General features: G+C 41.3%; 5 protein-coding genes and 1 non-coding gene across 9 annotated transcripts; 2 read left to right on the top strand and 4 right to left on the bottom strand.

Annotated features, from left to right (window-relative positions):
* Positions 1–6,099: 6,099 nt before the first annotated feature.
* On the bottom strand, positions 6,100–6,206 carry LOC127775249 (small nucleolar RNA R71). Its single transcript, XR_008017924.1, has one exon. It is a non-coding gene; the product is annotated as a small nucleolar RNA R71 (small nucleolar RNA).
* Positions 6,207–7,040: 834 nt separating this feature from the next.
* On the top strand, positions 7,041–11,495 carry LOC127774381 (cytochrome c1-2, heme protein, mitochondrial). 2 transcript variants are annotated; one of them, XM_052300612.1, is made up of 8 exons: positions 7,041–7,182; positions 8,791–8,858; positions 9,359–9,561; positions 9,831–10,110; positions 10,196–10,267; positions 10,766–10,882; positions 10,977–11,042; positions 11,127–11,495. In XM_052300612.1, exons 2-8 carry the CDS (start codon positions 8,799–8,801, stop codon positions 11,241–11,243), a joined length of 915 nt encoding a protein of 304 aa, XP_052156572.1. In that variant the 5' UTR covers positions 7,041–7,182; positions 8,791–8,798; the 3' UTR covers positions 11,244–11,495. The 2 variants fall into 2 exon arrangements, with proteins under 2 accessions (XP_052156572.1, XP_052156573.1); XM_052300613.1 differs by having other exon boundaries at positions 7,049–7,182; positions 8,772–8,858.
* A 2,059-nt stretch (positions 11,496–13,554) lies between these two features.
* LOC127772840 (protein phosphatase inhibitor 2-like) lies at positions 13,555–18,175 on the bottom strand. Its single transcript, XM_052298823.1, has 5 exons — positions 18,102–18,175; positions 16,287–16,358; positions 15,187–15,302; positions 14,922–15,089; positions 13,555–14,122 (listed from the first exon to the last, which is right to left on the bottom strand). The coding sequence occupies exons 2-5, from the start codon at positions 16,289–16,291 to the stop codon at positions 13,914–13,916; spliced, it is 498 nt and encodes a 165-aa protein (XP_052154783.1). The 5' UTR covers positions 16,292–16,358; positions 18,102–18,175; the 3' UTR covers positions 13,555–13,913.
* Positions 18,176–20,326: 2,151 nt separating this feature from the next.
* Positions 20,327–25,079, bottom strand: LOC127772839 (dolichyl-diphosphooligosaccharide--protein glycosyltransferase subunit 1A). The gene is made up of 10 exons (XM_052298822.1): positions 24,897–25,079; positions 24,734–24,778; positions 23,536–24,164; positions 23,294–23,441; positions 23,021–23,197; positions 22,573–22,641; positions 22,384–22,473; positions 22,014–22,172; positions 20,939–21,163; positions 20,327–20,778 (listed from the first exon to the last, which is right to left on the bottom strand). Exons 1-10 carry the CDS (start codon positions 25,008–25,010, stop codon positions 20,587–20,589), a joined length of 1,848 nt encoding a protein of 615 aa, XP_052154782.1. The 5' UTR covers positions 25,011–25,079; the 3' UTR covers positions 20,327–20,586.
* A 3,981-nt stretch (positions 25,080–29,060) lies between these two features.
* LOC127775060 (protein ROOT INITIATION DEFECTIVE 3-like) lies at positions 29,061–38,440 on the top strand. Its single transcript, XM_052301374.1, has 8 exons — positions 29,061–29,278; positions 30,069–30,182; positions 31,152–31,285; positions 35,801–35,966; positions 36,454–36,659; positions 37,556–37,683; positions 37,825–38,051; positions 38,158–38,440. The coding sequence occupies exons 1-8, from the start codon at positions 29,066–29,068 to the stop codon at positions 38,311–38,313; spliced, it is 1,344 nt and encodes a 447-aa protein (XP_052157334.1). The 5' UTR covers positions 29,061–29,065; the 3' UTR covers positions 38,314–38,440.
* A 20,432-nt stretch (positions 38,441–58,872) lies between these two features.
* LOC127774013 (uncharacterized) lies at positions 58,873–66,150 on the bottom strand. Of its 3 annotated transcripts, none has more exons than XM_052300280.1 (13): positions 65,515–66,150; positions 65,195–65,295; positions 65,014–65,100; positions 64,764–64,914; positions 64,357–64,647; positions 62,276–62,415; positions 62,005–62,196; positions 61,841–61,913; positions 61,620–61,764; positions 61,348–61,455; positions 61,166–61,259; positions 59,734–59,807; positions 58,873–59,236 (listed from the first exon to the last, which is right to left on the bottom strand). In XM_052300280.1, exons 1-12 carry the CDS (start codon positions 65,935–65,937, stop codon positions 59,774–59,776), a joined length of 1,839 nt encoding a protein of 612 aa, XP_052156240.1. In that variant the 5' UTR covers positions 65,938–66,150; the 3' UTR covers positions 58,873–59,236; positions 59,734–59,773. The 3 variants fall into 3 exon arrangements, with proteins under 3 accessions (XP_052156240.1, XP_052156241.1, XP_052156242.1); XM_052300281.1 differs by having other exon boundaries at positions 61,348–61,410; XM_052300282.1 differs by lacking the exon at positions 61,348–61,455.
* Positions 66,151–70,660: the final 4,510 nt, after the last annotated feature.

Here is a 70,660-nt window from a genome sequence, read left to right as displayed (position 1 = left end):
GCCGCTCCCCACCGCCAGATCCACCTCTCCACCACGACCGCCCCTCTCCTTCACCACCCACCGCCGCCTGCGACTCCCCGGGCCGCTAGATCCACCGCCCGTGGCCCGAGTCGCCGCAGCTCGCGTTGTCGGCGCACCACGAGCTTCGTCGCTGCTCCCCATCGCTGGATCTGCGTCCGCACCACGAGCTTCGCCTGTGCTCCTCCCCGTCGCCGGATCCACCTCCACGCGCCGTCGTTGTTACCACTGCAGGCTCCCTTCACCACCTCTGAGAATACTGGAGAGGAGAGGGAGACGGCCGTGTATGGGAGAAGAGGAGAGGGAGGCGACTGGGAGAGGAGAGGGATGCGGTGGGTGGTGGGTTGTGGGCTGTGGGGGTTTTTAATAACGCGGTTGATTTTTTTTTTTTTGCAAGCGCTGCTCTCTAGGAGTATGTACTTTTTGCTATCGGAGGTCCTTAGCAACCGCCAGCGAAAATCACTTAAGAGGTCCGCTTATAAAAAGTCCCCTATTTTTACAAGCGGTACTCTTAACCCAACCGCCAGCGAAGATCCATTTTCGCTAACGGTCCTTAACGCCTCATCCCTCGTTAAAATTTCGCTAACGGTTTCCACTTATGGCCGCTAGAGAAAACAAAAAGTCAACGCCATGAAAAATCGATTTTGTAGTAGTGTATGCAAATTTCATGTTTGTATCCGTGATTTGTATCCATTCGTAGGGGACCGAACCTGAGAGCGAGAATCTCGTCTAGGCTTGTATCCACTAACGGGACCAAATCAGAGGGTATGGTAGGATGACATGAAAAAAGACGTGCATAGAAGCTACTCCTAGACCCATACTCATCTGGCCGAACCATAGAAAAAAGTGTGAAATTATGTTAAAAGCCATCAAATGAAACGAACTTTCTTGTCTCATACGCATTGGTTGAGACGAAGGACATAACAAAAAACGAAAAATTCCTTTGGCTTGTACTCATGATGGTCAAGCCTAAGAATATGGCAAGAAGATGACTTCCTGGTTCGTACTCATTAGCCGAACCGAACAACATAGCAAAAGAATACATCAACGTGAGCAGAAGAACGAGAACCGAGAGATTCTTTGACTCGCACACAATGACCGAGCCTAATAATGAAGGAGGAGCATGATTCCCACCTTAAACACCTCTGATCTTCCAGCACAGTGGAGCGAGGAAGCAGAGGCTGACGAGATGGCGTAGGAGCAAAGCGGAACGGCAGCAGTATTGCCTAGCAACAAGCAGCGCTTCTGCAAAGCCTACGAACAGCACCTAGCCTCTACGCTAATCTCCCCTGGAACTTCCTTTGCCTCTAGGGGGTTAAGCAGCTTTTCGTGGTTTAGAACAGAGTCCCGCGCGCATCCGTGGGCAGATCGTGGGAAATGGACTCAACAGCATACACCTTTCTTTGGCTTACATGTGGGTCCCTTCATTTTGACTGGATGAATGTGGCAACGTGCGTGCAGGCAGTGGGGTGAACATGGGCAGACCGGTCATGCCCCTGGTCGTTACATGCTTTCCCATTTATTGTTATCATTCTAATCTTTATTACTCCAGTTAGCCTTTTAATTGCCTGGTTATTGAGTGAGAGAGAGCGCGTGTATCCTCTCACTGACATCTGGCCCTCTCTTATTTGGCGCGTGCGTGTTTATATATCCGCATCATTATAGCGGTCTGCACGTGACATGCATTTTTATTTCACGTCGCAAAAATTAGGAGTATAATTTTCTCATTTGTCGTATGAACATATATTTTGGTTTTCTTTTTAATTTATTGGATGACCGTAGTCTAAAACTATTTTATATGGTGCGTACACCTTTCCTGAAAATATTTAGGACATGAATATTTTGGGTGAGTGGGAAAAATCCTATTCCACGGCCATATGTTTTAGGCCAGGTGTGTACTTAGCGAATAATCGTAGTCTCAATATATTTATACGATCTCTTTTATTATAGCACGAATTTCATATGTGCACACAACCAGAAAGCTAAGTATCAGCGTTTGTCGGTCCGATGAAAAGCACGTAAAAAATATTTGTTCACGTTTTTTAATTTTTTGAACGTGTTTCCAAGATGCTTATTTATTTTTATATGGCACGCGCATACGCATTTCTATTTGCGCCGGAAATCATTTCACTCTGACCGAGCGGATTTTATTTTTATATTGCGGCCATATATTTTTGGTCGCCATTTTATTTTATTTATTCATTTGACTGTTTTGACTGTTTATTCCTATTTTTGTTTATTTATTTTTTTACATTATGTTTGAGATTATATATTAGTTTATAATTTAATACATCTTATTTAAGATACGAGCCAAAATCAGTGTCAACAAATGCCCCCTTGCCAAAATTTTGGTTTTGCATCCGGAGCTCGAAACATAATTTTGGATTCGTAGGGACATGATGCATGTGAAGTTTATCCTCACAACTATCCATGTGCCCGTTGTTTGAAAGATTGTTGAGAAAATTAAGGAGCATCTCTCCGATTATTTGGCCACGTTCCCTATGGCTAGGGGCAGTGAGGCACTTGTTCGTTGAACTCATCTACTACTCCAGTCTTCTCCCTCTTTCTCCTCTTCTGTGCAAGGATTTGAGGAGAGACTTCATCAGTGACAGCATCAAAGGTAAGACCTTGATTTGATCTTGCATACTGAACTGGCGATCTTTTTTTTTGTTTCCTTTTTACTATTATTGTTGGCTTTCATTCCTCCATTAATTAATTCCATTTGGGTTTCTTCCCTATGCACACATGCCCGAAACCTACCAAGTCTTAATTTCAGCGGGTGATTGGTGATTTAGGTGTGGCAAGAGGAAGGTACAGAGAGATTTTCTTCACCCTCTTTCAGTCATTCATTTTTTTTACAGGTTGATAGATACATATAACTTTCTTTAACCACATTTGTATAGAATGAGTTGCTCGTATAATCGGGGTTCCCGGAAATTTTGTGATATGTTACGCAGCCAATCCGGGTTGTTAATTAGATTTGCATGTCAAACTTGTCTAACAATACCTTTTCTTCCTCATTGTATATTTAGGCTGCACCTATATACATATTCCGATATATTTTTTTCATTTGTAGATGACAGATGCTGGCTCTTCTCGAGCAACACATAACTTGCCGCTTTTTAGAATGGCGCAACTTCAGCCCTATGAACCTGAAACAAGTGACTTGGGGAACCCTACTATTGTGGATAAAGAATTGATCGGTGGTGAATTTTCGCGTAACACTCGTGGCAGGACTTCCGGTCACGCTTTCAAGGGCCGCTGTTTTCACCCTCTCACCCCTTTGCCTTGAGATGATAAGGCTTCCACCTTAGGGAATAGGATAGTATCTGAGGGATTGGGTTGGGAAAACCATAAGGTGGAATTTGTTCTAGCTCCTTCAGGATATGCGGAATGGGGTAAAGCAGTCCTGCGTCATCATTCCCTTCATTTGCGTGGTAGCGAAGAGGGGGTAGATTACATTTATGGGTCTATCTATTGCTCCCTTGGTTTGTACTGTACATCACCATTCACCAAGTATGCTGAGATCTCTGCTGGAAAAATGGGATCCACACACCAACAGCTTCCTTTTTCCTCATGGCGAGAGGACCATCACATTACTCAATATATACAAACTCTCAGGACTGCCCCTTGACGGTGATCTTTTTGAAGAGTATGTTCCACCTCACAGTGAGTTAGAGCCATCTCTCTTGATGTACCCAAAGAGCTTAACGCTACATATGGACATTAGGAAGAGTCTTGAAGTTGGTGGAGAAGTTTCGCTTCAGGATTGGTGTGATCATTTTCACAACCGCATGGAGGGGTTGCCAGATTCCTCGGACATTGAGTCCTCACGCATTTACATAGCCGCCTTTATAGCTTTGTGGCTTTGTTGCTTCGTTGTTGTTGGGTTGGGTCCAGTCCTTCGTCATGGGGGTATTGGTCATGGCTTCCTGGATGGCCCTAGGGTGGAGAAATTCGTTGGCTCCGCCCGCCCTATGTTCTTTGTACTATTCTTTGAGATTGGCTAGTACAAATCTTATCAGCCCCTCCCATGCTGCGAGTAGACCATGGCCTATACACTTTTTGGTTGGATGGGCATTTATTTGAAGAAGTTGTATGGCAACAAAAAACAACACCCATATTTCCCTTCCTACAGACACCCTTCTGCTGAGAAGCCACTCATGGAGCATACCATGTTTAGGATCCCCTAATTTTATACACTGTTGACGGACGTTATAGACCAATCTCGACCATCAATATAACTATAATAAAGGAGAACTAGCTATGCTTACAATGCATATTTGTTTTAGAATAACATATCTCCACTTGTACTTATAGTATTATTTGTTGCAGGAATTTAGCAAATAAAATAAAGAGAAAGTGAAGAAACCTCACTCCTAAGCAAGCTTATGGATAAGGAGGGTCCACAAGTCAGGTATAACCATCCTGGAAACCGCATTAACTGCCACAACCACCAATAGGACCCACCTGTCACCCACCCTGCCGAAGCTGGAGACCTGCTGGGCTAGCCCAGGTTCAGCCAAACCCTGGCTACGTCGGCTCAGGTCAGCCCTCCACGTGGACGCTCCAAATTGATTCCCAATGACGGTTCCGGGGGAAAATGGACAATTCGCATAGCTACAACCATCATAACTGCCCTATAACAGGAGGAGTTCATTCACTATCTCAACACACTGAAGCAAACTCAAGATTTCTCTTCATACTTTAGTTTAGTATTTTTAGTGCTAAGTGGAGTAGAATAGAATAGTTCTCGGAGACCTCGGAGTCTTCGGAAGAGTTCCGGTATGGCTCTAGCAGCTTTTCTACTTTCATCTATAAGACTTTCAAAATTAATGAAATATTCTTCTTTATATACTTTCGGTACTTTGCTTAGTCTGAGTATTGCTCTTGCTTTATGTTTGTGTCGGTATAATTGTGTGGGTAGCCTACCAGAGAGGTGCAATGGCATGGGTTTAGTGTCCGATTTATCGGTTGCTCTATATCATGTCCAGAGGTGTAGAATAGTATTTATTAATGTAAGCATAGTGCTTAGATTACTAATTATCACTATCTGGGCATATATGCTGCAGGACAGTAGAGGTGGACCACTGATGATGACAGCTCAATACAGGTATTCCTCCACGTTAGTATATATTCCTAAGACTAATTCCTGGGGAGGGTACTCTCCTGTATTTAGCCCCGGTTGGACGGCAATGACAGGTTGTCGTAAGGAACTCGGTAACCCAGGATGGTCTCTCGAAACACCAGGAGGGCACTGTTAGGGGGTATTAGCCACACGATTGTATACTTCTGGGTGAAATGCTACAATGGTATATCCGTGCGCTTGCGGATTACTTCTTTGACCATACATATATACCAGGATTATTCATGCGTCATTGCTGGGAATGAATATTTGTAATAATGTCATTAAGAAATACCAACTAGCATTTCTAGCGCTGTTTCTAGGGAAGATTAGTAAAGAGATTACTATAAGCTAATAATCTTTTATATATAATTACCTCTGCATAAATCATTGTCCGTTGCAGGCTAACCTTTGTGTCATGAAAACAGGGTATGAAAACAGGATAGTGCATGACTGGTTTCAACCTGCCAGAAAACTTCAACGAAAATCCAGAAGCTTTCTTCCAGAGCGTCAGACCGAGTGTCGTCCATCCGCAGAAGAAACTTTCAGCTAAGAAACCAGTCATCCCAGCGTCACCATGTTTCAGGAATATGGCTGAGAAGACACTTCGTGAGTTCACTGCTCCGTCCGCTGACAATGTGCCCATCGGGCCACAGGTTAACCTCGGAGACACTGACTTCGATCTCAAGAGCAGCCTGATTACTATGGCGCATGCAAGCCTATTTTGTGGCAGGCCAAATGAGGACGCAAGTGCTCACTTGCAGCAGTTCCTAGAGATCTGCAGCACCTACACCATGAAGGGTGTCAGCCCGGACACCATTAGGCTGCGTCTGTTCACTTTCTCACTCCTGGGAAAGGTGAAGCAGTGGTTTTACACGAATCGGGTTGCAGTTAACACATGGGACAAGTGCTCCACTGTGTTCCTCTCAAAATTCTTCCTGATGGGCAAGACAAATGCCCTCCGCAGGAGAATATCAAGCTTCCAGGAGACTACGGATGAGATGATTCCCAAAGCATGGGAACGTCTGCAGGAATATGTAGCTGCCTGTCCTCACCATGGGATGGATGACTGGCTCATTCTGCAGAGTTTTACAACGGACTTACTGTTTCGTCCCGGAATCACTTGGACGTTACTGCTGGGGGTGCCTTCTTATCAAAGACGGTCAAAGGGGCCGTTGATCTCATCGAGAAGATAGTGTCGAACATGAGCTGCAGTGAAGAACATCTCCAGACCCATCAGCATGGCATGCATACTGTCAAGGAGACAAAAATGCTGGCCGCAAAGCTGGACCTCCTGATGAAGAAGCTAGATGATCAGGAGAAGAACAACCCGTAGGCCGCTGTCAAGGCACTAGACTCGCACATCACTTGTGAGGTCTGCAGGAACACTGGACACTCGGGGAACGACTGCCCCGACATTCGTGAAGAAGCCATGTTCATGGGGAACAATGGCTATCATCCCAAAGAAGGCCAGGGGTGGAACCAGCCCCGCCCGTTCTACCAAGGAGGCAACAACAACAACAATAACGGTAACTTCAACAACCAGCCCTCCTTAAAGGTCTATGTGGGCTCCACCAGAAGACTCATCGAGGTAGATAAGTCAAAGTGTCACGTCAACGAAACCACTCTCCAAACACAGTTGAGAGAGTCAAGTTACACCGGTTTTAATAATTTGGGTTTCAAAGATATCCGGTATTATGGTTCAAACGACATCAATTGAGGATTGGAGCTATATTTGAGGAACTCGAATTAGACTTATTTCTTTTTTGTTTTCCGTAAGTGGACCGAGCCTTAGAGGCTCTGTAGTAGGCCAGGCCGCGCTAGGAGTTCTGGCCCAGGCAGAGGAGAGAGGGTCCAGCGCTAGGGTTGGCCCCCGCTCTCTTCGCCCTTTGCGCCGCTTCTCCTCTTCTCTTCTCTTCTCTTCTCTTGGGAACCTCCACTTGTGCTCGCCTCCTCCTCCTCCTCCTCCCCCTCCCGGTAAGGCGGACGACCGAGCTGAGGCTGAGCTAGGGCTAGGGCACCCACCTCCTCCCCTTCCGGTATGGCCTCTCCCCTCTCCTCATGATTTCTTTTGCGAGTTCGTCCCTGCGATCGATTTGTTAGGCGGGCGCTAGGGATGCGCAGATCTGTTACCTGGGTGGGTTGGATGGATGGATGGAACCTGTCGATTCGATTCTTCTGTTTGTTTGTTTGGAACGTGTAGATCTGCCCCCAAATGGGTGCTTTGGAGAATCACGCGGATCTACCATACGCCATGGGATGGGATGCCATTTTGACTAGTTTGTTTGATGCCTGTGAACCGCCTAGATCTGCCCGCTCTGTTTGGTTTCCTTGGTACTTGTTGTTAGAACAATGGAACCCCTAGTGGATGAGGGACGGACTAGTGCTGTGGATTTGGGCATATGGTCCAGTACGTGAACACGCATCGTGTACCACATGGATCATACCCATTTTTTTCCCTTTTTCTTGTCACGTACCAAGTAATCTTTTTCGCTAGATAGATTAGGCACGGCTGAGATATCACTACATCATCATGAAAAATTGAGATGATTTATTCCTGTGGCTACTTATGTTCAATGTGCCTTACAGTTGGCACCTAACAATTGAGATGATTTCGCATGGTATGTTCTTATTTATCGACAATAGTGCAATGCTCCATTTATACTAATCTAAACTTTTTGCGATGCAAGTTTCATCTTGTTTCTTTGATATCATGTTTTAGGTCACTGGCGTATCTGGTACACTTCTTTTTGTATATTTTCTTGTAAACACACTGATTAGAATACTGCAATTTGTGAGTTATGGCCTAGATGAGGTGTTAGATAAAAGTTTTGCACCATATGTCTTTCACTATCTTCATCCTACTTTTAGCAAATTAGTTTACATGATATCGATATGTCGGGTATGTCACTATAGGCACATCAATATAGGATGTTGCCGTCATGGTTTACGTGCATGCATTAGGTCTTCTGCAAATGCAGTAACAGCACTATCCTCTAATTAGGTTATTGATATAATGGTCTTGTGTTAACCACATAGATGGATAAATTGGCCTAGTTGCTATTACGCGGTCTTCCACGGTTTGCATATAAGAAGGGGGCTAGGGGTTGTAGCTAGACAATCAAATCTATGCTTTGTCTACTGCAATAACAAGGTTCCCTTTTTCGACCTGTGTAACTTGTTTAGGTAGAGCATTGTGGTGAGATAGCATACATACTTCTTTCAAGGAGCAAGTATGTAGTAAGTTAAGGTCTGCAGTAAGGTCAATTTAAACAGTTTTTTTCAGAGATTGTAATGCATGGCACCAAATGTATGCTTATTTCTTTTCATGAGTTAATAAAAAAATACCATTCAGTTGTTTTAATTTTGACATTGGGGGTTGATTTTCTGACATATACTCCCTCCGTTCCAGAAAAAACCAACTTCTGGGGACAAATCTAGACATATGCATGTCCAGATTTATCTCCATAAGTTGATTCTTTTTGGGACGGAGGGTGTAAATTTGCGGTGAATCCTCCTGGTTATTACTCAAATTCACTCCACTTGGATGGTTAGATACTGTAAATGAAATATGCACAGTTGCTTCTACTAAATATGATGCCATAACCTCTTTTATTGTACATCTCAGTTTTCAATATTTGATGCAGTATCCTGGATGGCTGCTGGTCGGGGCATTAACCAGCTCCTTCGGAGAACACTCCATAATCAGTCCTCAGTAAGAATTTTAATGAACTATTTATTTTGTATTACTTCTGTCAAAAACCGATCGCTTACCAATCTTTTTAATATTTATTTTATGTCTGATGCCTGTATGAAATGTTATGGTATACCAATCTTGAATTGATTATTGAAATGGCATGTAGAAAGGTATTACCGGACATCACTATAACGTGAAATGTATCAGATGGGGTTTTGGAAAGAAATCACAGTTCACATGCTTACTAGTTACTACTGCACAGTTTTTAGGGGTTTCTGTTTGGCAGGATTGATCTTTATTCTACTTTTTACAGTTAAACCTGCATTATGCATACAATGCTTATTTTTGCTGTTCTGGTTGAGTAATTAGACCATGATATCAACTACTTATCCTAATTTTGACAAAGTTTATAATCTGACGGTAACCATTTGTTCAACATAAGTTTCAGTACCCATGATCATCTACTTTTTAGTGTGGTGACCTGCTTTTTTTTTAAAACATTATAATCATGTTTTCAGGGCTCATCTCTGCTATCCTCGTTCCGGATAAAGCATGAAGAATCCTCCACTGGACTGAGAGCATTGGCTCTTCTTGGAGTTGGTGCTTCTGGTCTTTTAAGCTTTGCTACAATAGCTTCTGCAGATGAAGCTGAGCATGGTTTGGCAGCAGCTGAATATCCCTGGCCACATGCTGGCATTCTTAGCTCTTATGACCATGCATCGTGAGTCATCCTTTTTCAACTTCCTTACAAAATAGAGTTTAGCTCATTGCAATATTTCAGAGTCTTTGCATACGGTATTTGGTTATTATTAATTGATCCATGCTCTTGGTTACCCCAATCCTTCAAACCTACTTCACCAATTTAGATTCCCAGTAGGATAGCGAAAAGAATCACAATATTCTTTTGCTCCCAAGAAAATCCTTTTAACCACTACTACCCTATTCTTGCTGTTTACTCATTGTCTTATATTTGAACACTTCTATGATCAGTATTCGGCGTGGACATCAAGTTTATACACAAGTGTGTGCCTCTTGCCATTCCATGTCATTAATTTCGTACCGAGATTTGGTTGGTGTGGCCTACACTGAAGAAGAAACAAAGGCTATGGCTGCTGAGATTGAGGTGGTTGATGGTCCTAATGATGAGGGTGAAATGTTCACACGTCCTGGTAAGTTAAGTGACCGGTTCCCACAACCATATCCAAATGAGCAAGCAGCCCGTTTTGCAAATGGTGGGGCATACCCACCAGATCTCAGTCTTATCACGAAGGTAATGATATTTTATGCCATTGGCGTTGCATTGTTTAATCTTCCACCTTCAAGTTGTAATTTACTGTTTGACTCCGTATGTTCAGGCAAGGCACAATGGCCAGAACTATGTGTTTGCTCTTCTTACTGGTTACCGTGATCCACCTGCCGGTGTTCAGGTAAATCTCATTCTCTGTCAGTTATACCTTAGGCATTTGCAGTTGCTACTTGCTATGTGTATCGCCCTTAATTCCTTTACAAACAATAAAGATGCTCTTGCATGTGGATTGAATCACTTGTGTCACAGGGATACATATTTTACACTGACACATGATATTGACATCAAATTTGACACTGTTGTAACTCTGTAATTGCAATACTGGTTGAACTTGGAGGTGCTCAGCTTCAAGTTGTGTTGTCCCATTGTTGTTTGAGTGTTTTCTCTGTTAATTTACAATTATTCAGCCTCTCATTTGTTGTCAGTTATTGTTTGGAATTCACTACATAATCACTATTTTTGTTCATAATTATGATGTTGAACTCTATTTTGAAAAAAACCTAACCTGTCCCACGAAGTGTTATTTTTCTAGCTGTAATTTTTCAAGCTGGTTGTGTTCTGTTATTTGCTTTCTGCAGTGTGCAACATTAGTAAACTCTCTGGTTGATTTGTATTCTAGATCCGTGAGGGTTTGCATTACAATCCCTACTTCCCTGGTGGTGCCATAGCTATGCCCAAGATGCTTATAGATGGAGCTGTTGAATATGAAGATGGTACTCCTGCCACTGAAGCCCAGGTAAGTTTCTAATGCGTTGTTGGGCTCTTACAGTTGTGACATGTTGGGTTAGCATTAAGGGCCTAAGCATGATTGTTGTCATCCTCTACCACAGATGGGCAAGGATGTCGTTTCGTTCTTGTCATGGGCAGCTGAACCTGAGATGGAAGAGAGGAAACTGGTAATCAGCTCAACTTTTGTCCATTTATATATTACTTTCAATTCGCAATATTTCCTAATACCAACCTACTCTAATTTGATGTAGATGGGAGTGAAATGGATCTTCCTACTGTCACTTGCACTTCTCCAAGCCGCATACTACCGTCGCATGAGGTGGTCCGTCCTGAAGTCACGCAAGCTGGTCCTTGATGTTGTCAACTGAGGGACCACTGTTTCTTACTTTCATTAAAATGTTTTGAGCATTTAAGCGGAAGCATTTCAAATAATGAGTATGATGTACATTCTGCCACTGGGGTTTCCCATGCCTAGAATTTTCTGTTTTCTTACTCTGCTGCAAAAGCATTTTCTTCATGGGAGCACTTGCAATTTTTGTCAATGTTACCTGAATGGTACCAGCAAGCTTCTAACAGAACTGCTAAAGTTCATAAATCTTTATGTTTTGAACTGTGCACAATTCATTTGTTTCGAGCACGCTGATGATTTGGGTTTGCGTTTTTATGTGACGGATGCCTGTTGAACTGTCCTGTTTTGTGTTTTTGTCAAGTTCTGTGTCGAATCTATGCGTTCATTCGCGCTCAAGCTACATCGGTATTGTCATGCGCATATCATATGTCAAGCGGTACCAATTTGGTATTTTTTTTTCCGGTAGCTTCATGTACTATGCTGTCAGAATTTTGCGAACGGTCTAATGTAACAGAAGATACATCTAAACGAAATTTAACATTTGTCACAACTCACTTTTGCAATGGCTAGGAGTAGAGTTTACATCGACCTGAACTCGTCTCTGTTTGGCGAATGGGATGAGTGTGGGAAATGGATGTTATTTTCATTTTTCATATTTCCACCGTTTGGGTGTGGATGGGAGTGGGATATAAAATCCTGCTTGATTGAGGGTGGATTGACTGCTAGGAAAAATTACTGAATTACCCTCACCATTTGAACTTATAGCTAATAGCTGTGCTGTTTGTTTACTCATTTAGCATAGTTTGAAGGGGCATTTTGGTCATTCTTCTAGAAACTTCCTTTTCCAATCCATCCAACCAAACATGGGATAAAATTTCCCTTCATATAAACTACCACCACATCCTACTAGGATATTATATCCATTTCCCAATGGGTATAACCCATTAGCCAAACGGAGCCGTACTCCTAATATCCATTTCCCAATGGGTATAACCCATTAGCCAAACGGAGCCGTACTCCTAATGAGTCACTAGGCATTTAGCTCGTAAGCTTATATGCCAGCTCGCGAATTGTCCGTTTAGCTCAAACAGTTGTCCATTTAGCTCAAACGAGTCGAACCTTAACGAGCCGATGACTTGTAGTTTGTGCTTGCTTTACTTTGGACCATCCAAAAACAACAATTTGTTTTGCATAAAAGAAAGCTTAATAATATCAATTTATTTTTCCAAAAAAAGTTAACATGAATCAATGATGTCTCATCTAAAGTTTTTTTTTTGTTTGAGTTGGAGTTCGTTTAATTTGTTCTTCGTGTTGGATTTATTTACTAGAGCTTGTAGAAATTTTTTTCATGGATTTATCTTGAGTTTATGGAGATGTTTTTTTTGTCGAATTTCTTTTAATTCCAGTAGTTCACTACATCCACAAAATCCATAAACCTAATTCAAATACAAGGGTGTATCAGGAGTACAGGTTGCTAACTCATTCATCTCGCGTAGAAGACGAGGTTGTTTATTAGTGCATAATCCATTAAGTTTTTAGCTAAAATGACTTGAAAAATGGATCTTTTCTATATATATATATATATTTTAAAAAACACACTATTTAGAAGTTCAGAAAACGTGCACGTGAAAATAAGGGAGAAGTTGAGAAATAGGAGTGCCAAACACAACCCTCATAAATATTAGGCATACACATGCATTTCAATTAGGAATCCAGTGAGCTTAGCGATTAGCTCCCTCCAGTCATGAGTATCTGTGTTCAACTTTAATCATCCGTCGTATTTAAATTTTTTTAAAAAAACTTAGCGATTAACTCCCTCCAGTTATGAGTATCTGTGTTCAACTTTAATCGTCCGTCGTATTTAATTTTTTTTAAAAAAATAAAAAATTTAAGTCACGCATAAAGTACTATTCATGTTTTATCATCTAATAACAATAAAAATACTAATCATAAAAAATTTTAAATAAGACAGATAATTAAAGCTGAACACATAAATTTATAAATTGGGCCAGAGGAAGTACCATTTTACTGTAGGTCTCTGTCGAATATAATGGTGCGTGTGTAGTGGAGTGGTGTTTCCATGTAATCCGGGGAAAAAAATCCCTAAACCCTGTCAGGCCAATTCTTTCCAACCCATTCTATTCATCTGGCTGAACCCACTCTTCTCTGTCTTCCTCCGCTCATCTTATGTATACTTCGAGGATGAGCAGAGCACCTAAAATAAATAAAGAAATATTTGCCGCTACTAAACTAAACTAGTATCGCCAAAAATACTGAAATACAAAGTCACAATATTAAAGAAATATATGGTGAGGAAAAAAACACTATAGTGAAACAAATCAAGGCCATATCTTGCCATATCTGGCCTTATCCAATATGTGGTTTGAGTATCAGCTCTTGATAAATAGTCTCAAATGAACATGCAAAGGAGCTCACCGTTCAGCAAGTAAATGTAGCTAGGCAACTCAAACTAAATCAAAGCCATTCTAGGTACATCAAGATCTTAAACACAAAGGGAAGATGAATGGCATGCGTCGTTTACAGGATGCACATCTGATTTTGAATACAAGGATCTAACACACAGGCAAAGCATGCTTCACACAATTTAGGCAAACCACATGCTTCTGCTATGTTGAGCTTTTCCTAGCTTAGCAAACAACAGGGAAAAAGGAACGGTAACTTCATTGCTTCATGTTTGCGGTGGGGGTGTGCTGTCACAGCCTGCTGGCTTCTTTCCTACAGCTTTGGCTTGGCTGCCTTTTGCACCTCTATCATCCTCATCAGCCTCATCGTCAATCAGCGATCCAGAGCGCATCAGCTCCTTCACCTTGAGGAATTCATCATAGTGAGCACGACGATGTTCCTTGAAACTCAGTCTTGCCTTTTCAGCTTCTGGATCTACATGAACACCAACATATAACTAACTCTCCGATGATACCAGGAAACATCCCACAGGAACTATCATACTCCATAAGATTTCAGGTTCCCTATGGTGAATAACAGATTATTGCCAATTCGTAATGATGGTATGTATCCCTTGCTTATGTCGTCAAAAGAAAGTACTCCGTATACAACATGATTTTAAGATGAATTGACGAAATTTACCAACGAGGAAGCAAGAACTAAACATTTGTCTAATTATATAAAACAGATATATTAAGAAGAGCAGTGTCATCTGTCATCAGATGCATCTAGGTCAAAATTGAATTTGCTTTGGAAGTTAATAGATAAATTGTAGCTAGCTTAACATGTGGAAATAAATGAATATTGATAATCACTTCTGTTCTTTTCTGACCATCAAACTCAAAAAATGTGTTTTAATCATCATCATTTTGAGCTGGTACAAAGTATAACCTTCAAGATTTACTTTGAACTGGTTCTCAGAATCTCTATTAAATGCCTCCTCTCCAGATATGTACGTTGCTTTAGTAGAGCAATGCTAAGGGTTTGGTCGGTGTATGTGCTTTACTATTACAAAATGTTAACATACTATAACTTCCAGTAAGATTTGCGCTACTTATCCAATGACAAGACTTTTCAGACATATTCATGTAATTTCCTGATAATCAATTAATTAATTTTTCCATCAAAAACAAGATGTCTTCAAATGCATTTAACTGAAACAGGGAAAATATAAGAGCAAATTACTACATGCAGGGTAGATATATGAAAATGGGAACAGGGTAAGAGGCACAACCATCATCTTGTTCCATGGCATCTGCATCATCATCTGAGGATGCCCAACCATCATCCTTTGGATCAGTTTTGCTTGAAGAAGCCACACCATTTAAAGCAGTTAAAATAGCTTCAGCATTAACAGTCTCATCCAGACACTTGTCAAAAGGACGCGTTGGTGACAATGACCCTATAAAGAAAGCAATGGCAAGACATATTCAACAACGACACAGTAACTAATATGGTCAAGTAAAGGTATAATGAGATCAGAACAGGAAAACATGTACCATCATCATCTACCATAGGGTGATATGGTGTCTTAGGCTCAGTTATCTTCTGCCTAACAGGTTTATTTGATTCAATCTCATACAGGTTGTCTTCATTCCACTTCACACGACGAGAGCTAAAGAAAAACAGTAAAATCAAATTAAGTAAACTCTAAACTCACGCTTGTGCAGTCCTCAGTAGTTTTTTTTCAACTAGCTCTTAACAGTCCAGCATTTCCACACCAAAAAAGAAAAAAAGATGGTGTATGAATCTAAAACTCCATAAAGTTCTTTAATCTAAAAATCAAACAGTTTTTCGAAACAAAATTCATGTACAAATCAGCAGCTATGGTGTATCTGTCTAAGCACTTAGGGCCTTATTGTAAGTTATTCCACCATGGTACCATCATCAAAAGGAGCCGTGTCACCTTTTTCTTAACACAAAACTTTGACAAGCTCTGTTTGCCCTTTCATCCCTTCAGTTTTAACGTATCAGGTTCTGAAATCCAAGCAGCATAAATCAACAAACTACTATTTCTGGGCCTAAAAGATTGAGACATCATACTTCAACAATCATACAGCTCTAAATTCTCAACTTTTTAGTATTTATAGTAATATTTGATTTTACTAAACAATCATACAATCATACAGCTCTAAATTCTCAACATTGAGTCCCATCTAAACAATATTTGACCCTGAAGTAATCCGGAATGGAACCACTGATTTCATCATCATTGAAACTGCTGAATCTTTACACCACCTCATATTAATAACTGCCTGGCTGGAACCTTAACTTTTGTAAGGTAAAAAGGAAAAAAAAAGGAAAAACAACTGTAAACAAAGAGGTGCTGCTTAAATTGATTCTTTGTCAAGGGCCCAGGGTTCGTGGCCTTTCTTGACTAGCTTTGTCTGTGGTTTCTTCTTAGCTTGAAAAGATGAGGGGGCGGTCTTTCCCCCGCCGGCCGAGTTTTGTTTTTTTAATTTACATATCATAGCAACTGGAAAATAACAAATAATCCTCAGAATTTACCAAACATACTTCTTGGTAACGTGTTATGGGCGTGGGCCTAAGGTATGCAAACCAGCAGAAATATGTCCAAAGGTAGGAAGCAAGAATTGACCTCATGATTAAGCTTCAACACCTCCCAGTGATGGAAAATAAATGAAGTTTGAGAAATCCTCACTCACGAAAGCTGCCAAAGTCATATAATGTTAAATGGCTTCATCATGTTTTCATGCAGGAAAATTGATGATGCATGATGCCAGAAAGAAAAATAATAACATATAGTTGGAGATATGCAAATACGGTAAAAACATTAGAACATTAAGGCCCAAATGTAATGTGAGATTTTTTCTGGTTTGTGTAGGAATTGAACTGATATCTGTGAAATTCCTGTGTTTTAAATTAAAACAGAGCCCAACTGTCAGTGGCATAAGTGTAAGATAGGAAAGCACGTGCAAATTCCCAGTTCCAACATATCGACACGACTTAATATCATCTCAAGTTGATGATCCCGAATGACTCATAATACTAACAAAGTTAATAAAACAATATTCTGCACATGACAAATGAGATAATGAACTGGTAGAATGTAACTTTTTTAGAGAGTGCATCATGTGCATGGAGGTGAATGGTCTTGCAGTGACTGAAGATCAATAAAGATATTTGAGCAGGACAATCTATAAATGCATAACTAACCCAGCTTGGAGAGAGCACCACAATATTTTGAACATAGTATGCTGTCGAGACAAGCTATTGGCTTAAAGAAAAAATAAACATAGTGATACATTTAGCAGCAGCGATGGATTAACTGGTGAAAATGGTTACTGCTCCTACCAGCTCAGAGTGATGGTTCCATAGTAGTCAGAAGGGGTAGGATACCCCTGCCCTCCACACGCACAACACACACACACATCAAAATTAGCATGTGTTAAGACAGACACACACAAATTGTGACATGCTGATGGTGCCACAACGTTACATACACTATAGAAATAAATATTGGCATCATCCAACACAAATTACTCTTCTGGATGTGTGTAGATTTCATAATACTGAGAAGAAAAACCAACACCATATATATATATATATATATATATATATATATATATATATAGACCATTTTCTGGTTTTCATTTGTCTGTAATGATAAGAGAAAGGTTTTGCAGCCCACAAACAATTTGGCCTGCATCAATGGATGTGGGGGCACACTGGGTACCATCCCCAATTCTTGTTACAAGGGAACCATTAGTAATAACTATCTTAGGTTAACTGACTTTTCATGGGGTCTTAATCAACAACACAGCTCCACTGCTGAATCGTGTCAGCCATGACCTAGTGATCACTGATTTTCCTTGGTAGCGATGGCCACTAGACACACACTTGCATCAATACGCATATATTATACCCACTAGCTACAAGGATGGTGCGCAATAGTTTGTGCGAGCTCAGGAATGGAGAATGAGCAACGGCGCAATGACGAGCAACGAATTCATTTATTATATAGAACCACAAGTAGTGCGGGATGGCAGTGTAATCAAATTTTCTAGTCAGGATTACGATCGCCCATCGACTATCTCTACAGAGAGAATTATTGTCAACTGTGTTCAGCTTTATCGCAAGGCGAAAAACCACAAGCGGATCATAAATCCTTTGGTACTCGATCATAAATCCCTCACCCTAGAACGATGAATCCAGGTGCAGGCAGACCTAAACCTAACACGCGGGGGCATATGGGGTTTAATCCTCCGTTTTCCGTTTCTAACAAAAGAAAAAGCTACAGGCTAGGGAGAGGAACGAGATCAAACCAATCGAATCCAATCCACGCCGGGATGGGGGATCTCCAGTCCACACCGCCCCCGCTGATGAAGTGGCGCGGAAGGAGGAGGGATGGGGGAGAGGGGGGCTACGAGCTGCGAGAGAGAGGAATAGGTACCTTCCGGTTCGACTCGAGCGGCCTCGCCGGCCGCGCGCACGACGGAGGCCTCCGGCGACGGCGGGGGGGGGGGGGGGGGGGGGGGGGGCGAAGGCGGCGCGGGGGCACAGGCGGCTCTGCAGATCGCGGGAGAGGGAGAGAGGAGAGGAGAGAGCAGAGGGGATTGGTCAGAAACAGGGGAAGAGGTGGGGGTGAATGTTGTTTTTGTCATTGCTAATTTATCCATTTTTTAAAAAAAAATTCATGACATGAAAAGGTCAAACTTGTAAAGGGTGATCAAAGGCAAAGACGATTTTGTTCACCTCCTTTAAAATACTTCTTTTTATAAAGAACAAACATATTAGACACACAGACGATAACAATACGCATCCACTTATTTCTATGAATTCATACACACATACCTCATCTCTATTATCATATAAAATAATTGGGTTGGTAAATTTTCGTATCGACCAAGTCATCGTGTGTGTCTCGTTATCGACAAATACATTATCTACTACTAGAAAAATAATTAGCTGTAAATACTTGCTCCTTTCTCATTAGTCACAAGAGTTGAGGCGTACAATATAGTCTTTGACATTGAATAAATATTTTGATCCTTAATTTCTTCCTAATATAGGTACAAAACAAGAAGCATTAACAATTAAAAGTATTTTTAAATATTAATATAATGATATTATGTCATACATGAAAATAGATAGGGTTAATTAGAGACATGCCATTAAAAATTTACTGGTTTCGAAATATTCTATTACTATTTACGTATTTGTAACAATGCTACTGCTATTTGTAATCTCAATTGCGTATTTGTAACGATACCACTGCTACTTATTTGTAATCTCAATTGCGTATTTGTAACGATGCCACTGCTACTTATTTGTAATCTCAGTGATGTCAATACCCACTAAGATACATATTTTGCATGTATAAGACGAAAATGCCCTCATGTTTTACCTCTCTCTCTCTTCCCTCGTCTTCTACCTCTCTCTTCCCGCTGCTTTCTTGCTCCACCGCCGCTCCGTTCTCTCCGCTCTCTCCGCCGCCGTCCTCGCCGTTGTGAGCCACAACTTGCTCTATCGCTGCCGCCATCGCCCTCGCTGCTCGAGCCCATCCGATTCCAGCAGTCGCTGCCCTAGTCGCCTCAGCCGCCGCCGTCGCAACCGCAACACTGCACTCCGGGTGCCCGTCGCCGTCGCAGGCGTCCCCCAGTAGCAGCAGCAGCAGCAGGCGGCGGCCGCGGCGAGGGTGCGGAGCCCCGAGGTGGAGATAGCGCTGCCGTCGCAGGCGTCCCCCTAACGGCAGTGTGAGGTGGAGGGAGATGCAGATGTCGCGTGCAAAATAACGCTGGAGAGGGAGGAGACAATGACTGCAACACTCGTATGTTTATCGCTGGTTGTGCTTGCTGCTGCCGACACTAAGCATCACTGGTCTCTGAGCTGTGGAAGAAAGAAGGGGAGAAAAAGGAAGAAGGAAACAAGGGCAATTTGGTCCACATTTTTTCGTAAATGCATCTAAGAGGTAGGTAGTGGCATATCTTGAATATGTGTAAAATTATATGGCATGGATTCAAATATGTAAATGCTCGTGGCATATTTTAAAACCGGAATATTTTTAATGGCACGGATCTAATTAACCCAGCAGAGTAACCTTAGTTGATCTTGTAATACAAGCAAACAAAAATGATAATATTTTAGCTGGCTTGATCCCATGTCGGATGTTTACAAGCCTATTTTCATCTGTTTATTTCTCTTGGCACAGTGAATTCATTCGTTAGGAGCACCGTCTACCGCCATAGGTAAAGAGAAATAATATTGCTTTTGAGATCTCACATGTCTCACTCGACGTTTTGACGAGCCAGTCCGTGGCAGAGTTGATACTACGTACAATCCATTAATTCAAGTTATTAGGGTTTTAACATATTAGATGAGCTTTTAGGAGTCCAGAACATGAAGATGATACACCCGGTGGTCAATCTTTGTTATTTCAGACCGTCAACTGCGAAAAATGACTTTGGCTTTTTTCTTTTCTCGAAAAACACATGAGACGTTATATTTTATTAAGAAAAAAAAATATGATTAGCTGTCAAACTTCTTTTGCCTGATCTTCAACTTCCCATGATGACCCTATTAGGTGAATGTAGCAATTAGCTTAGTACTACCATGAAAGAGTTGCTGTCTAGAAACGTTGCAATGTTCGTGAAAGGTATTATGGCATCTTCATGAAAATTACATATGAAACAAGGTGAAAGGTCGCGTGATTTGCTATTAAGTGCAAAATTTCAATCAGTTTCAGGCGGTCACAAGTGCTTATCATGTTACAAGGTCCTTTGAAACTCCCAGCCTGAATGACTGAGACAGGTTATCAACAGGAAATCTACGAGTATTTGATTCGAATTCGAGCATATCAAATTCTCACAATGAGAAACCAGGTGATCCATTCTCCAGTCTAATTGCTAAATTGACATACCATGCAACGCCGGATTCGCTCAGATCTCACTGATGTACTCTAAAAGAGATTCGACCTCTTGCCTCAGGGCAGCAACTTTCTGCTGCTGGGCAGCAATCCTGTTCTCCACATCTTGCCCTCGCAACTTCTTTTCAAAGCTGTCAACCACAGTGGAATGCCTTGTCATGAGCTTATCCTGCAACTCTCTCTCCTTGGCAACCAATTCCTCTACCTGCATTAAAGAAAAAAAGGCCAACTGTAACCACTATGGCGCATATACTTAATTAGAGAATGTGGGCAAATAACTCAAATTCAAATTAAATGGTGAATAAAGATGCACTAGTAAGTATCTCTCTCTTCTAGGTGGTCTATGCACAAGACGTTGAGCAAACCTTTGGCCATATCTGGTAAGACTGAGAGGATGACTGCAGGGATGTCAACAATGGCTTCAACTCTTTTGCTAATTCCTTAAACTGTGCATCAGCTGTCTTACGAGCCACTTTGCATGATTTAACATCTCCTGACCTAGATAACTCGTGTAATGAGGTCTCCAGTTTATCATGAGCTGCTAGACATTGGTTGAAGATAGCCTGGATTTGCTGGATGATGCTCTGTACCTGTACAAAAAGTATGAAATAGATTGTAGAGGTTAGTCTGCAGAAAGTAAGAGGTCTCCACAAGTTTAAAGCATTCTTCAATTCCAGAAACACTACAATTAATGTTGATCCAGCTTAACTGCTTAAACCAATGATACGCAATTATTATCTTCTTAACTTTGAAGTTTGGATTGAAGATTTAGGACTTTTCAAGTAACATTTTTTTCCCTGTCAATTATGAAGCTCGCTTTTAACACAGCATGGACTGCTCTTTACCTCCAGATTCATTTAGAGCTTGTTTTGCAGATTCTATTCCACCGTGGTTAAGACCCTTCACTTGTAACTTGTCCATTTTTGGATCAAAGCTCTCAAAAGCCAATCTTTAACAGAAAGGACAGCGTTCTCACATGATTCTGATAGTAAACTTGTCACTTATCCAACTAAAAGTTCTCACATGATTCTGATAGTAAACTTGTCACTTATCCAACTAAAATTACTAGTAAACAAGCCCTCCCCAAAATTTAAGGCCACCATTCAACCCTGCACATTTTGAGACCTTTCCTAGCTATTTGCTCAGGCCCTAATATGTTTGTCATCTGATATTTACTAGTTCAAGTTTTTATCATTGCATTTTTTTTCTCCCATAAAAATAACACCGCTACATAGTACTCCGTATGAGCTAGCAAACCAATTCGAATTATGATTCATAAGTTTATTTCGCTGTAATTAGTGCTCATCCTAAACATAGCAGCAGTATAGTAACAAACTGTAGTTCACTAGAAGAAAGGTTATGGCAAGATAGATTTAAACATTTCTCGTAAATCATCAAAATCCAATCCTCAAAGGGGAGATTTGACTAAAACGACCATACCTCATCCCACTGCACCTTTGCCAGATAAGAAGGAGAATTCTTAGAGATTGACATGTCAGTGCGCATGTAAACAATACAGGCCATGAAGAGGAGAAAGAAGCCAGTTATCAACATCATCGGTTCTCTGAGTAGAGAGATGTTGTTGAACCTGTAGTAAACCTGCATATTGTAGGGCATTAACACCATAAGTTTGCTATGGTTCACATAAAACACCATGAGATAGACAACTCACAGAAAGTATTCATGGTGCAGTAAGCCTTTTGCATAGCAGATTTTACATACTCTTCAGTCAGGTTAATAATTTAGCAACGCTCAACTTTTCATGGAGGGGTAAAATTAGTTGCACAACAAATTAAGTCTGAAGACAAACCTGGAAATATAGATTATGCTCTGGAATAACATCAAGCTTCTCCAAGACAACCACTGGCCTTCCAGAAATATCAAGGTGTGAATACTTCACCTGCACCACAAATCATTGTCATTACAACAAAAGAACAGGATCAGCTAGTTGTTCAGAATATATGTGTGTGTGTGTGTGTATCGTCCAACAAGAAGTCACCTCTTGCTCTTGCTTTGTTGGAAATGGAACTGAAATATCAATATCCTGTGAACCTTCAGGCAGAACAACCTGTTCAAAAAGAAAGGTTTTTATGCAGGGAGGGAAATTAATATGTAACATCACGTTCATGGAAATATGTGCAAATGTATTTCTTATTGATTATCTAACCATGACATGTCATCTACATTTTTTTAGAAACATAAAATAAAAATAACTAAGTGAAGGACAATACACCAGAAGATAGCCAAGACAACAAAAGGGTATGTTAGTTGCAGGTTCCCAGCAATAAATGAAGATCTAATTTCAATATCAAAGAAATAGGCAATACAAGGAATTATGTTTGGTGTCTAAAATTCTATATCAGTGCAATTAAGAACAAAACATGGAACACAAGGGTAAAAAATGAAAGATTTTACCGTGCGTGCCAGATGGGTACAGGAGAACATACCTTCACAATAAGCTTTTCTATGAGAATCTCCTCCACTGGAGAACCAAATGTGATATTGAGGAATCTCTTTCCATCAGAATTGAAAACAAAGTCTTGAAGAGGTAAACCATAACCAATGGTAAAGGTCGTTTGCCAACCACCAAACAAAGGAAACCTTGGCTCAACTTCAAGTTGAGTCTGCAATAGGATAAATATTCAGCATATGCACTCACTTTTGCAATTTTGCTGGGAATATTATAGCCTTGAAACTGAGATAATAAAAAGCAAGTGTACCTTCTTGGAATCACTCCATAAATGTGATGTTGAAATGTTACCAATCTCATCTCTGTAGTATATAGAATGTGCCCTTGGAGGCAGTCTAGCAATAAGATGCCTAAAAGATGAGACCCCTCTTATGTACGGTCTAGATTGGTAATCAATCCTGCAAATTTGAACACATCAGTTATCTCTGGACAAAATTTTTCTATCCAGCTAAAGGTGAGCTATTTAAAGCACAAGTTAGAAGGGAGAAGAACCTGGAAAATTCACCCTTGAGTTTGGCACCACCATGAGCAATGTTGTAATGTTCTGTAATCTGTACATTCCCCCAGTGAGATATCTCTATCTCCCTTATAACTTCCTTTGCAACTGCAAAAGGGTTATTGTTCTCATAGTGCACAACCATAGGGGAGTAGGAAAACGGTGGAAGATCTTCATATGGTCCATATTTTAGTTCTGACTCTGCAAGTTTTGTGTTTGGATACTTTGTGTAGGACTCAACTCTTCCACCAGGCAATCTGATACTAAGTGTCTGTACCTTAACAGGGTAAGGTGACAGATACTGAGCACTGTCCTGATAGACAACAAGCTGCGATTCAGCTTGTGTGATTTCTTCGGGGAATGGCTGGACAGAGTGCGTAAATACGGTCAGGACATCTAAGTGAAGAGTCTTCCCCTTCTCCAAAGGTTTGGATAAAGATGCCGAAAAGAATGTAAGTTCTGGGGGCACTCCAGAAGGCTGAACAACTTCAATCGGAAGGACCATACTTGGACCTTTCACCTTTCCCTCAGTACCAAATGCTCTTATAGCTGCTAAGTTCTTTGCTTGGACATTGGGAAACGCCAGTAGAAATTGAGAAACAGCCTCCGGTCCACTATTCTCAACCTAAACAAATCAGAGATTACAACAAAAGCAAAACCTCAGCATATCACATGTGCATAGACAAAACCCCATATATTACTCTATCTACTAGTGAGGACTGGCATCAGACAAAGTGTAATTCAAAAAGAGTTACTCGGAGATTTTAGAATTGGTGGTGGCACTGACAAACACAGAACCCCTATTGCCAGTTAAACCCCAACTTCAAATCAACCAGAAGAGAGCTTGCAACCCAAAGAATCTGCAGGCCAAATCATGCGAGACATGGAATTGAACATCCCAAATTGAGACGTTAAGAATTTGGAGCACTCGTGAGCACACGTCGAGGCGATGAACCTATACAGGACACCATTAATGATGAAACGCTAACTCCATCCATGATCCATCCACACATTACAGCGCTCTTATCATATTATCAGCGGTGAAGAGACAAACATCTACCCATCCAGAACTATATCACGATGAAATGAGAAGCTCCCTTAACAGATCGGACGAACGAACCGGGGAACGGCTGAATCTCCCCCCAACTAGACAAACAAAATTCGAGAGAACACAGCAACAACAACCGCGTGTACCTTGAGCGAAGTGAGGACACGAACGATGTGCGAAGTCAGGTCAACCTGCAAAAAAGAAAAGGAAGGGCAAAGAGGCCTCAGATCCGGGGGCAGAAGGCGCGGCGTGCTCGTCGGGAGATCTGGAGGGCGCGCAGAGAGACAAAGAAGCGAGGCGGGAGCTCACCTTCCGATCCGCCCTGGTGACGACGAGATCGGCCCGTGCGGTGGGGGTGGAGGCGGCGGCGACGAGGAGGAGGAGGAGGGCGGCGACGCGGCGGAGCGGCGGTGGCGTCGCCATGTTGGGGGGCGGAGGGCAGATCGGTGGGTCTCTCGCGGCGAGATCGAGTGAAGAAGCGCTTTAAACCCTTCCTCTCCTCAGCTCCTCGTCTCATCGTGGAGGAGAGGAGACCGGGCGGCTAGACCTGCTCGTGGGCCGCCCGACCCGGCAGCCCAATCGGGCCGGGCAGGCTCGGTCCTGCGTTTTGCAGCGCGGTAAGTCTACATTGAGTCCCTCAAATTAGCTGCAATACCAGATATATTGACCCCCCAACTGCCGAAACCGGAGCAAAATGACTCTCTCGGTGGTTCTGAGGGTGGATTTCGATGACATGGATCATTGACATAGTCTAATCAGCTGAGCCAGCGTGTGGGACCTGCATGTCCTCCTCTCTCTCTCTCTCTCTCCTCCTTTACACACTTCTCCGGTGGGGAGGGGATGGTGCGGGCACCAACGATATCCTGCGTAGTCAAATATGGCGGGCTCCTCCTCCTCCACCACATCTCCCCATCGTAGCAGGGCCATGCCGCCGTGGTTGAGCTCCTCCTCTTCCCTCGAGAGGAGGCGCAAGCAACGACGAGGTGCCGTAGCATGTAGCTGTCCCTGTCCTTCGCGCGGGCCGCTGCGAGCCCCGAGCCCACCTCCATTCACAAGGTTAGCCCATGTCGTGGTGGCAATGGCCAGGGAAAAGCATCAACGTCGCTGGGCTGACGGCTGAACACATCTATCGCGAGGAAGAGCAACGAGGCGAGCAGCAACACCAGCGTGATGTCCTCTCACGGTAGAATGCCGGAAGAGCGAGTAGCCACACAGTGCTTCGGCTTGCTTGGCAGCAACGACATTGGGGGAGAAGAGAGTTATGTGTCGGTGGACGCGATCCCTGTCATGTGCCGGGCTGCCCACATGACGAGAGGAACTGTGCCGAGGGAGATGTAGGGGGAGAAAGGGGAGGGAGGAGAAAGAGATATGGATGCAGGGGGGTGGGTGGGTCTTCCTCACCGTCTGACCAGTCAAGGGCGACGAGGCCGCTGCCTTCGTCCATGGCCGTTGGGTTAGGGCACACCACCGTCAAGCCGTAGTTCCACCACTTCCACCACCACGACCTCACCACGAGCCACCAACACCCCATGCCGACGTCACTTCGTCCTTGTCACATGAGCCGTGTGCTTCGTCGGCTGCCAAGTAGCCGCCGCCTACTCCTCCCTGGTCAATGGTGACGGGGGTCCACCGGCAACCTCAAGGAACAATTCGCACAGGAGGAGATAAAGGTGTGGGTGATGACGTCGCCGCAACGAGGCATCATGCTAGCCGCGCAGATGGTCACGTTGTCCAACCTCTGCGATGAGGACGAGGATGAGGGCGAGGGCGGTGGTCGCCGCAAGCTGGCTCCTACCGCGGTGGTGTTGGGGAGGCGCCTCACGCTACTGGACGTCATCCGGCGTCGACTAGCCTCCGTGGAGGTCGAGGACGAAGATACAGAGCGAAGGAAGGGAGCACCACCCACGGTGGCGTCGGCGAGGTGACATCGTCTCCGGCACCGCGAGATGGCCACCGCAGAAGCTAAGGCTGAAGACCCGGGGCAGAGGAAGGAAGTGCGGCGCCCACAACTGCGTCGAGTGGATAGGTCGAAGAGGAAGTGGGAAGAGAGGAAAGATATAGTGAAAGAAGGACGCTGACTCGTGGGTCCCACATGATGACTTAGCAAGGTGGACTAGGTCAACATGCCACGTCAGCGAAAACCACCCTCAAAACCACCGAGGGAGTAATTTTGCACTGGTTTTACTAGTTTAGGGTTAAGATATCTGGTATTGCGGTTGAGGGATACGAATCGGATTGTAGGGCCTATTTGGCACAACTCTAGCTCCAGCTCCACCTCTCGTGGAATTGGAGCATAACCAAATAGTTTCAGCTCCATCTAAAATGGGAGTGGAGCTTGGTGGAGCGCTCTCACAAAATAAAGTAGAAAGGTGGAGTTGAGTTTAGACTGTTCCACAACTCTACTCCAGACCCAACCCTCGGAATTAAATTTAAGAGTTGGAGCTCTACCAAACGGGTCTGTACTTATATTTGAGGGAGTCAAAGTGGCTTATTCCTTTTGCAGCCCCAAAAATGTGAAAAATAATCATTGAAAGAAAACTAGCATGCTCCATGGTAGCCCGAGGTTTGGCATCATCATCAGAGAAGGCAATCTACATCACAATATTTGCATAATTAGTGGATATATCCCACACGTTGCAACCGGGAATTTAGAAATATTTTAAAGAAAACTTGTATTTTTTTAAATCGTATACTCGTAATACCTAAATGGACAATATTTTGAGCTCTATATAGTAATTGATGTGAAATTGCAATTTTATAAGTGTGAGAGTAATCTAATGATTATTACTTTTTTAGGTGTCATGGTTCAATGTACATTAAGCCTTATGGCAATAAACGTAGTGGATTTTAAATTCATATGGCATATGAATGGTTGACATCAAAGCATAGGATGGATCCAAAGGCTGGTATTTTCTATGTGATGTTATGGCATATGAATGATTAAGATAAAAGCATAAGATGGATCCAAAGGATAATATTTTATAGATGATGTGGCTCAATGATTGTTAAGCTTTTGGCTCCAACTATGTAGTGTAGGATATATAAATTCACGATTCCTAGTTGACAAGGAAATTCAATTTCCACATACATAACTAATTTTGAATGAAAAACCACGGTTGGGGGACCTCAGAATTGTCCTCAGGTAGAGGTGAAAACGATGTTGGGGGACCTTGAAGCTGCACAACTAGAGCACGGGAGGGGAGGGGGGGGGGGGGGGGAGGACTTCCACAGATGCCTTGCGTTATTGGGGAGGAACACGGGAGTGGTTGAGGAGCTCGGGAAAGCCTTCGGCATGGATCAAGGAGCATTGGGAAGACTTTAGTGTGAAGGGAGGAGCTCGAGAAGTTGGCTGTGCAGCTACGGGCAGATGCACCGAGCTTCTACAGTATGTCTTGTGGTGTTGGGACGGCAGAACAACGACTGCTAGCCTAGGAGGCATGGGGGAGGTGCGGTCACATATGCAGCGTGGAGGAGCTTAGGAGGCGGTTGGAGACAGCATGGCGGCACTTAGTGCCTGCTAGGGAGTGCGCGAATGACGGCATGTATACCAGCCTAGCAGGATGACAATGAGCGGCTACTCTATGGGTTTAGGGTCTCAACTTAGTGGCATAGGGGACGGAAGAAGGGGGATGAGGGTGGGAAAGTTGCGCGAGAGAGGGGCTCAATGGTGAGATTGCATACTTTTTTTTGCACTTACCCCGTTGTTCATTTCAATGCCATCTTTGTTGACCTTTGCCACCGAATGATGCTATGATATATGACAAGATATGATCTCTAAGTGGCCTTTCGAATTTACCACATGAACCCTCTCTCCATATCTCTAAAATGTTGACTCGTTAGGGTGTAGTGGATGATCTAAATCCTCAAAACTAATAAATGCTTTAGTTATAAAACTGGATGTATCAATTAGAGAACAATTTATCCTAAAGAATTAACTTTCAATATCAAAATGTTTTTTTCTCTATTAAATGCTTGTGTAATCTCCTAGAACTTTCTTTGGCCAAAATCCTGACCCATCTTAACAAACAAGGCCTTCTGCATCTAAAAACATCCATAGATAACCAAGGAAGTTTTTATGTACCCTTATAGAAGAAGCTGCTTCCTCCGTTTCACAATGTAAGTCATTCTAGCATTTCCCACATTTATATGATGTTAATGAATCTAGATAGATATATATGTCTAGATTCATTAACATCAATATTAATGTAGGACATGCTAGAATGACTTACATTTGAAACGGATGGAGTAATAGATAAGGACCATTTGTACTCAGCAAACTCTGTGGTCCTTGCCTCATGAGATGCACATCTTTAACTCTCCTAAAAAGGAATTTCAGTTTCAGACTTTTTGGAGCTTTTTTTGGATTGTCTTTATTAACCTCTTTTCACTTCCTAGTACTCCAAGACCAAAATCATTATAAACAATATCTTCACTTTCCTAACCTCTCTACCAGAACCATTGCCTACCTAAGATAGAGAATGGGGGAGAAAGAGGCAATGCTAGTGGTGTGTGCTAATGATGTAGGGTTGGTGTACGATATCAACACATGCGAGAAGATTATGTGCATACACGACTGCGTTGCTCCTCCATGTGGCCTCGCTTTTGTTGATGGATTTCTCCTCGCTGCATCTCGGACAGACAAGGATCAACCAATCTTTGGAAGTGCTATATATTTCTGGGCTCCAAGTAAGGTAAGATTTCTTTTGTGCCATGTGATGTCTTTTCTTCGTCTTTGCCCTTTCAGGTAATGGATTTTGTGTAGATCATAGGTTGGATTGTGTGGATCATGGCAGCAAATTAGTCTAGAGAATGAATTAATTGCAGAAGTCTAGGGCTAGAACTGGTCCTTGTGTTATGATTGGTTCCAAATTAAATTATATGTTTCATTAAAAAATAAGATGGATTATTTTATCAAAATACTCTAAATTTTGTTAGATTTTTCGCTATCATGTTTGTAGGAGTAGATCTAATTCAGTATTGACAAATTCAGGTTTTTCAATTTTAGTCAGAAATCATATGCCAGATTATGGTAGAAGGGATTCAAGATGTAAAAGTGTGATTGTGATTAGGGTGAGTCATAATTCAGATGAAAAATGTGATCCAAGTTACAAGCTAAAGTGATAATACATTAAGTCCATTTTTCCTATTTCATCTAAAACTCGGCATGTATTGCTCATTTCTAGATGTAATAGTTTTTTCCCTCAATCAACCGAGGACATAGAATCAACTAACTACAACTTCTCATTACCCTTACACAACAAGTACATACGGTGTATGTTTCTATATGGTAAATGACTAAAACTGATTGATTGTAAAATATTATAAGTGTTCAAATTTAACATTTAGTGACAAAACAAAATGGCATTACTTTTAACATATGGGCCCAAAGGATTAATGCTCAAACATGTGAGTGTTTATATCTCAATTGTGAATACCCTATAGTCCTATTCTAGTTCCATTTAAATTATTTTCCTTTTACAGATCAAGGAAGTGCAAAAAAGTTATGTAGCTGAAGCCATTGGGCCCATTGCTTGCTCAAAAGATGGGGTGTATTTGGTTGGTGGTGCTAGTTCTGGACATACTTATATTTGGGAGGTAAATAAAAAAAGCTTCCTCTTTCTACAAAAGAATTAAACTATTCATACGTCGTTCTATTCTAGCTAGATTATGATCAACAAGAGACTCTTGATGCATTGTTCGATGTTTGAATTGGGTATCTTTATATTAAAGGAAGGTATGGCTTGTGTTTATGTTTGTTTTTTAAATCATTCTACGAATTATCCTGTCATCACTAATGCATAATTATATCCAACAATACCAAGTTCTTTTATTTTGATTTATGAAAGACATGGGGATTTCCTATTTAAACATGTATGAATCTACCGAACTTCAACTGGTTTGTCCAGCAATACAAAATGAAGTTTGAACTAATAAAAGATCACATCAAAACTTATGCCCCGCCAATTCTTTCATTTATAACCTAGTATTCGTTATGCTCCATCTTTATCGAAAGGATGCCACTCTGATCATAAATTGGTTTGCTCCATTTGTTAATGTTAGTTTGGATGATCTAAATAAGGAGGTCCATGTAACTGACAAACGGAAGAAAGTTTATGACCATGGAAGTTAATTATACTTCTAGTCACTATGTTAACTTCCCTAAAAATAACATTACGAGTTCATTTAGCGATAAATTGGTAGTGCTGTTCCAGCAAGGATATATAATGATTTGTATTTATATTTGAGAAGCAGTTCAGTTGAATATCCCTTTTGTATGTATGATTTCGCTTGAACAAAATCTTAATGCCTCTCATTCTACTTCACTTGACATACTAACATTTTTTAACCTACTGCATTGTTTGATATTCTACTTGGATGGTTAGTGTATGAGTGTATTTTTTAATCCAAATTCATAAATAAAGATTGCATCTTCTATGGGAAATATTCTTGCAAATAGTACAAATATCTAAAAAGAGTAATAATTTAAATTTTGCATCACACACTCAGTGACAAATTTCTGTTTAATATGAACTCTTTTTCACTTGAAAATGTTGTTCTTTTCAGATAGCAAGTGGAGCATTATTGAAAAGATGGTGCGGACATAAAAATGCTATAAGTTGTTTAGCCTTCTCTCAAGATAGTTCGTTTCTCATCTCTGGATCTATAGAAGGGATGGTTTATACTTGGTCAATGGTCAGGTACTCTCTACAAGCTAGAAGTCGGTGAAGCATTTTTTTTAGGAAAAAAAATACAAATTACTCCCTGAACTATCGTGGTCGACCGAATTACCCCCCTGAACTCGAAAACCAGATATCGCTCACCTTGAACTTTTAATACCGGACAAAACACCCCCTCCCCCCGAGCACTGTTGCAAGCGGTTTAGGATTCAAATAGCACACGTGGCAGTCCAGACATCAGTTTTTTTTAAAAAAAATTGCTAGGGCCCACTCGTTGGAATCCTCGCCCACATCTCTCTTCTCCATCCCCTTCTGAAGCGGGTGGTGGCCAGGGAGAGGGCGTGACGCGGCGCTCTTCTCCCTCCTCTTCTGAAGCGCGTGGCATGGGGGAGATGGGCGACACAACATGGCGACGCGACCGGCAGCGGTAAGTAGGCGGAAGCGAAGGCGGCGCGTGCCGGCAGCGGCAAGTAGGCGGAGGCGAGGGCGGTGCGGAGGACGCAGTGGCGGTCAGAGTACTGCTAAAATCTCTCCTCTCTCTTTCTTCCCTTTGGTGCAGCGGTGAGATTGGGTAGGGCGCGTCGCGACGGGGCCAGAGGGGTAGAGCCGCCAGCGAGGGCGTCGGGAAGGAGAGGTGATTGGAGCGGAGGCAGCGATGACAGAGCGGTGGAGCACGCGGTGGAGGAGGAGCAACCGGGCGCGGGGACGACGGGGATGGGCTGCAAACTCGTCGCCGTAGCCTGCCGTCTCCAATGTCCTCGTCGGCGCCCGCCGCCCGCCTCGCCCTCCCCACCGCACGTGTCGCGCCTTCCCCGATGAGGACTTTGTCAGGGTTATGGATATCACATACCCAATAGTAATCGACTAAGCTCGGCAGGGCCCACCACATACCATGTTTTATACGGAATCATACCTCGTATATAGAAGGAGTTCCGGATAAGGAAGGACAAAAAGAGTTCTATATGTAAACTACAAGGACTACTCGGATCGTATCTATGTTTATCTCCCTAGTTCTACTTGGACAAGGGGGCATCTATGGGTATAAATACAAGCCCCCCTAGGAGGAGAGGAGACAGAAGCCAAACGCCACAAAACCACAAGACCAACATATACACACGCCAACACACACCACCAGATCTCGACATCAGAGATTAGCCTAGACATACCCCATCCGGTGCCTACGGAGGCCGGCAAGAGGGATCTAGCATCATCTCTGATCTCAACGGGTTCATATTCGAGGAGGAAGACTGCCCTGTTGTCGACTACGAGTTGGTTATCTAGCCGCCAAGTCGACGACAACTAGATAGGTTATCCCAAATATTGTACTTGTGTGATTCAGATGAATAAGAGCAACACTGGCTTTGGTCAACAGGATGTAGGGCTATTACCTATCAGATGAGGGGCCCGAACCTGTATAAAAATCCATGTCTCCATCTCTTTTACCTCAATCTCGCATATACCTGGTACCAACGATCCCCATACCATCCAAATACCCTAGTCGCGATCTCAAACATCGACATACTCGTCGCTCGCCGCCTGCCTGAGCTGAGAGAGAGAGAGAGAGAGAGAGAGAGAGAGGCCTCACCGCCGTCTCCAGGGAAGGGAGCAGCAACAGCGCTGGCGCTTTTGCCTCAGCGCCGGCCAATGACGTCGACGGCGATGGCGACGATGAACCACTCGTCTACTCTTCTCCCTACTGCTCACCCGTGACCCTGAGCTGCCTCACCCGCGACCCCGAGTTGCCTTAGCCTCGCCACCGACCGCGCCGCCCTCGCCTCTGTGGTCGTCAGCCTCTGCAGCCGCCCCGCCGCGTCGCCCCTCTCCCCCGCCATGGCTGCCTTCTCGCGTAAGTCCGGCGCGAGCCACTACTCCCCTAACCACAGGAGGACGAGGCCTAGTGAGCCTGATGGGCTGGCCACCGCCGGCACGCCACATCCTCGGCCTCTGCCTCGAGGAGACTCGCAACCGCTGGCGCGCCGCTAGTCCTCGATCACGCTACCTTCATTTCCGCGGTCGCCGGCCTTTGCAGCCAACCAACCGCGTCGGGCCAGCCACCGCCGGCGCATGCGCTGCTCGTTCTCAGCGGCGAGTGAGCGACATCAGAGAGAGATAGAGAGGTGAGAGGGGATAGAGAGGAGAGAGACTATGATATGTGAGCCCCACCATTTTTTAAAGGCAAATTTTGCTACAGGACACTGCTTATGTATGGTTTTAACCCTAGGACACTGCCCAAACTCACTTTTGGGGGAAAACACTCTATAAACATGGTAATTTGCCAGTGGACACCGCCCCAATTAAAATAATAATATCTGGTAGAAGAGGAGAGAAAAGTCACATGAAATATCAAAAATACCCTTCGGCCCACATGTCAGCACTCATATCTCTCTTCTTTTAATCTCTCCCTATCTTCCTCCTTCCAGCGTCACTCTGAGAGGCGAGCCGGCGTGCGGAGGACCGGCACAGGCGCGACGACCTTGCGGGTGGCACGGCGAGGCGAGGCGGCGAGCGCCAGCGGGGTGCGGCGGCTGTGCGGGCGGCGCGGCGAGGTGTAGTGGTGCGGCAGCGGCGGTGGCTCGCGGCGACACCTTGCGGGGTGCGTCCGGCGGCGAGGTGCAGTGGCGCGGCGGCCATGCGGACCGTGAACGTCTCCGCGCCGCAGCGCTCGCCTGGACCACGAACTTCTCCGCGCGCTGGCGGGGGCACTTGCGCGCCTCCATGACAACGTCCACCGCCGTGCTCGCACGGCACACCGTCTGCACGGTCGCCGCGCCACTACACCTCGCCGCCGGACGCACCCCGCATGGTGTCGCCACGAGCCGCTGCCGCTGCCGCGCCGCCCACACAGCCGCCGCACCCCGCTGGCGCTCGCCACCTCGCCTCGCCATGCCACCTGCAAGGCCGTCACACCCGTGCCGGTCCTCCGCACGCCGGCTCGCCTGTCAGAGTGACGCTGGAAGGAGGAAGATAGGGAGAGATTAAAAGAAGAGAGATATGAGTGCTGACATGTGGGCCGAAGGGTATTTTTGACATTGACATTTCATGTGATTTCTCTCTCCTCTTCAACTGGATATTATTATTTTAATCGGCGCGGTGTCCACTGGCAAATTACCATGTTTATGGAGTGTTTTTCCCCAAATGTGAGTTTGAGCAGTGTCCTAGGGCTAAAACCACACATAAGTAGTGTTCTGTAGCAAAATTTGCCTTTTTTAAATAAAAAGTTGCTGACTGGACTGCCACGTTGGATTGAAACCACTCTGATATTGAGTAGGGGGGTGTTTTGTCCGGTATTGAAAGTTTAGGGTGAGCGATATCTGGTTTTCGAGTTCAGGGGGGTAATTCGGTCGACCGTGATAGTTCAGGGGGTAATTTGTACTTTTTTCCTTTTTTTAAGGCCCAACTTTTCCTGTTGGTTTTACTAGTATTACACGCAGGCTTGCCATTCAAGCATAGGAACAAAGCACCACTACATTATTCAGCACTACCACAACCAACTAGCAAGAATAGGTAGCTAAAGAACTACTTATGACAAAGAGAAAAATGTCCCAAATAGCTTGCAAACTATATAAGCGCAACAGTCTCATCAGGCTTGTAGACTATTTGAGACAATCCCTGGATTGCAATTAGAGTTGTTTATTTTTTTATTGGAAATAGCGAGGGAGGCCCTCATGGCATCTTTTTCTTTTATTCAAGCATGAAATTTGCTCCCTTGGAAAGTCGAATGAAGGACCTAGAGGTGCTACTTGAGCATTGTAACCACTAGGCTACAACCCCTTTAGCAAGTTGTCTCATATTCAGTTGATCCAGCAAGGTGTCAATGTCTTCTTGCTCTTCCCACTCCATTAGTCACTATCACTACACAAACTATTGTTTTACAGTTTGATTTGGAAAGGAGTCTTACAGGCAAGTATTAAAACATATAGATCATTTTTAATGAATTGCATTAAATGTCAATGCAATCACATTAGTCCAATAGGATGATTTCACCTATAAGCTACCTCTGATAGAACCAACTTGTTTGTGGACTCATTCAGGCATAAGATAAAACCCATCATATATAAGCCGTAAAGGGATGTTGGGTAAATATATTTTTATCAATGTTTCCCAACCACCATGAGACAAATGACCACATTTCCTAGAACTGAGCCGTTGTCTCACTATCTCCACCATTGAAATCATCTATGCAACAATTTTCCAGAATTCAATGATATGTATGTAGGTAGTTGAAAATAAGCTATTTTTACAATTCATCATGTCAACAATTGTCCTCTGTTCTTCTCACTCCACTCCAGAGACAAAATCTCACTCTTCTAACTATATATTATCATACCAAACATCTCATAAAAGCAGTACAATAAATATTTGAGAAATGCTCCACTTCAGAAAAAGAACAATGTTACCAGTATATTATTGTTGGTATGTAAGGCTATTTGATATCAGATGAGGCACCAAACCCTCCAATGGGAATAATCAACTAAGCATTTAAGTTAACACATGCTTTCAATAACCTATTTTTCACTCTGCATCTGAACTTTGCAGTTTATTTCAAGCAGAGGAACCTCGACCCATTGAAGGTACAGAGATATATCCCAACTTTTATAATGTAAAGAAAAATGAGCACAAGGCGTCAATAACTGGCATTTTAACAATGCTAAGGGGTCAATGTCCCATTCTAATAACGAGCTCACTCGATGGCAATTGCAAGGTTTAATGCACCTCAGATGAAATATGTTGTTTCCTTTTGCAGTGATCAATATTGCAACTTTATCAGCATCCTATATGAAACTTGAAATCTAGTTCCTGTACTAAATGTCATGTACACTTTCATAATTTAGCAATGAATTATGACTACTGATACTCCATACATTCAAAATATATTATTCAGTAAAATGGTTCTATATGCTTAGTTCTTTTTAAACAATATAACTTATATATATGTTTGTTGTCTATACAATTTACTATTCTGATGTTTGCTTCAATATTATAACTAGATCTCATATCAACACAAAACTCGATGTGGTCAATTTTTTGTGCTTGTGTTATTCATTGCTTAAAATATATTCAATAATAGTACCAAGATCAAAATGCAACAGAACACTTACTCGTAAGATTTAGCACACTTTTTGAATGTAGATTTGAGCATGATTTCCATTGGCGCTGATGACAACTTTGAGAATATGTTATTTTTCTAGGTTACGGATCTATTGTCTGGGTTACTACTTCACACCATTTCACTCTCCAGTTCAGTTACTACAATCGCAGTTGATCCTTTGGAACAATTTCTACTTTGTGGGGCTGGTGATACTTGTATATATGTCACTGTGTTGAATGGAATTGGGACAAAAAAATCCAGTTTAACATGTTTTGAGGATAATTGTCAAATTCTTTCAGGACACAAGTAAGTTATAGTTGAATTAAGAGCATTGATTGGTAAATTTTGCAAATGTTACTCAAGACATATCAATAATTGACAATAAGATGCAATGTACTATTTTAAATTTAGAACAAATATTATTATCAAGAATATAAAACAATTATAGGGATTTCCAAAATGAGAACACATTTCTTTATCACAATTAAAACTTCAAGGAAACGGTGAACATAACCTCTAAACTTTGGGTAAAATTTCGTGTAGCACCCTAAACATAACCCCCAGACTTTGGAATACCATTCATATTATTTCCTAAAGTGATTTTGGATAGTGGCTTTGTGCATTTGGAAGCTTAAATGAGCCTGTTACACATCATCAGTCATTGGTCATCAATATATAAGATATAGTTATGCCATACTAGTATTATATCGACATTCATTTGTAAGTTCAAGAAAAAAGTGGGTAAGAATGAAAGATTTAGGTGGAGATATTAGCATATATGTCCAATGTCATGCAGTCATCGAACGTATATGCAAATTACATAAAAACCAGTTTGCAAAATGCACTAGTATTTGGTTTATGTATGATATTATATAGTTCGGAGGGTTGGGTATTTGGTTTAATAGATTAGGGTGCCAAATGGACTTTCAATCAAAGTTTCTTTTGGGCGGGGTGTATTTAGACTTTTCTAAACTTATGTAATATGTGTCTATACGTTAGTTTCTATTGTATCCAATCTTGAGTATTAGTTTCTTTCTATGTTAGATTATGATTGTTCCGAAGTATTTTTTAACAAAGTTCTATAAAGTCTTGATATCTAATCTATACCTAACATTGATAAAATATTTGATTTTAAGTGTTGTGAATCCATAAAATAATTAGCACAACATAAGACTAATTGGCTGATTCCTACTTGTCAACAGTGCTCCAATTACTGCATTAGCATTTTGTTCTAAAGGAGTAAGGTTGGTTTCTGCATCAAAGGATTGCACTATCCTTGTTTGGGACACAAGAGCATGGCAAGTTATTAATAAAATAGAAAACAAAATAGGTAAGTCTACATGAAGTCCATTTTAGTTCACTTTTGTTCTTTCTGAAAGGGTCATTTTTGTTCTTTCTGAAAGGGTCACTTTTGTTCTTTCCGAAAGGTTCTTATTTTAACATTTTTTTTGCCTTGTCATTTCGTCAATAGGTGGGCATATAACAAATTTGCTAGTCTTTCCAAAGCGAGCGATCTCAACTGTTCATCAAGAAAGAAATTTCCGTCCCATCAAGTTCCCTAAATTAGAGAAGATATGCAAACCAACAAATGAAACAATGGCATTTTTGGTGCCATCTCAATTCTCCAAAGATGTCAATTCTAGCATAGTATCTTTCAATAGTTCCAACCTTCTGGCTGAGCAACTCTTGGATTTAGAGGTAAGACTTATATGTATTATTATTATTTCTGAAAAGAAAATTGTATATTATTGTATTAAAAATTATGTAAAGAAAACTAATTGGAACACTTTCTACTATTTACTAGGAAAAGAGAACCCTTGAAGCAGTAGAGATGATTATTGGAATGAACATTCAAGACCGGGTGAAGAACCAAACCATGGCAAAGGAATTGACTAATATGAATATGCTACTGCAGGGACAAGTATTTGATGTGATGGATGTTGGTGCAGATGAGGATTAAGTCATTGATTTGTTGTTTCATCCAGTATGTGCAATGAACATAATAAAATGATTGAACATATATCACAGTAGAAAGTGCCATAATCCAAGTATCAGAAAGCGCAATCTTGAAAATCATATTTATCTGAAATGAGAATGCTTATTTTATTTGGTATTGTTGTCCTGTTAATTTATCTTTGAGATAATTCGTTGTATGCTGCCTATTATTTTATTATTCTATTACTTATATACAACTTCTAAGTTTAGCTCGATATCATGTATGCCAATATGTTTGGCTCTTCATTCCATGCATGCCTTTTTGTTCCTATATCATTGGTTGTTCTAGAATGACCATATCACCCCTCATTTTTTTCTCCAATACGTAGGAGATCTGTTTATCATCATATTAACAAGAAAAAAAGATGGGCTATAACCCTGAGTACAGAACCAAACACGCACACAATGAGTTCTAGGAACCATACATGTTGCAAACCAAACCACAACACAAGACCACAACCACAAACCAAACCATGATGTGAGACTAACCACCCGGCTCTTGAGTAGTCAATAATGATAGCCCCTGAGGCCGGCAAACACCACAGTTGTGCTTCCTCCTTGGCAAGCAAAAGAGCATCGGCCAATTTAGGAGCAGTCCCATAAAAAACACAATGGTTTCGATGCATCCAAAGCGTCCAAGAACCAAGAATGACTATAGAATTCAGGCCATATTGCACCCTCATTGATTATGCTCCACCACTTATTTTGATCGTCATTCAAGGGGGACCAAAGAATTTAGGACAAACCTCTACAGGAGGGAGTACCAAAACTGTTTCATGAAGACACAATTTGTGAGAAAGTGATCAATAGTTTCATCATCTTGGTCGCAATGAGCGCAAAGGTCTGGATGTGGCAGACTTTGTCAGGCAAGACAATCTGGTGTCTAGCAGCGATTATGCACGACAAGTCACATGAAAAAAGTGACACTTTCCAGATGCCCATGTTTTCCAAATACGTTCCCATGGCCTGAAAATTTAGTGGCACCTTGGAAGGAGGAATCATAAGCATCCTTAGCTGAATATTGTCTTAAATTCATAGTGCAAAAAACTGGACTGGTGAGTGACCTGGATGACCCCTTGGTGCACCTGTCTGACGGTCTGACCGGTGGACTGCCGGTTGAACCGCGGTTCAATAGCAAATATATACGGTGTGTATTTGCTCTAAAATACAAGGGAACAAGGGTAGGATGGCTAGAGCCAAGCGCTCTCAATGCACAAACCCAGTTTCGAGTCCCTATACCACAAGCCTTTCTATGATTTTTGTAAAAAAAAACAGCCGCGTGGGCCTGAAGGCAATGGACTGGGCCTTAATTTGGCCCATTTATCTCCTTTTACCCGGTTGTACCAAAGTGGTTTAGTGCCCAGTATAGTCTAAACCTAGTCCGTTCAGCCGTTTTTTATCCGGGTCGAATGCATGTCCGGTCTTTAAACTCAACCGAACCATGGAGATCTAAACCCGGTCGGTTCAGTCGTTTCTATTCGGGTTGAATGCATGTCCGATCTTTAGGCTCAACCGAACCGTGGAGACCTTTGGTTCTAGTTTTTTCCTGTTGAACCGCCAGCCCGGTCCGTTTTTTTCCACTATGCCTAAAGTTGAGAATCTCCATCTATGAATATCCTTCATGCCGAGCTATAAAACAATCTTAGAAAGCATATCTCATAGATTGAGAAAATCCGCTAGGACTCCACCAGAAATAGCACCTTGAATGTCCTGGATCCAACCATGATCTATCATTATTGCCCCTCACTAGAAACCCAAAGAAAGAAGACTCCCTACCTAGATCAAAACCACACCTAGTAACTCTTTTCTAATTTTGAAAAAAAAGAATCAAGAGGATGAAATTGCCAAAAATACATAAATTTTGTAATTTTGGTATTTTCTCACTGGATTTTAAATTTAAAATCATTTTCTTGTCCCATTAACCGCTTTGGCATTGACCCAATGAATTACAAACAGATTTGAAGGGAAGCACCGAAGCAATAGTAATTTGTAAAATGATTTATTATCAACAATAAAAATAAAAGTGCCCAACCAAAATAGCTAGAAGTTAATTTTCTTGACTAAAAAAGGGGTCAAAACAGGCCTTTTCATACTTATTAGATAGATCAGGCATCTAAGGGAAAAAAACCAGAACTCAGAGGTATATAGAGAATTGAGCAAAACTCGCAGGTCTAGAAGGGACTAGTAAAAAACTGCAATACGTAAAAGTAATTTCTCTTTGCCTTTTGTGATGTATTTGGTCTTGCTTATGATCTTCACCCAATTTTTATATACGAGCATAGGCTTGACAAAACTATGCCTTAATAACATTTTAAAAGAATAACATGTCGATTAGATGTAATTTATTCTGCAAACAAATAATGAAGGGATAAATAACATGGATCATGTTTTACAATAATATAAAATATCACAAACAAAGATGTGTAGACTCCAGTTGGCGAGGCTTTGGCTACTCCAAATTAATCTTGACGATTATTATGAAAATAATAAATGGTGTATATAATTATGGAAATAATAAATGATGTGTACTCACCAATTTTGGAGTAGCAATGAAAATTGTGAAGAGCTTCAATTCAATGGGTGGGAAAGATAACTTGGATGGAGTCCCGTAGAGTTTCTTAAAGGGAAGTTCTATGCAAGTTATAATCGTATTGTAACTTGAATTATCAACTCCAATGCCACATAATAATATATCATCAATTAGTTATTGAAAACGCATGAGAATTGTGCTTCATTTCATGAAGAAGAAAAGAAATATTTACAAGAGAGAGAACCAAAGTATCCCTCAAGCGACACCAAAAAAGAAAAGGGCGTCACAACATGACACACCACTAAAACAACCTCTAAGGCCCCGTTCGTTCTCTCCGATTAGAGGGACATTTCCGGTGCACATGAAATGAGAAAACTCATTAGCACATAATTAATTAAGTATTAATTATTATAAAATTAAAAAATGGATTTATTCGATTTTTTTAAATAACTTTTACGTAGAAACTTTTTGCCAAAAACACAACATTTAACAGTTTGAAAAACGTGCTAACGGAAAACGAGGAAGTCAAAGTTTGAAGTTGAGAAAAAGAACTAGGCCTAAGAGGAATTAGCCATCAAGAGGTAGCGACCTACAAAAAGCTCGTGGAGCTTTGGCCCCAGCAATACTCCAAAGGGTACTTTCCTAGCCACTGCTTGAACAACCACCAAAATATTAGGTGTACCCCATTAAAAACACGGTCGTTATGATCCTTCCAAATTTCCCAAGCCACTAGGATAAACAAGGAATTCAAGCCCTTCTTTTCCTTCTTAGGGACTTTTTGAATGGCCTTAAACCACTAGTTAGAGAAACGAGTTGAAGAGGACTGAGGTGCTGCAGCTGCCATTCCAATCTTCTCAAGGATCAAAAACCAAAGTTGTCGGGAGAAAACACATTTGACGAAGAGATGTTAAATGGTTTCTTCTTCCTGATCACAAAGTGTGCATGCCTCCCGGTGTTGCAACCTGAACTTGGCAAGGCGGTCAGAAGTTCAACCTCGGTTATTTACTGCCAACCAAGTGAAGAATTTGCATGGTAGGGGCCCAACTTTTCCATATTCTGCTCCAAGGTGCAAATCTGATGGATCCCACAAAGTATCATAAGCATATTTACTTGTGTAAGATCCCGACCCAGAGATTTTCTAAACATACTGCTCCAACACATTGCAAAATTAACCCATCCACCAAGTCACATAATTGTAAATATTCATAAATGACCAGCATAGTGAGGCTTCCTAGTATATCATCTACCCATCTTCTATTTATAAGAGCTTGCACTATTGTTCTCTGCTTTCTTTTATCTTTTTAGGGATCATAAGAAAGAGGTTAGGAGCCCATTCTACAATTTTTTTCCCTTGCAGCCAGCAGTCAGTCCAAAACTTGGTCTCCTCCCATTACCATCTGTAGTAACCACCACAACGTTGAAAAGTGCGTGAACACTTTGCGGCACTTGAATGGGCAGCCCAGCCCATGGCCTTGTGGGATCGGTCTTTTGGAGCCATAGCCATCACATTCTTAGAGCCCATCCTAGTTTCTCTAAGTTATGAAGTCCAAGACCACCATATTGGAGTAGTCGGTAAACATGATCCCAAAGACTAGGCAGCTACCATCACTAGCAGTCTAGCATTTTCCTGTCCTTTCCAAAGGAAACACCTTCGCCTTTTACTCTTTATCAATAGCTTTGATCACCCATTTTGGAAGATCCATTACCATCATGAGATAAATATGAACCGCCGTGAGGACCACCTTGACCATAATCAGCCTACTAGCTATATTCATGAGGGAGGCTTCCCACCCTGGGAGATTATCAGCCACTTTATCAACCAAAGTCAACCCGGGGTTTATCATCGATTAGTTATTGTAAGTAATATCTTGATGGTGCTGTCAGTCTGAACATAGCCCAATTAAGCTTACATGATTGTGTACATTGTTAGAACAACAAATTTCATTGCAGTTGGGGCTTAGTTGGATGTGGATGTATAAATGTTGAATGTAATTTCTGATTTGAATGAAACTATACATTTTGTTCAGGACCATGGATCCTCAATATATTGATAGATAAATTGCTGCCATGTACATGTTTAAGTACTAATAGACAAATCCATTCAAATTGCTTGCTGTGTATGTTAACTCATGCTGTGAGAGGTCAGTCCAAATGTAACGAAGGAAGGAAGAATTAAGTGCCCAATATGGGAGGAGATTTTGGGGGCCTAAGGTGGCCAGCAATAGACAAATGTGTGGATTGGGCTGACCCAGATTGTGGATGATGTTTTTGATAGTGTCCTTATCCAGATAATGTTTCTAGCAGTGTCCTGGCTTGGACGCTAACCACTCTAGCATCCTTCTTATTTTACTAAATTTCTGCCTTCAATTACTTGTTATTTAATTAAGGATCTGTTGATTATTGCAAATAAAAGAAACCGATTTATCTAGTGTTGGGAGTTTTTTTTTTCCATTGTTCTTTCAAACAGATTCCACTGAACAGATATACCTTGCTAGGATGAAAATGGTCATGAAAATTCCCAACCGACCGAGCGTCGTTTCCATATAAGTCATACTATTTCTGATTGTTTCCCTTTTTAGAAATATATAAATGTTGAATTTTTGTTCTCATTTCTTTCAGCGTTGTATTGATGTTGACACGGAACAGTTAAATTGATAAATATGGTGAATTACTAACTGACCGAACATCATTTCTGAAAAGATGCTAACGATTTTGACCTTTTTGAATATTTTCATCCCATCCATGAATAGTTGACAAAATTTGCTTCAGTGCTAGTGCTGGATAAAGTGATGTGTTCAGGAATTGTTTTCCTGGGCAACATTCTTGGATCTCCTTGATAGAGTTCCAAATTAGCCGATGTGTGTCTCTGTTCCAAAATTTTTCTTCCACTGCTGATCGCTTGCTTCATCTCTGCTCCCCCCCCCCCCCCCCGCCCCTCCCTCCGTTAAATCCCCTGTTGTTGTATACACTTGTACCTTCTTTTGGTTATTATTTTTTTTCTGGTTATCTGATTATTATACCCATCTAGTGGCTGATCTCTAGGGTTTATGCTATTACAAAGTTTCCTTTTGCAAGTGGCAGATTAGTATATTCAAGTATGCATATGTATAAATTGTTAATACTTGCTGCCTTGATCTGCTAGCTAGTTGTTGGTTGCTAGTTGTTGTTGGAACCAAATCCAATAGCTATGGGAGTGTGCAAGTTGTGTGAACTACTAGAAGAGTGAGACTTATGAGATTGATGAGAATCCTGCCTTCACTAAGGCGACATCGCACATTTATATGCTTAGCATATGTACATGGGAAATTACATCATTGATCATGTAGGCCTCCTACAAGTAGGCCCGGGAACTTCCTACTAACAAGTGGGCTCCACCTAGGAGCACACCCGTAACTACACCAGACACCGTCGTGGGCGGCCCAAGATGTTGCATGGGCCGACATGGATCCTGTGGATCCTAGGATCTGATGTGTCATGATGGGCCCAAGTCGCAAGGATCTCGATTGCTTCCCGCTGCACGACTTGTTGGAGCAAAGCGGCTAGTAGGTGGGCATTAACTGCCTCCTGCCATCTCTCGTCTTTAATGGCTCATGAGCTGAAGCCTCGGAGTAGTCTTGATCATGCCCCCCAACTGGAGCACGGGGTTATGCGCGCCAGTGGAAACTGGCTAGAGGCCTCCGCTTCTTCGAAATGGAGGGGTGGGGCCCCATCTAGCGCAAAAGGGAGGGATCTTTCCTATGGAGACAGGCTCCAGAAATCCTTCAGAGTGACACTGGAGCCCGTCCCTCAACTGTTGCTCATCAATTTGTATATTTTATCAAAGTGCAATCTTTTATGCAGCAACCACGATAACAACTATTGCTGCTGCCCCTGAGGCTGTGTATGATCCTATAACTGATCCAAAACAGAGGCCACCATGCAAAGGATCCAGCTTGGAAGTGCGGCTATTGGATAGTAATTAGAAACACAAACTTAGTGACATGTAATCTTTGTGGGGAGGTGACAAATGGAGGGGCTACAAGGCTGAAGCAGCATCTAGCAGGTGGCTATGGAGATGTTTTAGTTTCTATCAAAATTGATAAAGAACTCATGAAACAAATGCAAAATCAGTTGCACAAGAACAAAAAAAAAATGGACAATATTCTTGGGAGATGAAGAAAGGGGGAAATGTGGAGGTTTTGCTAGATCAAAATGTAACAACATCCTTTTCTATGCCAGTTGTACCTTCTAGTGGGATAAAAGCAAAAAGAAGAAGAGCAACCTACGATTTCAGAGCTCCAATAGTAAAAAAAAAAAAGCCAAGCCAAAGGAGACCAAGACAATTATTGCTACGGTTAGAAAAACAGTTGAAAAGATTGTAGATGGACGCGCTTTGATCGGTTCCAAAGCACCATGGAGAGTACAAAGAGAAAGGAAGATAAGCATTATGTGGATATGCAAGGGGTATTGTGGTTCTATGAGTATGGCATACCATTCAATGTTGCAACCTCAAGGCAGTTTGAGATTGCTTGTGAGGCCACCGCATAATATGGTTCGGGTTACAAGCCTATGAGTAAGCACATGTTAAGGGAGACCTTGATTTAGGACTATGTCCAAGACACAAGTAAAATAAAGGTAAAATAAAGGTTGATCATGAGCTACAGAGCTAGCATGGAAGTAGTATGGCTCCACCTTTATGTCAGATCGATGGATAGATAGGAGGGGCGCCACCTAATTAACTTGCATGTTGTGGGCTTACTTCTTGGAGTCTTTTGATGCATCAAGTGAAACACTGTAGACCCCCGATTTTGGAAATCGGAAATCTTCTGTGTTTATCCGTACCAATCCTTGGATCAATAGTTGGTACACACATTCATAGTTGGATCACAACATATCACGAATGAATTCAGGCTAAGAGAGTTAATACTTACATTAGGGCCAGGTAGGCTAACAACTATCAGAGAGCAATAGCGGAAGACAAAATAATATAAGGGCCCGGTTAACATGCCACAGGCAGTCGACTGGGGAACGAGACCTAGAACAAGACCGCACTCCGATCATCTTGTTGGATATGCAAGCGTACTAACAAGGGCTTCTCTTCAGCGCTCTCCTAAAAGATATATAAATAGCAAGGGTGAGTACCAACCGTACTCAGCAAGCCACCACAACAGCAATGCATATGATAAAGGGTATTCAAGGAATGGCTTCAGGTTCTTTTGCGTAAAGCTACGTTTTGCAAATATTTTCACAAGCCTAAGACCTAGCATAGACTGATCAAATTTTAGTTCCACTGTTCACATTAAACAACGACGGTTCTGTCCACCATCCATTGTGATCCCAAGGATAGCTTCCCGCCATTGAATCGTCATGGTTTTCTGAGGACGTCCACCTTCCCTCCTCTCAGGAAGTGGCTCCAACAGCATAAAAATCATCATGCAATATCCCATCCCACACAAGTTAAGAATTTAGAGTCTAGCCAAGTGTAATACACGTCCCGGTGCTCAATAACCGCGAGCACGGCTATTCGAATAGATTTGGTTTACTCACACTGCAGTGGATGTACACTTTACCCGCACTCCGCGACTGCCCAACACATGAGCCTCGTCCCAACACATGAGACGCGTCACGGCAAAGCTTTTCGATAACCTCGCATTGGCAGTACCCGCTCCATGAACTTTACATCCTCATGCACTCTAGGTGTACACGGTTTCTAGCAGTGAGAGGAGTTCTGGTGCACCCAGGAAGGGAAGACTCACACATGCATTAAGTTATAATTATGTTTAGATTCTCACATGGCAGTCCTACCGATGGCGACACCACTGTAGACACCCGCCTCGTGGTCCTACCAATGGCTGCCCCACCGTAGAGCCCTTGCCTCACACATCAAGAAACCACTATGCATGGATACTGCCTCCGCTCAGCTATCTACTCCGCTAGGTCTATACCCATACGAGAAGTGCGGTTGTACGGGGGTCGTTTCATGCTTAACTTCATGGCTCGGTCCTTAATTGACCGGGGACAGTACTAGCCTTTTCCAGATACCACCCAAATCCTCCGTCCGCCCCAGTCGAAAACAGTTGTTTAGTTTCATTTCTCCTTTCACAAATCATGTCATTAATATCATGGCAATGTGGTGCTCATGTCTCCACATGTCGTATCTCAATTACCTTCCCAAAGGTAATTGCCCAAGCATATAGCATTTGATAAATATGAGTATGCATGATTCTAGAATAGCATTTCTAAGCAATTGTCATAATTGACTAGGGACTCATACGTAATCATGGTTACAAGGATCTTAAGGGTAAACAATAATCAAGGCATGGCATAATCACAAGTAGGATGTTCATCATTGCATGCAATTTTATTTGTAAACAAAACAATTTCGCAATTGGGATCAACATGTTCAAGGAATAGTGATGACTTGCCAGCTCAGAATAGTCCTTATTCTTGATACAATCTTGATCAACCTTCACCTCCTGGAAGTTGCAGACGTTGCCTCACGACTGACCGATACACAATTTCTATAATACGCGAGAAAAACCAATATTCAAGCAACAATCAAATATGCACAAACAAAATATATTTGTTGAGGTCGAACCTAGGGTTGCTCATATTATTCGCGCTTGCTAATGGATTCTAATCAAGGTAAGAGCTAAAGTTTCTTAGTCTTTCTGTTGTCATGGTGGTTTAGTCTAGCTAATGGCTATGGAAGGATTATGGTTACACATTCATCTATCTAAATAAAATGGTCATATACTAGAGATTATGTTGTCAGATGGATTTAGGATCAATCAAATAATTACAGTGAATCATTTGTATTATTATTTTATTGATGGAAGCTTTACTTTGATTATGAACATATTTTACTTGTCACAATAAATTAGAAAAGGTTAATAATTATCCGTGCTTTGTATGTTAGAGTTGTTTAGGTTAATCATATTATGGTTACAAATTATCCCATCACATAATTTTACAATGAATAATCCTAATTTACAATTGAACTATAATTATATGAGATCAAGATTTATAACTAGTATTTATCTAATATTCCTGTTTATCATATAGTCCCTCTAATTTAATATATGCAACAAGCAAATTAATACTATACCGTATAGCTATAATGGGATGTACAGTATAGGTATGTGCACAATATCTTAATATTGAATCATTTATTTGAATAGTTGCTATTTACTATGAGCTACACAGTACATGTGATTTTAAGTGGATTTATGAGTGAGTTACCGTGTATACAACTTAAGGGTCGATTTCCAACCTAAACATATACTACTGTATAGGAAATGCCATTAATTAATTTCGTGCGGGTGATTTTAGTCACACTAGCTCTGTTATTATCTCTCATAAACAAGTTAAAGACTCATCTACGTGTGTTCAACTTTTAGTCACAAAGTATGAGGCTAAACATTATTTATACAATTTGGACGTCATGAGTATAATTATATATTGACATATATTAATAATTGGCACTAGTATTTCCTATGCTTTAATTAATTTGAAACAATGCTGCTAATTAGTTTACATAGGTTTTACAGTGAGAAAGCATGTTAAGGACAATTATTTGACATCTACTTTATAGTACAATATCAATTTTATTTATTAGCACATTTTTAAGTTGACTATTATGCATCATCATGGTATTAATTATTTAATAATTATAAATATATTTTATTAAATAGTGAACTATATACCATTGGAAAGCTTATGAATTTAGATGAATTTAGGTTCAAGTTTCACTCAAATCGGAGCTAAAATGAATAAGTTATGCTAGTGTAAAGATTCAAATTTGAATTAACCCGAGAAATTGTAAAAAGCTACTGTTTATAAATGATTTATTTTTAATCCGAAATCTAATCCATAACCCTAGTGACCGACAGGTGGGACCCAGGGTTCCTTTTCTTTCCTTTTTCTCTCTTTTTCCTTCTCTCTCTTTTCTTTCTTTTCTTTTCCTTTCTTTTTCCTTCTCTCTCTCTTTTCTTTCTTTTCTTTTCCTTTCTTTTTCCTTTCTTTTTCCTTTCTCCCCCTGGCTTCTTTCTTCCTCCCTCTCTCTCTCGGCTCACGGCCTACCAGGGCGGCGACGGCGACCGGACGCGAGGGGGGGGGGCGGCTTACCGACGGTGGCGGCGACGGCGCAAGGCGGCGACGCTCAGCGCGGCACTCGGCGCAGTGCGGTGGCTTCGAGGCGACTGCGCGGCGGAACGAAGGCGGCGGCGCGGCGGCACAAAGGCGGCCGCGTGTGGAGGAGGAAGGGGGAAACGGAGGGGAATGGGTGTGGGTGGAGAAGGGGAGGGGGCCGGGGTTTTATAAAGCGCGGGGGAGGGGTTGGATGACCCTAACGGCGATGCGACGGGCGGCGCGTGGGGCTCGAGGCGCGACGGCGATGGCGCGCGGCGTGACAGCAGCGACGAGACGCAACGGCGACGGCACGCGGCGCGGCAGCGGCGGCGCGACGGGACAGCACGCGGCGCAGCAGCGGGAGTGGCGACGCGGCAGCATCGGCGGCACGGGGCTCGAAGCGGCGAGGGGACGGGCGCGCGGCGACGGGACGGGCGACGCGACGGCGAGACGGGGCTCGAGGCGACGGCGGCACGCGCGGCGCGGCAGCGGGATGGCGACGGCGACGGCGCGGCAGCGGCGGCGCGCAGCTCAGAGCGGCGACGCGACGGGCGGGCGGCACGGCGCGGGGCTCGGCGCGGCTTGGCGGGGCTCGGCGCGATGGCGACAGGCGACGCGACGGCGACGCGGCGCGGCAGCGGCACGGGCACGAGGTGGCGATGGGACGGCGCGCGGCGATGGGATGCGACAGCAACGGCGCGCGGCGATGGGACGCGATGGCGACGGTGGCGCGGCACGACAGCGGCGACGGCAACGGCGACGTGGGGCGCAAGGCAGCGGCGCGGCAGGGCTAGGCGCGGCGTGGCAGGGCAGGGGCAGGGCTAGGCGCGGCAGTGGGGAGGAAGAGGGCTAAGGTGGCTAGGAACTCCATCAAACACCTCATGTGCAATGAATAGTGCTATCCCTAATTAAACCCTATTTTAGCCTATCTCCTATGCAATTTTAATCCTACAAACTCTAATTTTACTTAGTTAAATGTTAACTAAATTTAAGTACTAAATCCTCATGAAAATTTATCCAAATTATTACCACCCATATTTATTTATTTATCGCACAACTGAATTCTTTTTAGATTAATTTGGGTTATTGACCCTAAGGTGAACTTATATATTTTTGAAGACTTTGGGGTAATATTGAATTTAATATAATGACTTGTCATGATTAATACATTAGCAGATTGGTCGAGTTTAGTTGTATAGCAATATATTTTACACAGATGGGTTCAATCTATTTATTCTATAAATAGTAAATTGAGACTCGGCACAATATTAATCTAATTGTTTAATTAAAAACTCACATAATTTTATAAAGCTTAATTTAATTATATGACCATTATTTTATATGAGTGACTTTATCAAGTGTTCAAATATTAATGTATATATATTCCCATGAAATTCTCATTTGTTAATAGGATCATTATAGTGGTAATCATCATTTCATGTGGATTTATAATACTTCATGTGAGATTGGATCCAAATACATTAGATTTAATCTTACAATCCCATTAGTTAAACATGACATCGAGCTATCAACATGGTTCGAATATTTAATATTTGATCTATGATTTATAATAGAAATTAATATTTTATTTGGCTTGCTTTCTTGCGCACTAATGTATATATTTATTGTTCAGGTGTACGCCATTAATTTGATTCTCCATTGTTACAATTTATATTTGGCAAGCAATGACAACCATAACACCCAGCATGATGCAAAAGTTTTTAAAAAGTTCGAAATTTTAGTGATTTTTATTATTAGGAATTTTCAGGATGTTACAAACACATAATGCAACTATGTTAGCTAATTTGCTAGAGAAGAGAATTGAGATCATTGGAAAGGAGAAGGTTGTTCAAGTTGTCACTGATAATGGTGCTAATACATGCAACAGATAAGCTTCTAATGGAGAGAATTCTCACATTGTATAGGACTCCTTGTGCTGCACATTGTTTGGATCTTATGTTGAAGGACATAGGGAAACTGAAGGAATTTAAAAACCCCATTGCCCGTGCTAAGCGTGTCACCACTTTCATTTATAGACATGGGAGGCTTCTTAGTGCAATGAGGGAGAAGACAATTGGAAAGAATCTTTTAAGACCAGCTGCCACTCGATTTGCCACAACTTATCTTTGAAGAGCAATTATAGCCAAAGAGATGAATTGAGAAGCCTATTTGTGAGTGAACAATGGACTGGGATCAAATTAGCAAAAACAAAGGCAATAATATAAGTGACTGGCATTGTTCTCTCTAAGAAATTTTGGTCCTCTATTGAAGATTGTATCAGAGCTTCAACCCCATTACTTATTGGACAACATATCCTATGCACACAGGCCCTCACGTGTACACACGTGCACACCAACTAAAAAATGTCACCAAAAAATCTAGAAAAAATCATACACATACTTTCAATTGTATTACACCTAGGGTTAAAATCTTAACGTCAAATTCATTATATTTTAGCCGTAACAAAAAAAAACAAAAAATCTGACAGTTTTAAGGTTGCAATTTTGTCAGAATTTTATCTTTTTTGTTATTCTCTATGTAGAATGAATTTGAAGATGCGACTTTGCACGTAGATGTAATACTATTGAAAGTATATGTATGAATTTTCCTAGAATTTTTTGTGATAATTTTTAGTTGGTGTACACGGTGTGTACATGTGAGGGCCTGTGTGCATAGGATACGCTCCCTACTTATTGTGCTAAGAGTTGTTGATGGCGATGAGAAGCCCGCTATGCTAGAGGTTTCAAGACTAATGACGCATGCCAAAGAGAAGATCCAATTGAGCTTTTTTATCCAGTTGTGAGCTCAATTGGAGAACATTTGGATTTGCAAGTCAGTTTATCTGTAGTTTTGCTTTAAATTTCTTTACTATATCAGCAAGTTATTTATCCTTTTTTTTCTTCCCTTGTTATTTGCATCCCTGCAGATCCATACAAAGAAAATGAACCAGTTAGTACACAAGAGATCGAATGATGTTGTTTTTGTTGCCTATAACTGGAAGATGGAAACTAGGTTTCAGCTTAGGTGTGAGAAAGCAGGAAAAGGCCAGATCCTTCAGTCATTGAGGAGTTTGATTGGAACAATGAGTGGGATAATTCCTTACATGAACCAGTTGAAGGTTTTCGTGGATGTGACATTACATAGGATGATGTTGATGAAGTTGTTGGTGCATCACGATCTCTTTGAGCTCGCTGTTGGTATTTGATACGGTCACAGATAAATCCGCAAGCGCACGAATACCGCTGTAGCACTTCACCTCAAAGTATTCCAAGGGTATCGAATCACAGAAAACATGTGCATATATCTAGGAACATAATTCTATCCAAGGACAACAACTAATGGTAGGCTAAGGCTAAAGAGGATTCCTATGGATTAATTTACTAGACTTGAGTTAAAGGTAAAACCCTATCGATTGCTTCTGGCACTAGCCCTCCGCTGGTCTGCCAAGCTGAATCCAGCCTACGGCTCTATGATGTACCTGAACATGGAGGGATACAAAGGATGGACAAGGCTATCACCACCTTCCGCCTACCTCACTTTCTATGGAGCACACAACAAAAAAAGGTAACCGCTAACCTAAACACCACACCTAAGTTATTGATTACTACTCTAGCCCCACGCAGGAACTTCCTTCTTTATCTAGAATCCTAGTACTAGAGCACTTAATAATTCAACTAAGCGACGAACCCGCAACGATGGGAATATATGTCATTCAAGCAACTAAATTAAATACCATAAGGAGATCTCAAATACTTACTTAAGAAGCATCCGTTAAGATACAAACGAGAGAAGAAGGCCGATAACTCCATCACTTCTCCGAAACTCCAGTGGAAGAAGAACTCCGATATTTGGGGCACTCCTTCCGGAGCTTTACCTCACTCTTTACCTAATTCCACACACTAAAGAGATGCCTAAAATATGAAAGTGAGTTGTACTCCACTTGAGATGTGTGTTTCGGAAGTGAGTTGAACTCCTCCTTTTATAGCCTTCATATGACGCTTGAAATGGTGGTTGTGGATGTTGGTGCACCCACAACCGCCATCACCAACCAATAGGGGGTTGCCACGTGCAAGGAGGTGGCTGGGGGCGCCAACCTTGGATTAGCCGAACTAGGCACACCGCCATTGGCCACCGACATTCTCCGGTGTATGACAGTGGACCCCTTTGGCAGTTGACGGTGGATTAGCTCAAATTCAGTTAGTTTTGACTGACATGTGGGCTCTCCGATCCTTGTGCTTGCGTATGGTTGGTCGGAGGTACATTTAGTCTCATGGCGAGTGCATTTTCTTTCAAAAATCACCTGCATACCAATATTTAAAAAGACTAGTGGAAATGGTTAGTAATAAACCCCTACCACTAAGTTTGATATTATATTTTGTATTCTTTTATGCAGGAGTTGACGGTGAAAGTTTGCACTTATCTACCAACAACAATCGCATGTTCTAAGGAGAGTTCACAACCGTGTTGTTCCAATAACCTTTCAAAGGCACCCAAGGAATACAACAATGTTTGAAGAAGATGAGGAAGATATGCAATCTGACCAAGAAGAAGATAAGGAGGAAGATCCACCTAATGATGCAAATGTGAGCAATTGTGATGAAGCTCACGCAGGTATTGAAGATGGCTAAGAGAATTTGGATGCCAATGGCAATTTCGATGAGTTTGATGATGAATACTAAGAGACAAGGAGTTGGACTTATAGTATATTTGTTTAGAGTGTGGAGTGTGGAGTGTGGAGTTATGGACCACTATTATCTTTATACGCCATTAGGCATATGATAGCTCCCACTATTTTGCTTTGTTATTATGTTTACTTGCCTGCTAGGTTAGCCTGCTTGATAGTTTATTATGTTTAGAGTAAATTGCACCTTGAGCCGCTCTTTTTTACCATTGTTGCAAATTGGACTAAGGACAAACAAACTTTTTCACTTTAGACCACTTTATCTTTACCAGTTGCTTCAGCTTGGGCTAGTTCTTCAACCTCTAGCACTCCTCCCTCTTCTCCATATCTCAGAGCCATCACCAAACTACACCACCCCATCAAGAAGGTGATGAACCTGGTGACCGCTAGTAAACGGTCTGACCCTTTCCATCACGAAGATGACCAGCAAGCCGGTCCTCTACCCAACAATGTGGAGATCAATGTGGCCGAGGCGAATAAATGGATGGTTAGTCCGTCAGTGCATACCGATTGTTAATTTGGTTTGTTTGTTGTGTGCAATCCTGCGGGAGTTGGACTGTGGCATGTCAGAGACGTACTTCATGCCATGCGATGGCAAGTGGAGGCAAGAGGCCGAGCGCCGCTGACCACGGTGAGAGCCATCACGCAGGTTGTTGTGGCAAATTGGATAACACCACCCATGATGATGATGATTTCCCTGTAGTAGCCATGCTTTAGTGAAGCAACAACCTATGGTAGCCCCTCCACCCCTCTCCACTAGTAGCACGTCCACTGTTGGCATCCGCTCGAAACAGACTACGCACTTGACCATGACCTCGAGCCCTGTCAGGGCTTACACCATGCTCGGCCTCGAGAGTCATTGGTGGCTCAGTGTCATGCTCAGCCTTGAGCCCAGTCAGCAGCCAGCTCAGCTCTCGGCCTTAGCCCCAACAACTCCGGCATTGCACTTAAGTTGAGCTCGGCCGGCAGATCCATGCTACAGTCTTGAGCCCACCCGGTGGTTCTTTTCCTGCCCACAAAGGAAGAGAGAGAGAGAGAGTGAGAGAGAGAGAGAGTACACAAAGAGAGGAGAGAGGGAGCTACAGGTACAAGAACAGCCCCAAACTGAAACCTTTGTAAATTTACCCAGTCCAATAGGGAAATGTAGATCTACCAATGGTCCAAGCTGATAGAGTTGTAAAATATAGTGGTCCAATATGCAATTTACTCGTGCTCAAATGCTTACTTTGTTGTCTTTGAATTTATGGCTTTATATGATCATCTTGCTCATCAATAATGTGCCTTGCTGCTTTCAGGTCATCAACAAGGTATGCTACTCAAGTAAATGGAAGCAATTTATTAACTATTAGTTTACAATTATGCATCTATTATTATCTTCATAACACAAAAAATGGTGATGCTTCTAAGGGGGTGGATGCTGCCATGTAGGTATTGGATGCTACATGGGCTTAAGAGTTGCCAAGAACAAGGTATATATGTGTGTCGTACTGCTCTTAAAATGCAGCTTTGATGTGCCTAAGACGTCATCTCGCCTTAAACCTTACCTGTAAGGTAGTCCGGGGTCACCTTACCACCTTAAAAACCATGATATAAAGTTTGTCTCCAATCACCATACAAAGCCGTGTAGTAAAGTCAAATTTTGGCCTCAACAAAATAGTCTCTAGACCTTCTAACACGTATACAGACATATGAATGATCTTAAATATAAAGGTTGTCAACTATAGATTGTAAATATTCTTAAGTTCTACAACAATACTTATGGATATAAAGTTTATTTTTATCTGACTTTATATGAAAAATTATCTAACTTTTTTATTAAAAAAACTATAATTACCAGTTCAACACTCAATAGGCAGGATGATCCAGACCTTGTGATGAGGTGGTTTTAACAAAAGCCATTTGTGTAGTATTGCATATTCGTTAATTCCATGCACAAATCCGTAGGCCTACAACACATGTTGTTTAAAATAAAATTCTCTCTCTTCTTGGTCTCATCTCCCTCTTCACCTGCCTAGCTCAAAAGTAATGTATCCTTATTGTCAATTATATGGCCCATAATATACTCCCTCCGTCCTAAAATATAAGGGATTTTGGACGGATCGGATATTTTCTAGCCTATCCAGATTCGTAATACTAGGAAATATTCATCCATTGAAAATCCTTTATATTTTGGGACGAAGGGAGTACGTACTAGGTAAATATTACTATCGGTGGTCCCCATGCCCAGAAACCCCACATTAGAAGTTATGAAAAATTCTTTAATAAATTACAATATTGACAGTATGCACCTGCATTTGCAAGAAAAATAACAAGAAAAAACGGAAATTTGTAACATGTGGCAAAATACACAATCAGTGAAATTCTACCTTTTAGCACATAACCGTGAGTACTACTGATACATGTTATTGGGTGCACTTTTGCACTAGGGTCTACTACTACCAGATCTAATTTAGGCCTTGTTTAGTTTCCAAATTTTTTTTCCCAAAAACGTTATATCGAATCTTTGGACGCATGCATGGAGTATTAAATATAGATAAACAAAAAAAATTACTTGCACAGTTTGCATGGAAATCGTGAGACGAATCTTTTGAGCCTAATTAATCCATGATTAGCCATAAGTGCTACAGTAACCCACATGTACTAATGATGGATTAATTAGGCTTAATAAATTCATCTCGTGGTTTCCAGGCGAGTTATGAAATTAGTTTTTTCATTCGTGTTCGAAAACTCCTTCCGACATCCGGTCAAACGTCCGATGTGACACAAAAATTTTCTTTTCGCGAACTAAACAAGGCCTTAAATGAGATCCTTTGCTTGTACTGCATATGCAGTATGTGTTACTGACATATGGTCCTAGAGCAAGTGGGATCCATCTATCAATGACACCTTATGCATATGTCGGGCATTTTTGAATCATAGGAATGGAAAAAACGAAAGAATAGAAAAAACACAGAATTCTAATAGGAATACAAGTGCAAACAAACAGAGGATTGCAAAACGTAGAAAAAATATAAGAATGACTGTTTGATTAGACCGCTGGAAAAACGTAGGAATTGGATGAAAGAGATATAATTGGATGAGAGAGGAATTGGAAATTTTCCAATAGGATTATAATCCTCCAAAATTCCTATATTTTCCTACAAATTAAAGGTGCTTGTAGTATAACAAAAGGATGTGTGTCCGTCTACTTTGGTTCTTAAAAGCTCAGTCTGCTAGCACTTTTGTCACCATACCTTAGAATGTTATGGTTGGCATAACAATAGATTGATCCATGACCCACTTGTGAGCAAACACATAGCCTAACCTTCTATAAGTATTAATTCATTTTGATCCACTAATAACAAAATTTATCACCACATGTTCAAGATAGAAACAAGAAGTGATAGTAACAGCCGAGTAAGGCCAAATTGAGCCACTTTCCTACACTATCGTTAAATACCTAGTCTCCCTCAACCCTTACTGATTCACATCCCCTCTCTTCCCTGCCCGCCGCCCCCTCTCTTTCTCTCCATCCACACTCGCCCTTGATCTCCCTCCCCTACCCTCCGCCCCCTCTCTTTCTCTCCACCCACACTTGCCCTTGAACAATCAAATCTATCTAGCCAGAGCTCCGGGTTGATTGATTTGATTGTTGCAATATTACGGCTGCTAGATCTAATTGCCAGATCTGGGTGCTCTGAGCGCAGGTGATGGTGATGATGGCGATTGGCCTAGGAACAAGCAACAAAACAACCATGGTCTTGGGTGACAACGATGAGTGGCAAAGCGAGAGGCATTGTAGTGTCAGATTTGGTTGCTCCAAACTTGAGGCTACTAGATCTAGTCAGTTCTTGTAAGATATGGGGTTGACAACGACAAATAGGGTCCAATGAAGACGGGACCTGCAAGCACCTCAAGGGGCCACCGTGCGCACAAGGTGTCGTGCAAGGAACTAGAAGGTAACTCAGAGTATGAACTGGAGCTGGCCTAGGTGCTATTTTTTTTCCTTCAATTTTATTACCGTAAAACATCACTATTTCTTTCTCACCACTGGTTCCAAACTAGAAGTGATGCCCATTTCGATCCACCAGTATGTAGGTTTAGGGCCCCTTTGATTTGTAGGAAAAATGCAGGAATTTTGGAGGATTTCAATCCTATGAAAAAAAATCCTATGAAGGCCTTTGAAACAAAGGATTGAATCCTATCCAATCCTTTAAAATTCCTATGGAATGGGTAATCCTATGCACATTTTGGAGGAAAGTTAGCAAGAGGTCTAACCTCTTGGAACATTTCCTCTGAGTCTATCTCTCTCATCTGATTCCTGCGTTTTTCCTGTGTTTTGTAATCCTCTGTTTTACAATTGTATTCCTGTCAGAATCATGTGTTTTTCCTATTCCTCTGTTTTTTCATTCCTACAATTCAAAGGGGCCCTTACTAGTGACCCCCTAGACTCTAAAGGCATTCTTAGGGGGTGATTTAGTACATCCTATGGGTGAAGATAATAGGAGTTTGTCCATAGATTTTTCTTCTTTGGCCACACTGTGGAGGTGTGGTGCAGGCCGCTACAAAACTAGCAACTTTTTTTGACTTGACAAAAGTATGATAGAATCTTTGGACCACATGTTCATGGAATCCTAGAGAGTTAAAACAAACATAGTTTGTGTGCTTCATAAAAAAAAACACAAAACCAAAATGATGGAAGATGCCTTACCTAATACAGAAGAAAGTTTTGGACCAAAATTTATTAAGTCTAGACTTTCTATCTTTCCTCGTCCAATAGGCTATATCTATCCATACTACTACTACCTCAAATATGGCAGTGGAATTTTCTACTAATCAAATACATAAACCAATGGTACTTTTCTACAGTAGAATACTATCAGTAGAGACCATAGTGACCAACAACAAATTATCAGAACCAAACTATACCAAGCTGACGCTAGACTTCACGTAGGTTTTGCCCCTTACTTTTTCCTATGAGTACTCATGTAATCCTAACCCCTAGTCCGCAATCTGGAAAGGGCAAATCACTAAACCAATCAAGAATAATTGGAGCATAATAATATCCGGACCATCTGGAAAATCATGTCAATTTCTCCAATTGTGACAATGCAAGGAATTGCCATTGTCACTTGTTTGTGAAAGTCACCCGAGCTGCAAGTGAGCTAACACAGATAACCCAGTAAAGCCCTGAAGGGGGGAAAAATCAAAGGCATCTAAAGCACTGAACTGAATGGATGGATAGTCATTATCGACAGTCACATGTTACAAACAACAGTTCAACTTTAACCACACCACGGTAACGGGGGTTGACTGACTATAGCAAACTCTTGCTATAGTGCAACATTTCAGTATAACGCGATCATACTGCAACATTTTCCGTCAGTATCATCTAGGAAACTGCAAAGGTGTTACAAAAGTTGCCGGCTTTGCCATCTGGACAAAACTTGTTCAAGCTTCTGATTCAATTTCTGTGAATGATCCAACAATTCTTGGTTCTTCTGTAATTGCGCAAATTTTCTGTAGCAAAAAATGGCCCTTCTGGCCTCAACAGAGGTTGCCTTATCTCAACTAGCATAGTCCACCCACCTGCCAAAAAAGAACAGAAATATTATTTCACAGTTTCAAGTCCTAACAAAATAGTGATACCACTTCAACACAATAACAAGCTCATGGTACATTTATCAATTGTTATGACTGGTTAAAAAATGATCATATTAACAACCGCAACTAAACTCATGTTAATTAGTTGAGTATCCATGAGGGCATGTCCTCACATGGATTCTCATATCTTTGTAAGAACATCTAGCAGGCTACAAATTCCGTAAAAAGTAGCAAAATACCAAATCATAGATCATAGCATGTATCACATTCCAAATTATCTACTCAAAATTAAATCAACAAAAATACAACTATCCGATTGATAACATGTAAAAGTAAGAAGATTGATATAGGCAGTGTCACATAAACAAAATGATATGGGAACTCCTAGCGTAGTCTAGATGCAGGACCCATACAAAACTAAACTCAAAATGGTAATAATAAACTAAAGAAATGAAAAGGGGTGTGCTGAATTAAAAGGGTACCTTCAGCCAGGTGAGGAACCTAGAGAGTATGATCAGTAGACTATTGTGCAGCTTTTCTCCCCCTGCGTTTAGGCCTGTATTACCAGTTAAAATCACATGTCAGATCAGTGACAAACTGTGTCGACAAAGACAATTTCTACTATTCATGGAGTTGACAAAAACAAAGTGAACTTAGTTAGCTTGTGTGATCTGATATAAGAGTAAAGAGAGAAAGTTATTGAAAGCAATATTAGGTATTAAAACATTGCCAATTGAGGAAAGCGATAACAAGTTACTGATATGCTATTTCAGAAGTTGGAAGTAGAATATGCTAATACGTTAGTTTTAATCAATGAGCAACAAGTATCATTGCATTCATCACAAGGACAAGATGAAACTTCAGCATGTCAACATACATGGCAATTTTTTTGTAACCTATATAATCTTGATTCTTGAAACATTTGTATAGCACCTTTAGATCAACAGTGAAAACATCAGAACTGATAGTTTGGATTCTGTTATTAAAAAGATAACTGATTGCATTATTATGATAGTAATAAATAAACTAATTCCTTAATAGTTAAGCCAGTGATGGTCATCCAATCTTGGCAGTAATTCTCTGCATACTCGTCTAAACTTCTGATGTCAAATTTTGATTATTTTTTTAAAATATTTCCTGAAATTACAACATAAAACTAGTGGGGAACAAAGATGTTACATCTCAATATCTCACTTCATTATCAATTATCATACTAAACCCTGTATTATACAAAAGTTTCAGTCAAGTAGAAAATAAGGAACCACTAGCTTGATATGCAAAATAAACTCTTAACTAATGCGGTGCATCACTTCAGCTAGGAAAATATGTGGACAATGCAAGCTATAATTAATTAATGTGGTGCATCACTTCAGCTAGGAAAATGTGTGGACAGTGCAAGTTATAGTAGTGAGGTACACAAAAACACAAATATATTCATCCATATCCAGTAATATGGCCATGGAACATTGAAAATGCAAGTATGATATATAAAATAAACTTTATTTAATGCAGTACATCACTTCAGTTAGTCAGATGTCTGGACAAAGTGCTTCACCGACCATTTTATGCTACTAAAGTTTCTTGATCATAACTAAGCATATTGGAATGATTCAGTTGAGATATTTGAGCTTTGTGGAATCACAATACACTACATTTTCAGGAAATAATATCCCCAGTGCATATTACTTAGGATGCTCCTTCAAAGGATATACCCATCAAGTACATCACAATGTACAGGTGGTTCAATCATTGGAAAATTGTATTAAAAACACGAATTTTGTTTGCAGATAAAATATCAAATAGTGTTTCTACCAAAATATTTTGGTGACTTATCCAGCATACCAATCAGCATGCATTCCTGATTTATAATAGATAAAAATAAATCCAAATAAATTGATATGGAGAAATCCTTACCTTGTGGATAAATAGTTTTCAACTATTTTCTTTTCATCTTCATTAAGCATAAACCACTTGTCTTTGTTCCCCATTAAATCATCAGCATCAACCTCTGATACAGACAGATGTTAATCGTCTCCAATTTTATAATGCAGAACTGAAATTAGTGGAAGGATGTTGAATAACGCTTTCCAACAAACCTTGGAGCATCATTGTTGTGTTATTACAATAGTCATCCAGCTTCCAATAGATTACCTTTTTGTCTACCATGAAAGGATTAGTCCTAAGGAAACCTCCATGCTTCTTTTCTAATGTTGCCATAGTTCATAGTTGAGAACAAAATTAATAACAATGATCAGCTTATTTTCCTTCGCATTACAGGAAATAAACAGTGCAGGAGATCATGCAAAATGTTCTAAAGTAATCTGTTTAAAAGGCTATGACGAAGCATGTTTAGCAATATAATTCATACCATTTGTGTCTGCATTCTTTACTTCTTTCACATCCTTTTGTTGAGAAATGCCATTCTTATCTTCCTCAATAGCAACAGCTGCTCCTTCAGTTTTCAAAAGCACTGCTTCATCTGTGTTCTTTATAGTTTCTTCTTTTGGCTCCTCCTAACAAACAGGAGATATTTTGTCAATTGTTCTAGAACCATGTGACAAGGTGGGAAAGGCAAGCCAAGATCAAAACCTTCTCTTTTGCAGAATGAGCTTTTTCTCTGGAGGGGTTTTTTGTTTCAGATAATATGCAGCTCCTCAACTTCCTGAACAATGTTAAGAGTAATTTAAAAAATCAGAAATAACAACATCACAATAGCGAAGGGAAGTATTAACAAATGTGTAGGCAATACTTACTCAGTAGAAAGACTTTCATCACACAAAAAGTTCAGAACACTGAGCTTACAAGAAGGGCTCAGATTTTTATATCCCGATACCCCCTGACTTAGGGAGTCAAGGGGAAGTCCCTCTGGGACAAAGATTGACTCGCTTATGCATTTTCCAGTATCAACAATCCATGCATCATTATCTCTTGAATATGTGATAGGCCTGAGAAGAAAACAACATAATTATAATTTTATCAACTGCATTTAGAAAAAAAAAAAGGCTCAGTTTGGGATCTACTTACTTGATTCCTCGGCCTTCTTGGATGATGGATAACAAAGTTATGTGGAAGTCAGCGATGACTGAGGACACCACTCGAAGTCCACGACCTCCAGCTATGTCCCGAAGGATTCTTTCTGGTTGACCCTTGCGTACTTGGAAAATCTGTGGGGAAAAATCAGTATGTTATTCCATTTGCAATATAAAATATAATCTCAATGTACCATGTGAGCATGTAGAGCAGATTAGTATATTAACTAAGGAAACAAGATATTGTTTTAAAATATCTGATTCAATTAAAAAGCCTGTAATGCTAGCAGCAAACTGTGACTATTTTCTCAAATTGTTAAGTACACCAGAAAATAAATGCATGCTTTATATGTAAAACAAAATAGCAGAAAAAAGAATAGTTCAAAACCAACGCCCACAGCAATCTCAATAAATTAATTACTGCGTTATCCTTGTATTATTATTATTGAAACAAGGAGTTTACATAGAAGCAAAAAGAGAGCATATGCACGATATATGCACGAGATCGGACCGTAAAACGATACACTTGGGGTTGTAAATTATTGAGTACATCCTAGATATAAGCATGACGCGCCCATGGTTAGTTTGTGCTCAGATACAGGTACTCTTACATGACAGACTGTTCGCTCAACTCTGCTCGCATTGCATCGCAGCGATCACTTGCGGCAATGACTAAATACTTCAGATTATAACGCAAAGCGATCCTAAGCCCGAATTCAAAAGGAAAACTCTAAAAAACACTAAGAAGTTACTCCCTCCATTTCATAATGTAAGACTTTCTAGGTTTGTCCACATTCATATAGATGTTAATGAATCTAAACACACATATATGTCTAGATTCATTAACATCTATATGAATGTAGACAATGCTAGAAAGTCTTACATTATGAAACGGAGGAAGTATGATGCAACAATTGTAATGGAACAGGACTCACGGTAGTTGCAAAAATTTTACACTAATTGTTCCATGACACTTGTTAGAAATAAACATAAAAGATTAAGATAACTATCACATCGCCTAATAAAACAACTGTTACAATGTTTTGCTGGTTACCAAAATTATGCATTAAGGACTTGGATGTTTGGTCTATAACAGAAGAAATAAATTATAAACTCGCACAGAAAAGAATAAGCTTCGCTATCACTTACTCCCTCGTTCCAAAATATAAGCATTTCCGTTCAGGTAAATAGTCAGAAATGCTTATATTTTGGAACAGATGGAATAGATAGTTGTTTTGCTCAGAAGTTTGAACTTTGCTCAAACTATGTGTAAAACAATGGAGCTTTATACATACCTTTTGCAAGAGATATTGTATAGGATGAAACATAACTTTGGTAGTTTCCTTAAAAAAAAAAAACTTTAAAACATAGCTTTGGTAGTTCAGTTGAACACGCAGCCTATCACAAATAAAAAAATTCGACAGAACATAATAACATTTAATTTGGGTTATATGAAAGCTACTACATGGCTTAAATTACAAACCAAGAAATATAATTGGAAGGTTTCGACCAGTTTATCAATGTTAACATGTATATCATATGGACAAGAAGTGCCATGCAATAAAAAAGAAACCTCATAATTACAAATAGGAACTCGAATATTGTACACATTAAAGGGCAATTAACAGATAGCCTGTATCTAGGTGTTAGCATGTTGCACGCAGAGAAATCGCATCCATTTAATGCGTACAATGAACTCAACAGGTAGTCATATATTTCCTTTTGCCCATTTGCTGTCACCCGGTCACCCCACCATCTCCCTCTCCAAATTCTAATCCGAATACCTATTCCCTTTATGATTTGTATCCCATCATGGCATTGCATGCCTTACCTACATAAACACATAGATATGATTCCAAACTTGTATGAAGCTCTAATATCAACACTTCGATGCTTACCAGTAAAAACATTTTTTACATTGTCATACTTCATACCAAAACATAACATGCATCAGACATGTAAATAGAAAAAAAAAACTCGATCTATTATTCTCTTGCAAATGCTAGCAAGATATTACTCTGACAAGGCATGTGCAATCATACTATTAAATATCCTTGATCTTTCTTTCGTAACTACCTCAGCAAATGTGCGGCAGAATTCGAAGAACTGAAGTGCAAGACCAACATCTTCAGGCTCCCACTCTGCACCGGCAACACTAGTGACTGGAGTGCCCTTGGGCAGAACAACTTGTTCCTTGGGAGCATCAGGGCTTTCATCCTTCGTCAGAGCCACACCATTACCCACCTTCCTGCTTCTCTTCTGCTTCTTCACTGGAGCAGCATTGAAATCAATGCATACATTCTCATCCCCTTCAGCCAAAGGTTCATCAGCAGCAGCATCTGGCTGTATGGCCCTCTTTGGGCTCTTCTGCTTGTTCATAAAAAAAGGATCAGCAAAACATATCAAACATAGTGAACAATCGCACGATGCAACAGCGAATTGTAATGTGACAAAGGATCATGCCAATCCTGAACACCACACACCTTCACAGGTGTAGATCTCACTTTCTGGGCGCTCCTCTGCGCGGCAGCCACCGCTTCTTTCCCCTTTTTCAGTAAATGATGGACCGAAGCACAACCTGAAGCCTTAGCAGCATGGGCAAGTATTCCGGTGGGCGGCAGCCCCTTCTTCTTCCTGCCAAACAAATCAAAGTCCATCCATCACTTCTGACAACAAAACGCGAGCCACAGATAATCAGCATGACCGGTAGAGCATCAGGTTTGGTCAGCTCACATGCAGAAGCTGCAATTGCAGATATCCTTGCACTTGGGGCAAGTCCAGGTGCCGTCATTGGCCACCTTCTCGGCTTCCTGGCCGTACCTGCGCCACGAATCACTCAGAAATCACATGGTCAGCCAGCCTTGCTCTGCCTCCTGAAGCTAAGAAAGAAGACGAGAAGAAATTCCCCCCTCACCTGTTAAAGAGACACTTGCGGCAGTACTGGATCGTGCACTGCTTGTTGTTCTTCTTGATCTTGTGGCATGACGCGGCGAAGTCCATCGTCTTCTGACGGCACTGCGAGGGAGCAAGAAACAGAGCAACCGCTAAACCCAAGGGTGAGCAAGAATTCCCCGCAAAAACAAGGGGGGGCGAGCAAGAATTCCTCAGATCCAACCCGACCCAACCACCGGGGAGGAAGAACAGGGACGCACGACTCCTCACAGGACACCGGCTAGACACGGTGTCGAACAGATGGTAGGCAGGCAGGTAGGTGGGAGGAGGAGGAGGGGTTACCTGGTGGCAGGTCTTGCCGTTCTCCGGATCATAGATCCGGCCGCCGACGACGCGGACCCCCTTGGATTCGACGGACTTCCCCTTCGCCGCCGCCGCCGCCTGCTTCGCCGCCACCCCATGCTGCTGCGGCACCACCACCACGACGTCGCCTCCTCCTCCTCCGTTCACCTCCACTCCAGCTGCTTCCATGGTCGGCGGACGGCGGCGGGCGACGGCGAGCGCGCTGGAACGAGGGGAAGAGGAGGAGGGATCGAGAGGGGGGGAGAGGAGGAAACTGAATCCGGGGACGCGGAAGAAACCGAGAGGATTGGTATGAATGATGATGAAATGGGATTTCTGCTCGTTGGCCTCGTGAGGAAGGTGATTAATGTGGGCGAGAGAGATTGAAAAATTTTTGGGCAGCGAGGCGAGGGGGGGGATCATGACGGCATCGCGCCCAGCGGGTTGGGGAAAATTTTTTTCAAAAACTTCCCTCCACGACGCGTCTCCTCAAGTCCTCTCTCCCCGCTTCGCTCCAAATTGGGTTTTTTTCGGTTTCAGCCGCGCGGAGCGGAGGTGAAGCAATGCGCGGCGCCGCGCGGCCCGCTAACGCGCGTGGAAGGAAGAGGAGGGGGTGTCAATTGTCAAAGGGGGAGGAGGTGTGTGTCTGTGTGAGGTGTTGTTGCTGCTGTTATTTTCTACTATTTCCTTTGACAGCTTGCTTGGTTAGACGGTAGAGCGGTCAAAGGTCCAGCTAAAGCGGATGAGTGGGTGTGCGGGGTGCGAGAGGTATATGAGTGAGTCCCACTATTTGCTCTTCCTCGTCACGACTCATTAGGTGTGAGGGGTTGTGCGTCAGTGGGCCTACCAACTGTCTACTTATTTAAAGTAGGTAGATAGAAATTTATTTTTGACTTATCTTTAGTGAAGAATTATTGTTTTTATATATCGGGACCATTTGAAAAAATATATATATATATAATATGTGAAGATATTGCATCAATTATACAGCAAAGATATTAATACAAAGATAAAGTAGATGAGTATATCTAATTGTTAAATAACATAGGTTTCAACGAGAGGGGTTGGACTACCCCCTTATTAATACTCTAGGTCCACTCGATTCAGGGGAAGGTGTTTACTACTACCTCCGTCGCAAAATAAGTGCAGCCGTGAAAATCCGTGTCCAACGTTTGACCATCCGTCTTATTTGAAAAATTTATAAAATTTTTAAAAAAAATTAGTCACACACAAAGTACTATTCATGTTTTATCATCTAATAAAAATAAAAATAGTAATCATAAGTTTTTTTCAAATAAGACGAACGGTCAAACGTTGGAGATGAATAGTACAAAACTACACTTATTTTGGGACGGAGGGAGTATTGTTATTTCTTAATTTAGAATATATTAGGCAGCCAAAGGTTTTTCTAGACTAGATAAGTGGGTATGCTAGTTATAATAGGCATATGATCAAGACATGATATCTTGCTTATGACACGTCATGGAATATTTACTATTTCTTTTAATAGCAGAATGACAAAAATTCCGGCTAAAACATATGGGCGGGTGTGCAGGGTGTGAGAAGCATATGAGTGGACCCCACCGTTCGCTCTGATTGATGAGGTTTGAGGGGTGCATCGGTGGTCCTACCAATCGTCCACTTTTTCACCTTCTTAAATAGGTGGATAGAAATGAATTTTGGACTAATATTTAGAAACAAATTGCTAGTAACCTCTTTATATATTTGGATCTTTAAAAAATTCCGTTAGTGAATAGTTGGTTTACTTTAGAATCAACTATAAAAAAAATTAACACAAAGAATAAGATATATGAATATATCATAGGTTTGAATAAAGGAATTGAACTACTTCTTACCATGGACTTCCTTATACCACATAAGTCTCGGGCTACTCTATTCGGGGAAAGTGTTTGTTAACATTGTTTCTTTATTTGAGATTCCTAGGCAGCCAAAGGTTTGTCTAGACTACATGAGTGGGTAATTAGTTGTCAGAGGCATATGACTGGGATCCACCGTCCACTCTTCCTCATTGACTCATGAGGTGTGAAGGGCTATATTGGTGGGACAACCAGCCATCCGCTTTCCCACCTTAAATGGGTGGATGAAAATTTTGTTTTGGATTCATATGTAGTGAAAAATTATTGTTAGACTTTATATTTTGATCTATTGAAAAATTATATTCAATATAAGAATCACGCGTTTACTTTGGAATACAACGACTATAGAGAAAAATATAAATACAACATTAATGTGGTTGAATAGATATAGTATTTAATAACATGGATTATAATAGGGGTTGCACTACTTCTCCATTTTAATAGTATAGCGGCCAAAGGTCCAGCTAAAACAGATGGGTGGGAGTGCATGGTGCGAGAGGCATATGAGTGGGCCCCATCGTTCGCTCTTTATCATCATGTCTCATGAGGTGTGAGGGGGCACATCGATGAGCCTACCAACTGTCCACTTGTCCGCCTTCTTAAATAGGTGGATGGGAATTTGTTTTTGACTTATCTTCAACGACAGATTGGTAGTAACGTTTATATATTTGGATCTTTCAAAAAAAAATCAATATTTGAATCGCTGGTTTACATTGAAATGCGTCAACTATACGGTAAATATATTAATACAAAGGTAAAATAGGTGAGTACATCTAATAGTTAATAGCATATGTTTCTTCCTTTTTTTAAAAAAAAAACTAATAACATAGCAACTTGTTTGGTAACTCGAGGGAAGGGGATTGGGAGTTTACACGAGGGAATTGATGATGAGATTAAGATGGGAATTTAATTTTTAATCCCAATATCTTGTTTGGTAGAGGTGATGGAAATTGATAGGGAGTTTAGTTGGAGATTATGTCATTAATAAAAACAGATGGCTGATATTTACTTAGACAAAGTAAAGGAGGAATTCCCTCCCAATTACCTGCCCCTACCCAGGTATTGAAAAGGAGGGAGTTCCTTCCTCAATTACCCATCTCCATCCCATCAAAATTCACATGTCTTCCAACCAAACAAAACACTTAATAGCCTCATCCCTCTAAACTCCCAATCCCTCCTAAAAACTCCCTTCAACCAAACGGGCCATAGGTTCAATATAGGGATTGGACTACCTCCTCCTCATCATGGGCTTCTTTGTACCACCTAAGGCTCTGGCTACTAGGTCCACTCAATTCAAGGCAAGGTGTTTGTTATTGTTGTTTCTTACTTTAAGAATGCAATAGGCAACCAAAGGTTCGTTTAGAGTAGATGAGGGGGTATGCTAGTTGTGAGAATCATATGATTGGGACCCACCATCCGCTCTTCCTCCTCATGACTCATGAGCTATGAGGGGGCATAACCAATCAGCCATCCACTTTTCGCCCTTTCTTAAATGATTAGATGAAAAATTATTTTGGATTCATATGTAGTTTCAAATTACTAGTAGAGACTTTATATTTGAATCAACTAAAGAAATATATTCAATATATGAATCACTGGTTTACTTTAGGATGCATCGACTATAGAACAAAGATATTACTAAGGTAGTTGAATAGATATTAACATGAGTTTAATAGATATTAACATGAGTTTAATAGGGAGTTGTACTGCCTCTCCCTTTTGCTATTGTCTTCATTGTACCACCAAATCAATAATTAATGTAAATATGCTACCTTAGGCCCTAGCCACTAGGTTTCCTCAATTTTGGGAATGTGTTTTTGGCCCTGTTTAGATCTCACCTCAAAAATTTTCACCCTATCACATCAAACGTTTAAACACATGCATGAAGTATTAAATATAGGCTAAAAAATAACTAATTACATAGATTGCGGCTAATTTGCGAGATGAATCTTTTAAGCCTAATTGCTCTATGATTTGACAACGTGGTTCTACAGTAAACATTTGCTAATGACAGATTAATTAGGCTTAATAAATTCTTCTCGCGGTTTACTGACGGATTCTGTAATTATTATTTTTTTGTTAGTGCCCAAACACCCCATGCAACACACTATATAATACCTGATATGACACGCCAAAACTTTACACCCCTGGATCTAAACATCCCTTTTGTTGTTGATGCATATTTCTTACTTTGACAAGGTGGTAGGCAGCCAAAGATCAGTTTAGAGCGGATGGGCATGTAGGATGTGAGAGGCTTATTAGTAGATCCCACCGTTTGCTCTTCCTCCTCATGATACATGAGGTGTGTGAGGGCCTCCAAACCGTCCAATTGTCCACCTTCTTAAGTAAGGTGGATGGAAATTTGTATTGGACGCAGCTGTAGTAGCAAATTACTAGTATTTTTTAGTAAAGTACACGACTAGTCCCTAAACTTGTTCGTATATGTCATCGAAGTCCCTGAATTCTCAAAATGCACTTTCAGATCCCATAAATTCTTCTTCTATTTAGCCGGATTGCCATAACATTTACAGATGTAGGTTGGTGAACTTCTTTGACATAGATATAGTTATCATTGGTTAAAAACAATTCATGCTTATTGTGGATATAGCTAAAGAAAGTAGCATTAGATTAAAGCTAGCTTTCTTGATGTGGATAGAAGGCCATTGATTGCAATGCAGATCAAGAAAAAAGAAGTGGTATTAGATACCCACCCCAATGTATTATAAATAATATATAATTCTAATCTATTATATAATAGTATTTTCTAAAGATAAGGTCTTAATTTATATTTGGCACAGGCCCCAAATTGCTAGGGACGGCCCTGCACCGAACATCCTTACAATCATATGTACACCACCAAAAAAAACATGTCTCTCCTGTCCCATTTCAACCGATCTTTTTTTTTTCATTGGAGTAGAAGGGATCAAAATTGAACTCTGAATGACATCATGAAAATTCTTTTTTTATGCATCAACCCTCCAAGTATGAGTTGTATACTGTGCATCATCACTGGTCAAAAACTAGCCCCTGATCCGCTCCATGAGACAACGTGGGCATATGCCACATGGATCCCTCATGGACTTGATCTGGATCCAAGACGAGGATAGGGCCACATGTTAGCCTCTTTCTCATCTCTCCCTCACCCTCCCAATCGGTAATGTCGTTAGGGAGTGTGGCGTTTGTGGTAGACTGGGAGTTCGTGTGCATGGAGCGGTGCTCGTGTTGTTGAGCCTGAGCCAGCCGTGTGCCAGCTCAAGTTCACCACTCCA

This window comes from Oryza glaberrima, chromosome 5 (genome assembly GCF_000147395.1).
Source record: "Oryza glaberrima chromosome 5, OglaRS2, whole genome shotgun sequence".
NCBI classification, from domain to species: Eukaryota; Viridiplantae; Streptophyta; class Magnoliopsida; order Poales; family Poaceae; genus Oryza; species Oryza glaberrima.
This window is presented reverse-complemented; position numbering and strand designations above follow the sequence as displayed.

What these genes read in the sequence shown, in the direction of transcription:
- LOC127774381 (XM_052300612.1), top strand. Translation starts at nt 8,799, where the DNA reads ATGGCTGCTGGTCGGGGCATTAACCAGCTCCTTCGGAGAACACTCCAT. An exon ending in CACTCCATAATCAGTCCTCA is followed by an intron (nt 8,859 to 9,358) that starts GTAAGAATTTTA and finishes TCATGTTTTCAG; the next exon opens with GGCTCATCTCTGCTATCCTC. An exon ending in CTCCTGCCACTGAAGCCCAG is followed by an intron (nt 10,883 to 10,976) that starts GTAAGTTTCTAA and finishes CCTCTACCACAG; the next exon opens with ATGGGCAAGGATGTCGTTTC.
- LOC127772840 (XM_052298823.1), bottom strand. An exon ending in CCCTATGGTAGATGATGATG is followed by an intron (nt 15,090 to 15,186) that starts GTACATGTTTTC and finishes CTTTCTTTATAG; the next exon opens with GGTCATTGTCACCAACGCGT. An exon ending in TGCCATGGAACAAGATGATG is followed by an intron (nt 14,123 to 14,921) that starts GTTGTGCCTCTT and finishes GTGTTCATGTAG; the next exon opens with ATCCAGAAGCTGAAAAGGCA.
- LOC127772839 (XM_052298822.1), bottom strand. Translation starts at nt 25,010, where the DNA reads ATGGCGACGCCACCGCCGCTCCGCCGCGTCGCCGCCCTCCTCCTCCTC. An exon ending in TAGAAAAGCTTATTGTGAAG is followed by an intron (nt 22,642 to 23,020) that starts GTATGTTCTCCT and finishes CTTTTTGAACAG; the next exon opens with GTTGTTCTGCCTGAAGGTTC. An exon ending in CTTACCAGATATGGCCAAAG is followed by an intron (nt 20,779 to 20,938) that starts GTTTGCTCAACG and finishes TCTTTAATGCAG; the next exon opens with GTAGAGGAATTGGTTGCCAA.
- LOC127775060 (XM_052301374.1), top strand. Translation starts at nt 29,066, where the DNA reads ATGGGGGAGAAAGAGGCAATGCTAGTGGTGTGTGCTAATGATGTAGGG. An exon ending in ATTTCTGGGCTCCAAGTAAG is followed by an intron (nt 29,279 to 30,068) that starts GTAAGATTTCTT and finishes TTCCTTTTACAG; the next exon opens with ATCAAGGAAGTGCAAAAAAG. An exon ending in TAAAATAGAAAACAAAATAG is followed by an intron (nt 37,684 to 37,824) that starts GTAAGTCTACAT and finishes TTTCGTCAATAG; the next exon opens with GTGGGCATATAACAAATTTG.
- LOC127774013 (XM_052300280.1), bottom strand. Translation starts at nt 65,937, where the DNA reads ATGATCCCCCCCCTCGCCTCGCTGCCCAAAAATTTTTCAATCTCTCTC. An exon ending in TGAGATCTACACCTGTGAAG is followed by an intron (nt 64,648 to 64,763) that starts GTGTGTGGTGTT and finishes ATGAACAAGCAG; the next exon opens with AAGAGCCCAAAGAGGGCCAT. An exon ending in CACAACAATGATGCTCCAAG is followed by an intron (nt 61,260 to 61,347) that starts GTTTGTTGGAAA and finishes TGTCTGTATCAG; the next exon opens with AGGTTGATGCTGATGATTTA.